This window comes from Lygodium microphyllum, chromosome 5 (assembly GCF_053477565.2).
Source record: "Lygodium microphyllum isolate KBCC chromosome 5, Lygodium_microphyllum_v1.1.10, whole genome shotgun sequence".
Taxonomy (NCBI): domain Eukaryota; kingdom Viridiplantae; phylum Streptophyta; class Polypodiopsida; order Schizaeales; family Lygodiaceae; genus Lygodium; species Lygodium microphyllum.
This window is the reverse complement of record NC_141139.1, coordinates 6,254,379-6,326,467: the sequence shown is the minus strand read 5'-3', so window position 1 is coordinate 6,326,467 and position 72,089 is coordinate 6,254,379. Positions and strand designations below refer to the sequence as shown.

The window sequence follows — 72,089 nt, the reverse complement described above, 5'->3', positions numbered from 1 at the left end:
TATATATATATAATGGCTTTTTGCGATCTTCCTTTTTTTTACAGGTACGAAAATTGATGAAGGTCTTGTTTCAAGCAGGAAATAGACTGTGTGTGTCAGTAAGGTTGCTGGAAAACTATCTCTGTCAGAGTATAGGTACGAACAAGGGCTTATAGGAGTTGCAAAACTAGTTCGGGGTTGGTTCAATGGAACAATCGCTATGGGACTATTGAAAATTGAGTTTTTTTAAGGCCTTAGTAAAGCTTATAAGATTTAAGCTCTATAAAAATATATATTTATGTTTTCTAGAAATTTGATAGGATAGTAGCATTAGTTTTGACGTTGTCAAAAGCCGTGAGTACACCCTCCCACCGTCGACGCTGAAGTTTAAGGGGTTAAGCTTTTTAATAAAGCTTATTAAGCTTTATAATCCAGTTGACTAATGAAAGTCTCTGCTTTTTTTATTTAAAAAAATGTCTTAATAAAGGAGCTTCCCAGGTGGTCCTCCATCGACAAAGAGTGGTCCTTCGCGATCCAACATCACAACAGGGGGTTCTTCACCGCAAGAACACGCTAGTATTGACAGTTTTTTATTGTAGAGCTCGTTCATTTTAGGAGCTCTGTCTTCGCGCAAGATGGTAAGCAATTGGAAGCCCTTGATCTTAACTTTGTTCTGATACCAATGGTGCACAAATGGGATGCTGAATGCGTACGTAGCGAGCGTCGGAAGGTCCCCAAGAACAAAGAACTCTACTAAAACTCGTAAAAGCAAGAAGAGAGTTTGCACGACATGAGGCAAAAAGACAAATTGGATATAATCTCCCCCCCATACCTTGTGTGAGCACTTCACAAGGTATGTATTTATAAATTTATTCATCTCAAAGCTAAAAAATAACAAAATTTTACAATTAGCATGCTTTGGCTTTTGTGTTTGCTTTTGCCCAAATAAAGAATAAAGAGGTTGGGCGGCCCAAAAGTCGGGTTGTGCCCAAATACAATGTCCAATAATAAAATATTTAAATCAAGTGTCCATGCACATACAAAATAATAAATGTTTATCAAACGCTTCAATAAATAAGTACGCCTAAATAAATATTAGCGCCACACCTTTAATGATAAGATGCGTGCCCATAAAAAATGATAATTTCTTCTAGGTAATTTGAATACACGCTATCACCTAGTGCTTCCCAACGCCACTGCTATGCCTGCTCTATATATCAACTGAAGCATTTACAATTGTTAGAAAATATTAAAATTAAATCGACAAAAGTGAATACCTAGCAGTCTTCAATTACAAAATAAATAAATAGGTTGGAACTCTGTCCTAACCTTAGTTTAATATGAGTGCACTCTAAACTCATAAACATCCATTAATTTAAGTATGTATTTTACGGAATCACCCACGTGCACATTAAATTAACATGACACTCGAAAAGGACAGGCATCCCCGTCAACTTCTCACACAAGGAATCCACCTTGTGTATGAGCCCCGTCAAATAAATATAGTTTTACGGAATCCACCGCAAAACCTCACGGAATCCACCATGAAATAAAAAACTCACGAAATCCACCATGATCTCATGGAATCCACCATGGAATATGCCTCCTGGCATCAGCTTATGACCATCAAGATTTGACTGCTCGCATGTTTCACAGAAAACATGTTGATTTGATGCACACATTGTTGTGAAAATACCTATTTGGAAAGGTTGCCAGCTATGTTAGTATGATTGAATTCCAAACGAGGGTACTATCACATTCTCATACTTTGCTAATTTTAGAGCAATCTTTTAAACCTTCTAAAGCGTGTCACTACGATAAAATGGTTTGTATTGAGTTGCTAGAAAGAGTTAAGTTTCCAGCTTTATTAGAGACAATTTCAAAATGCAACATTCATGGCCCTTGTGAAGAATTAAACCTCAAGAGTCCTTGCATGGAAAAGGGTAAATGTACTAAAGACTACCCTCGAAAATCATTTGGCACGACAACAATTGATAGTTTTGGCTATCCTATCTATCAAAGGCAAGATGATAAAAACACAATGATCATAAATAGTATTGTTATTGATAAGCAATGGGTTGTTCTATATAATGCTTACTTGAGTAAGAAATACAATGCACACATAAAAGTGGAGGTGTGCTCGATTGTAATGGCTGCTAAATATTTGTACAAGTATATGTACAAGGGGCATGACTATGCAACCATTAAAATTTTCTACTCGGGCTCATTCTATAGAGAATGGTGGCAATGCTCATGAAGTGGACGAGATTCAATGTTATTTGGATGGATGTTATGTTTTTGCCTCTGAGGCATGTTGGTGGATCTATGATTACCCATTGCACTATGAAAAACGTGATATACAACGATTGCAAGTACACTTGCCTGTTGAGAATTATGTGGTGTTTCAAAATACAGATAATATACCAAATGTTATGTAGAATGAAGACCTCTAAAAATTTACTCTCACTAAATGGTTTGTGTACAATCACATTCATTTGGAGGCTAGAACTCATTGCTATCAAGACTTTCCAATGTATTGGGTGTGGAATGCATGACATAAGATGTGGACAAAAAGGAAACGTGGAAATACATGTGGTCGAATATATTTTGCAGCACCTACTTGCGGTGAAGTTATGGAAAAGGTTTTTTGTACCAATGGTAGAGGATATCACGTATAGATTGCTCAAGGGAGGGGCGGGGGTCACTCGTGAATATATGTATGTATTATGCGAGTTCAAAATAAGGGATTTTAAAAACACTATTTTTATACATTTTAATATAAAGGTGACAAATAAAGGGGTTGCTTACATATTAAATTAAAAGGGGTCGTGCTTTATTCAATAAGATTTCATATATAAGGATATTTGTAAATAGGCCTTGAATACAAGTGACATAGATGACATATATATAGTGAGCCCCTTGAAATGGATTGCAACTACAACATGTGCATGTCTCTCTTGGTGTTCTATAGCATGAGGTATCTAACATGGCTTTGTTATATCTTCAAGACCTTTTATACCATATAGAGTGAAGACTCTCTGATTTTGATGGGTTGCCAGAACCTCATCAACTGAACTCTCGACTATATGCTAATCCCCTTTTGTGAGATGATTATGCATATAGCACATCAAAACAACATAGAGTCTCTAAATCTATGGAGGCAATGTTTAATAAGGAACAAATAATTACTTTTAGTGTAGTTATAGATGCTATTAATGCAAATTCTAAGGATATATTCTTTTTAGATGGTCTCGGTAGGTCTATAAAGATTTTTCTATATAAGTGTTTACTTGCGAAGGTGGGCAATGGTGGTGTATAGTATTGGCAATAGTATCATGTGGCATTGATGCCTTGCTTCTACGGGGTGGCTGTATAGCTCACTCATGATTTAAAATCCCAATAGAATTAAATAATCGATTTACCTATAATATTCATATTCAAAGTGACCTTGCTCACTTGTTAAGATAGTCGAGCATTATTTTGTGGGATGAAGCTCTTACGACCCATTGATATGCATTTGAAGCGGTTGATAGAACTTTAAGAGACGTTATAAGTTATGATAAGCCATTTGGTGGAAAGGTTGTTTTATTTGTAGGGAATTTTAGATAGGTCTTGCTAGTTGTGGTAAAGGGAACACATGAGGATATTGTTAATGCTACATTGGATTACTCTAAATTGTGGCATTATGTGATAGTGTTAAGGCTATATGGGAATATGCGAGTATCAACATCTAATAATGTAATGGACAATGGCAGGTTCACTTGTTAGATTCAAGAATGAATAGGGGATGTAGTAGGCATTATCGAAAATAGTGATAAGTTGCATGTTTCACTTTGCGTGATATTAAAGGACAATCTGTCCAAACCTTGATTGATAATGTCTATAGTGATGTGTTCAATGTGGGTAACTATATAGCGTATTTTAGTGAGAAGGCTATACTTACATCCTAGAATATGGAGGTGGCTACTTTGAATGATCATGCATTGCAATATTTGATGCTAGGGGAGATTAAGCAATATTATAGTGCAAATTCAATTGCAGTGATAAATAACTTGTTTTTGTACTCTATAAAGCATTTAAATACATTAAAACTTAAAGGTGGATTTCCTCCTCATTTATTGTTGCTAAGGTAAATGCATCTATTATTCTTTTTAGAAACTTAAACTCATGAAAGGTCTATGCAATGGTATATGGTTGATATATAAGGCTTTTAATAGAAAAGTGATAAATATGCTAAGATAATAACATGGATAAATGTAGACAAATGAGTTTTTATTATTAGGATTACTTTTATTTTCAATGCTATACAAAAGTCATTTACTATGAAATGGATATAGATTCCCATTTGATTGACATTCACTATGACAAGCAACAAGTCACTAAGATATATTATATTTGTTGTTATTGGGCTTTATTTAAAAGTGCTAGTATTTACACATGGTCAATTGTATATTGCATTTTAAATGGTAAAATCCTCACACAGTGTGAAAGTCTAGTTGGATGAAAAGGATGGGGATATGACCACAAACATTGTATACAATGATATACTTCAAAAGGTGCAGTGATGTGCATTACTTTTTTGCAAAGATGCAGCTATTGACAACCCTAGGGTCACTATTCTGGCATATGTGTGAATTGCTCTTCATGTCATATTTGGTTAGCATATACTCTTTTGAAAGTGGATTATTTTTCACGTTTCAATATTTATTTGACTTTTGCAAATGTCTATCTTAGAGTAGGCTTTATTTAAAAGCATTGATATTTATACATGGTCAATTGTATATTACATTTTTAAGGATAAAATCCTCACGTGATATAAAAGTCTTGCTGGATGAAAAGGATGGGGATATGACCATAAACATTACATACAAGGATGTATTTCGGAAGGTGCATTAATGTGCATTGCTTTTCTACAGAGATGTAGTTGTTGACAACCCTATAGGGTCACTGTTTTGGTATATGTATAAATTGCTCTTTATACCATATTTGGTTCAGTATATACTCTTTTGAAAGTGGATTATTTTCATATTTTAGTGTTTATTTGACTTTTGCAAATGCCTATCCTAGAGTGGGGCTATTACCTAGCTTTTGACTATCAAAAGGAGCTACAATATACATTGTGTGCACTAATGAGCGATGATATCATAAAAAGGACGCTTGCGAGAGTTGTTGAGTATTTGCATGATGCTGTTAATATAGACATTAAGCTTTTTGTTTTTATTAAAGTTGTACACTATAGATACACCCAATGTTTTGGGGTGTATATGTACGAGGTTGACCACAAGAAAAAGTTTCAATGCTCTCATACTAATAAGATATCGAGGCTTTTTGTAATGCTTGGTTTATATATATATGTATGTGTATGTGTGTTCAATTACGATCCATTTCGAATAACCTTGTTAATTCTAAATATCATGTGAAGCAAGGATGTGCTTTCTTATAGTTGTGTATAAATGAAAGTTTAAAAGTTTAGTACATAAAAGAGATTGTTTGTATATTTGGTATTTTGTATTACAAATTAGTTTTAGGTTTGAGTTTGATGAGAGAGAGAGAGAGAGAGAGAGAGAGAGAGAGAGAGAGAGAGTAGCTAAATATTACATGAAACAAGCATGCATTTTCTTATAATTGTATATAGATGATATTATATGTATATCCGACATTTTCTATTACAAATTTTGTAATATAAGAGAGAGAGAGAGAGAGAGAGAGAGAGAGAGAGAGAGAGAGAGAGAGAGTTTATCTATACTATTAGTTAAGGAGAGGTTGGGGGCGGGTGCCACGTGGTAGCCCCCCACCCCCCCACAAAAAAGAAAGAGAACGCAGGGGCGGGTGCCACGCGTCCAACACACACCCGTCCCCCCTAAAAATCGCGCCCGCCCCGGGCAAAGCGCCAGGGTGAGTCTAGGCGCAGAGCGCCTAGTAGAGAGAATTGGGAAAGAGGGGAAAAAATCCAGACACAGAGAGAGAGAGAGAGAGAGAGAGAGAGAGAGAGAGAGAGAGAGAGAGAGAGAGAGAGAGAGTTTATCTATACTATTAGTTAAGGAGAGGTTGGGGGAAGGTGCCACGTGGTAGCCCCCCACCTCCCCCACAAAAAAGAAAGAGAACGCAGGGGCGGGTGCCACACGTCCAGCACACACCCGTCCCCCCTAAAAATCGCACCCGCCCCGGGCGAAGCGCTGGGGCGAGTCTAGGCGCAGAGCGCCTAGTAGAGAGAATTGGGAAAGAGGGGAAAAAATCCAGACATATAGATGTTGAGATATCGAGCTCCACTCGTGATATGCCAGGGTGACCGTTGTGCATTTATATCACCGACGTGTTAGTTGCAGATGCGGTTGGTACACCGCGCATGAATAATAGCTACATGACAGCTATCCTTATCTACTCTAGTTCGTGGCTCAGTTAGTATGCCACCTTAGTTAGTTGAGTTTGGTTTGAGACCCATATTTAGGGTTCTTCTATTTCTTTGTACTGGAGTTCTTTTTGGCTTACACAACTAAGAAGAGGAAAACTGTTTTCAGCCTCCACCTCTGTGTGTATTCCCCCATTGTGCAAGCAAGAAAGCTACAAGTGAGACTCCTTCCTTCTCTCCCACAATCTTGACATGGTATCAGAGCCTTGTTCGTGGTAAGGAGCTCAAGAAAGCAAGCCAAGCTCGCGGAGTTCTGGTAAGAGGAGCAGTGTTGCTTTCATTTTCTGTTTTGGGAGCAGATCTCTGCAGGTAGCACAGCCGGAAATTGCAAGAGTGCATTGTCTCAGGTTGAGACGCCTTTCGCGGTAAAGCAAGAGGGCATTTCGGGGCCATTTCGGGGCTTGTTTTGGAGGCGGAAGTTTTGAGGCCATTTCGGGGCCTGTTTTGGAGGCGGAAGTTTTCTGCATGCACTCAGGAAAAGGCCCAGTTTTATGCTATGCGACCACTGTTTTACAGGTCGGTGAAAAGTTACCACAGAAATTGCATCGTATGCTTATGTGTAGAGACATTGGGAGTTACAGAATCATCCTTGGTTCCTGTTTATGCAAAATCGTCACTAGGAAGTGACTGTGTGGTCAAATACTACTTTCGCCAGCTTTGTAGATTTGCCCTTGTGAGGGTAAAGCTGTGTTTTTTGTAGTGACAGAATTTTTGCAGTATTCTGTAATGACGTCTGATTCTCTTTCACAGATTGTAACTGAAAAGCTTGACAAGAACAACTTCCAAGCATGGAAGTTTAGAATGACGAATTTCCTTATGGGAAAAGGATATTGGGAATTTGTTGTAGGAAATGAAGAAGAACCAGTTCTTCCTGATGTTCCCAATCAACAACAAATGCAGGCATCCAAAGCATGGCATGAGAGAGCCAGGAAAGTTATGTACTGGCTGTCTATCAGTATTTCAGACTATGATTGTGCATATTCAAGATGCAAGTACGCCAAAGGAGGCATGGGATACTTTGTCAAAAATGTATAGCACAAATACGCAAGCCAGGAAAATGCAGCTCAAGCAAGAGTTGCATAATGTGCAAAGAGAAAGTATGAGCATCAATGACTACCACATGAAGGTGAAGAAGATTGCAGATGCACTTACTTCCATTGGGTCGCCAGTGGAAGATGATGATTTAGTTTCTGTGACCTTGAATGGTCTAGGAAAGGATTATGCACAGTTTTGGAAATCCATTTCAGTTCGTGAAAGATTTCCTAATTTTGAGGAGTTGATTGCTCTTCTAATTTCTGAGGAGCAGAGAAACGGTGGTGCATCTTCTTCAGGAGGAACTTCAAAAGAAACTGTCTTCTACTCAAATGATGGAAGAGGTAGAGGCAGAGGTAGAGGAGGCCGATTTGGAGGCCGTGGTAGAAATCAGAATATGCAGCAAACTCAAGAAAACCAGTCCTATGGAGGAGGACGTGGTAACTCTAGAGGCGGGGGAGCCAAAGAGGTTGTGGTGGATGGCAAAGAGGCCAAAATGCAAACATCAATGTTGAATGCTACTACTGTGGTAAAATGGGTCATATGGCTAAAGACTGCTATAAAAAGCAGAATGACATTATGAATGGGAAATTGCAACAAGGGAATTATGCATCTTCTAGTAGACATGGTGATGACAGAAATGAGCATTTGTTTATGGTACAGCACTTGAACAATTCTGTGACAAGTGCAGAAGAAAGCAACGATGTGTGGTATGTTGACTCAGGTGCATCAAACCACATGACAGGTCATGCAGAATGGATGGAGGATGCAAAGAAAATGGAAAAACCAGGATTTGTGGAGACTGGTGAGGATACTGCACATCCTATTGTGCAGATTGGAAAAATTCCTTTGTCTATGCAGGATGGGAAAAATAAATACCTGTCCGATGTATTTCATGTCCCGAATATCACAAAAAATTTGGTTTCTATTGGTCAAATGGTTGAGCAGGGCTTGCAGGTCAGATTTAATCCTCATGGATGCTTTGTTGAGGATATGAAAAATAAAGGTCGCTTGATAGCAAAAGGAAAGAAGAAGGGCAGAATGTTTACATTGGATGCAGACATGCCTGAATTGAGTGCAGCAATGTTTGCACATGGGACCGATGTAGTTGTAGATATTGATATTTGGCATAAACGCATTGGTCATGTTAATGTACAGCGACTTAAATCAATGCAGGCCTAAAACATTGTTGTAGGATTGCCTAAATTCAAGGTTGCAGAAATGCATAAGGTATGTGAAGCCTGTCAGTTTGGAAAACAGGCAAGGAAACCATTTCCTATATATGTTCAAGAGACTAAGAAGCCATTGGAATTAATCCACTCTGATTTGTGGACTACTAAAGCTGCATCTCTTGGAGACTGTCATTATTTTATTACTTTTATTGATGACTATAGCAGAAAAGTTTGGGTGTATTTTATGAAAAAAAAAAGTGAAGTTTTTGGGCATTTTAAAACTCTTAAAGCTATGGTTGAAAAAGAAACAGGCCTGCAAATAAAATGCCTAAGGTCAGATGGAGGGGGAGAGTACCTCTCAAATGAGTTTGCAAGGTTCTTGCAGGAGCATGGCATAAAGCAGCAATATTCATGCAGTCATACCCCACAACAAAATGGAATTGCAGAAAGGAAAAACATGCATATTAGAGAGGTATCTCGTGCCATGCTCAATGAAAAAGACCTGCCAGATTTTTATTGGGCTGAGGCAGTTGTTACAGCAGTCTACATAATGAACAGGACTCCCACTGCAGCAATACATGGGATGACTCCAGATGAGAGGTATACTGGTAGGAAACCAGATATTTCTCATTTAAAATTTTTTTGTTGCATTGTCTATGTACATGTGCCAGATGAATTGAGATCCAAGTTGGATCCAAAAGCTGAGAAGTGCATCTTTATTGGTTACTCTTTGCAGCAAAAAGGGTATAGATGCTATAACCCTTCTACTCGTAAGTTTACAGTGAGTAGAGATGTTGTTTTTGATGAGATGAGTAGCTGGTATAAACCAGTAAATGTGATTGATGATGTAGATGCACAAAATGGTAATGCTGCACAGAATTCACAACAGCAGTCACAAAATATTAGTGGACCTGGAGCGTCCTCTAGTAATGGTTCACATTCTTCACCATGGACAAGCAGATTGAGATCAGGAGAATCTTCTCAAAGCAATGCAGATAGTGGTATGCAGGTATCACGAAAAGGAAAAGAGAAGGTTGATCAGCCCATGTTTGATGTGAATGCAGGTCACTCTTATGTGGATGGTGAATCCAGTGGCTCAGAACAGAGCATTGATGATGAGTTGGGTATTCCATCTATTGTTACACCTGGAGTAAGGAAGACTAGGGATGTTTTGAGAGCACCTGGGGATGAACCTACTTTGCGCAGGTCTACGAGAGCTAGGTATCCTGTGGATAGGCTGAAATATGATGGATTTACAGCCATTCACTATGCATATATGGTCAAAGTGATACAGGAACCAGAACCCACTTCTTTTGAGCAAGCCATGGGAAAAGAAAAATGGGAGAAAGCCATGGATGAAGAAATGGATGCCTTGGAAGCAAATGCTACATGGGAATTGGTACATTTGCCTAAAGGTAAGAATGTAATTGGCTGTAAGTGGGTTTATAAGGTGAAGCACAATGCAGATGGTTCTGTGAACAGATACAAGGCAAGATTAGTAGTCAAGGGGTATGCACAAACATATGGTATTGACTATGAAGAAACATTCAGTCCGGTTGCAAGGATGGCAACCGTAAGAGCAGTCATTGCTATGGCTGCATCAAAGGAATGGTTTTTACATCAGATGGATGTAAAGAATGCCTTCTTGCATGGTGATTTGCAAGAAGAGGTCTATATGGAGCAGCCACCAGGTTATGAGCATGCTGTTCATCCTGAGTTTGTTTGCAGGTTGAAGAAAGCATTGTATGGCTTGAAGCAAGCACCTAGAGCATGGTCTGACAAGATAGGACAATATCTTGTCACTATTGGCTTTCAGATTTCTAAGGCAGACTTCTCACTTTATGTGAGAAAAACAGAGAAAGGTATTATGCTACTTGTCATTTATGTTGATGATTTGATTATGACAGGTGACAGTGATAAAGATATCCTTCATGTGAAAATGCTATTGAAGCAGAAGTTTGAGATGAAGGATTTGGGAGAGCTGCGTTATTTCTTGGGCATTGAGGTGATTAGATCACCAAGTGGGATACAGCTCTTGCAGAGGCAGTATGGATTGGACATGCTGTCCAAATATGGGATGATAGGCTGTAAGCCTATTTCAGTTCCTTTGGAGCAGAATGCGAAGCTGAGCGCAGATGCAGGTGAGCTTCTGGAAGACCCTACTATGTACAGACGCATAGTAGGAAGCTTGATTTATATGACTATTACCAGGCCAGATTTGAGCTATGCTGTTGGATTGGTAAGTCAGTTTATGCAGGCTCCAAGGAAACCGCATTTGGATGCGGCTAGACGCATACTCAGGTATGTGAAGTCCACATTGCAGTATGGACTATTTTATGAGACTGGGGTTCAAATACAGTTGCATGGGTACATTGATGCTGATTGGGCTGGTAGCATTTCTGATAGACGATCTACCAGTGGATATGTGTTCTCTTTTGGGAGTGCTGCAGTCACTTGGAGCAGCAAGAAACAGCCTACAGTTGCCTTATCCAGCACAAAGGCTGAGTACAGGGGCGCAGCAATGGCTGCATGTGAGGTAGCTTGGTTGCATAAGCTACTTTATGATATGCATCAGCCTACAGATGGGCCAGTTGTCATTTATTGTGACAACATGAGTAGTATACACTTGGCAAATAACCCAGTCTATCATGCTAGAACAAAGCACATTGAGGTGCATTATCACTATGTGCGGGAGAGGGTTTTACTAGGTCTTATTGATCTAATTTATGTCAGCACAGAGGATCATGTAGCTGACATATTCACGAAGGCATTGGGCGCAGAGAAGCTGCGCAAGTTCAGAGACCTGCTTAGTGTGCAGGAATTGGGATTGAGCTCGAGGGGGAGTGTTGAGATATCGAGCTCCACTCGTGATATGCCAGGGTGACCGTTGTGCATTTATGTCACCGACGTGTTAGTTGCAGATGCGGTTGGTACACTGCCCATGAATAATAGCTACATGACAGCTATCTTTATCTACTCTAGTTCGTGGCTCAGTTAGTATGCCACCTTAGTTAGTTGAGTTTGGTTTGAGACCCATATTTAGGGTTCTTCTATTTCTTTGTACTGGAGTTCTTTTTGGCTTACACAACTAAAAAAATGAAAACTGTTTTCAGCCTCCACCTCGGTGTGTATTCCCGCATTGTGCAAGCAAGAAAGCTACAAGTGAGACTCCTTCCTTCTCTCCCACAATCTTGACAATAAAAAGAGAGAGAGAGAGAGAGAGAGAGAGGATAGAAAAGTAAGAGAAATCATCACTTTGTGAGATAGTAGCATGATCAATTATCAATTGAAAAAACGAGATCAAACACAGCAAAGATAAATGGAAGACAAGCATAAAGTGCACGAGTAAAAACAAACCACCGTTGGCTGCACGTGTAAAAGAATTTATATTGAGTTTTTTGGCTTGCGGGCTGTGCCGAGAGCTAAAGAGACAAGTGAGCTTGGACCGTGCAGGGTTTTCGAAGGGCTTTATTTTCTGCTCCGTTTGGGCAGAGATGGCGCGCAGTCTGCTGCCCAAGGGCAGGTTTCTTCTCCTCTTCCATCGTTCCTTCTCGAGTAAGTACTCCTGTCTTTGCTTTCATTTCATTTCTTGCAACACTTGAAAGAAGGCACGGCATTCCATTGCTTGCAACATTCAAGGAAGCCACGGCTGATCAGAAAAGAAACCATGGCTCGGCAGGGCACTCTCGCGCTTCCCGTCGAAATTCCGGACCTAAGAAAGAAGAGGGAGTCCTGAGCTACGCTGAAAGGTGCAAGGTGTCTGCTCCTAAAGCACAAACTCGCACACACGCATTTACAATCTCGTCATTTTTCTATGCGAACTGTACGCGTACATTTGCACGCCTGTGTCGTGTATGCTCACTTAGAGGCAATAATTTTGTATTGGACCATCGTTGGTGTGACTACACATGCACACACAGACGTTTGCCTGCCTTTGCGTTGTGTATCCTCACTCAGAGGCAATCATTTTGCATCGGACAGCGATGGTGCGATTATACACACATCAAAATGCATGCATAGATGTGGATTTGAACTGCCAGTCCTCAGGCAATCATCCAACCTTGAATGTATCGATGCGATGATGCCTACATTAAAATGTGTGCATCCTTATGTCTCCATGTGTTGTATACCATATCATGCATGCGCCCATGTATATCCTTCTATCAAATACCTGCATTCATCTTTGGTGGTTGCTGTGTTGAAGATTGGCCTGCTTGGAGATGATTTATTGGATGGCTACTCTGAGACTAGCCTATTTTGGTGGTTTCTGCATTTATGATTAACCTATTTTCAGATGCTGTTATGGGTGTACATACGCAACGATAAAGTATTCTGTCACATTATGTATTTTGCATCATGTGCTTTTTCACCAGATAATGTTACATCCTGGCTTATAACTTTGAAAAGTATGAAGTTGATGAAAAGTGTTACATTACTATTTGATTTCTGAAAACAGAATATGTTTTTTGAAAATTGGCGAGGGCAACTTACAACTGTGAGGCCTAAATCAAGTGATTCTGAAGAGGCAAAGTAAACCTTTTCTGCATTCTTTTAATTTGCATGGCCATATGGCTTTCAAATTCATAAGCTCACCAATCAACTTGAGATGCAGAAAACTAAGAAGAACGTACAGTCAGTTATTAAACTACATTTATGTGGATGGAAAGCCTATTATTCTTGTACCTGAAAGCAGCAACCATAGTCCAGTACGTTTCCAACTCTAACCTACTTTTGGTCATGGCATATGAAGCATATCTTGATAGTATATTGATTTCAAGACAAATACTGCTAGTGAAACTTAGTTTAAGGAGTTTTTCATGATTTCTGAAAATTTAATGCTTCAACTATACAATAGTCTCAAATTGGACAATTTGATAGCAAACCATTTTTCTTATAAACTAGCAAGGTGTAGTTCCAATTCAAGTCAATTTCTTGTCTAACTTCATAGAGCTATTTCATAGTGCAAAGGTTTGAAGGTGAATGGAAAGAGTTATCAAAGTGAAACCCAAGTTTTGGTTGAAGGTAACTAAGATTTTAGATTTTGTGAGACCAAAGAGGTTGTGGAAGAAGCTTTGGTACTCCACAAGATAGGTTTAAACTTTTCATCGTCTTTAGATTTATAAGTGTATCAACTTGCATGAGAAAAAATTCCTAGTAAGTCTTAAATGTCTTTGAAATATTAGCTGAGAAATTGAAAAACTTACAATGTTTATTTATTTGTTTGTTTCGATTGTTGTGATTCTTGCAATCTACTAAAAAAATCATTGTGTAACAATCCCAATGTTGCATTTGTCCTATCCAAAGTGTGCTCCTTATTTATAGTCTTATGCCACAATATTTGTCTAAGGATCTAAGTATAAGCTCTTTAGTACTTGGTTGACTTAACATGCCACTATAAGTTCCATGTGATGGACTTCTTAAAAAAAATCCCAAATGTGATTGCTGCCATGTTGACAACGGGTTATCGTAAAATAGTTGTGCTTGATAAACATGATACTCTAGGAGTTTTGTTTGGCAAAGAAAAGATAGTGCGAAGGTTCTTTTGTGATGGGGATGATATCATATAATGTTGCTAAGGCTATGTGTGCCAAAATATAATAGAACAATTAATTAATTAATTATTTGCTTTGTTTCCTTTATTTTTACTAGACTAGATATCTAAAAAAGTGCATTAAAGTTGGCCATTGAGATGAGTGCTCATAGGTATGGTGGACTCATACAATGGGTTAGAATAAAGATAGTATGTATGTTTCCACTTACCCGATCCAATTGGGTGCATTTGATAAAAACTCAAGTATATTAAGGTTAGACTTGCATACATAAAAGGGATTAATGCCTTGGTAATGTGGGTTAGATCCACAAAAATAGATAGTTACAATTAGTAAGATGGTATGATGATGAAAAGTCTATTCAATGTGTATATGTAGGTTGAAAGTTTAGAATGTACATATCTTTGCATAGAAAGCTCATATAAGGACTCCAACAATATTTTTGTAATGTATGGAAAAAGGGCTTTTACATTGAAAAAGAGCTTTCACATGATATCCACATTAGGGATAAAAGATTTTCAAATTTTAGAAGGTAGAGGTCTCAGATTGACTTAAAAATGCTAGTCTTAAAAAATAGGGAGATATTCCAAAAATAGTAACAGTTGAAGATAGCCCCAAAGTTTGTTCAAGCCGTCTCTACTGTCATTCATTACTTTTTTATCATTAAATTTCTCAAATTTTCTCATTTTACTATTGTTTTACAAGACAACAGACTTGTAAGTTCATTAGAGTATTTTCTTTTTAAGCTTTTCTTCCATTTCGAATACAAGAAGGCAACCATATGGATGTTCAGTTGATCAACAATAAAGAAGGGTTGATTTTTTTTCTTGTTATTCTTAGCTTTTGTTAGTAGAAAGTTGAATTCTAGTGTCCAATGCAAGCTTAAAATGTGATCTTAAAATGGTAACCTTGAAAGCATATCACTAGTGATGATAAGAGAAATGCATATCATGTACACAATGTATGTCGGGCCTAGTGCCCTAGCCTTGTCTCCCTCTTCCTCGACTCTCAAAGGGGTTCAAAGAGAGAGAGAGAGAGAGAGAGAGAGAGAGAGAGAGAGGTGGTGGATGTGATTCATGGAAACACGTGACTACTCCTAAAAGGATGGGGGGAGCAGCTATATTGGATGTTAATTTTCATATGATTGCTTTGAGATTAGCTCTTCTGTAGGCTCTTTGTCTACAGACTCATCCTTGGACAGATATAGCTAAATGTTTTATAGAAAAGATTGGCATTTCTTAGATTGGGATGCCCATAACGAGCATGCCAAAGCAGTCCAAGCTCGTGGGAAACTCTCGCAGCTAAGGCTGTGAGCTTGTAAAGCCCACCCTTCTGTGTACCGGTCCAAAGAGTATCACCTGTAGAAGCATCTTCCGTTGTGATGGTATCCTAGGTAAAAATGACTCGGGTACCTAGCTGAGTAAGACCATGCTCAATCAAGAGGTTAAAACCCAAATCAGGTGCATAAAGAACTTTGGTGGAAGAAGACTGTCTGTTTGAGAACATAAGTAAAGTTCCCATGCCTCGAACAGGTATTGTAGAGTTGTTACCAATGGTGATAGTGCCCCCTCTTGAACGAATGTCTTGAAGCCAATCCTTCCTAAAGGTCATGTGAGAAGATGCTTCTGTGTCTACGAGCCAAGGCTTCTCCTAAGTGGAAGAAGCTAGGGTTGTATCCTCCTGAACAAAGATATGCACAAAGGCAGACTGTGTTGTGGCGGGGGCCGCCTTCGAGTCCTTTTCCTTAGGCTTCAGATGAGGGTACTTCTGCCAACACTTCTCCTTGGGATGAGTGCCATTTCCATAGTGTGGGCACTTGGGCTTCTTCTCCTTCACATCCTTCTTGCTCTTAGCCTTCTCCTTCTGTTGCTTCTTCTTCTTCTTCCTGCCACTAGTACTTGCAATAAAAGCCTTGGTGGAGCCAGAGCCACTGGTACCCACCTCTCGGAGATGCTCGTCATGCTCTAAGACAAGCGGGGAAAGCTCCTCCTATAAGAGTTTCTCGCGGTTCCTCGAGGTGATGAGGTTGGTATAGAAAACATTGAATCGAGGTGATGGTAGCTGAGTCAAGAGAATCATTGCCATAACCTTGGAAGAGATCACCCGACCTAGAGAGGCAAGCTCACCTCTCATATCCTCCATCTTTGTGATGTGCTCCTGTATAGAACAAGAATCATCAAGACTGAGCATCTGCAATTTCTTCTCCAAAGAGATCTTGTGAGCAAATGTCTTATGTTGGTACAAAGATGCAAGCTTCTTCCACACTTCCGCCGGGATCTTCAACTTGTGAACATGAACAAGAACTGAGTCATGAAGACTCATAAAGAGAAAGGAATGGGCTTGTGAGTTGAGCTGATCCCACAAGGCTACACGGTCCAGAGAGGCCCCATTAGAAAAATCCACCGGTGGACGATCGATGGGTGAAGAAACCAGCTCCCATAGGTTGAAGGTGTCGAGGATGCACTCCACCTTGCACGACCAGAGGGAAAAGTTGGAACCATCCAACTTGTCTTCCTAGGGAGTATGGGCACCTTTATCGAGGGAATGAAGGATGGCATATGGACATCGGAAGCAGACTTCGCCGATGGAACCTTCACGGTAGATGGAGCCCTTTGAGCTGCATGGACTGAAGAAGGACGGGTACGAGGAGATTCCTCCCGTCATCGAAACTCCCGATAATCTTGTCTTCGCTCAAAGGAATGATGAGAAAGAAGCTCATCCTCTGAGTCATCAAAGCCTGAAAATTGGTAAGACATCTTCCGAATCTGCAAACACCACAGAATCTGCAAAAAACAGTCACAATGAAGCCGCCCATGCCTGTAAGACACAAGAAGTGCTGTTGTCTGCCAGAGGAGGAGGTGGATTATGTCACTTGGATGCCAGAAAAGGCTGTGTTTAATACAAATGCAGGTTGGGGAAACCTTGAAGACGGTCTCCGGGCTCCAGATGATGACGCCTCTGCCTTTGATGATGAGGACAACTGCAAGACAGCTGCGTTTGATGTAAACACAAGCAGATGGCTGCAAATAGACTGTCGCCTAGTCTGCCAAGGGTGCTGAATACCCAACGCAAACACAAAAGGCTGCGTTTCAGCCTTGGAGGGACTGCCAGAAGCTGGACAAGGCTGTGTTTCAGCCTTGGATGGACCGCCAAAGGCTGGACAAGGTAGATAAAGGCTGCAGTAAGGAAGGCTCTCCGGGCTCTTAGTTTGGCGATGATACCATGTGAGAGTGCGCAACGGAAGAAGAAACACAAACACTGAGAGAGAGAGAGAGAGCAGAAAAATTGCGAAAAAAAAGAGAGAGCAGAAAACGAAGGAAGAAAATCTGCACTGACAGTAATGAATGCTGAATACAAAACTGTGGTACCTGCACGCAGCCCAAAGCATCAGTGAGGGCACCAAATCAGGCTGGAGACAATAGCACCAATGTCGGAGTGGGAATGGAGGAGTGTGTGCTGGAATCTGCAGAAGAAGTGAATGAGACTGACAGGGGGGGACAGTTATAAATAGCCCCCCCATCATCAAAACTGGCTGACCTGCCAGAAAACTGCCCATACTGTCCGATGCTGGCCGACCTGCCAGAAAACTGGCCTGTCCGACCTGCCCATAACATGGGCTGACTGCACACAACACGAGCACCACAACCAGGAGCTGCCCATAACATGGGCTGACTGCACACAACACGAGCACCACAACCAGGAGCTGACCGACTGGCAAAGAAAGAAGACAGGCTAACTGGTAAAACAGCTTATATGTTTCATCTTTAACAAAGAAGAGTACCTTTAAAAAAAGGATAACTTTTTACCTTGGAAAACCGGTGGTAACATCCACTTACTTGATTGCAATGGATCAATGTCTCCTAGGTCCTCAATAATGCATGGATTGCATGCCAACATTTTGGCACCAATATTTAGGAAATTTTAATTTTGTGAATATTTGATTGAATTCTACATATAGGTAAATTGCCCAAAAAGGCCAAAATTTGAAAATTAGTTGTGGAATTTTGATTTGTCAAATTCTAGCAATATGCTTAAATTCGAGCTAGAGAAATGGCCTTTACTTTGAAATTTTAGAGTTTGGGCACTCCCCACTCAAATCTTATCCAAATTTGAAAGTTCTTGATATGGGGACATTGTTCAATTTTGAATTGCGACTTATATCTTGATGGCTCATGGATGCTTATATTATTAGTATTTTTAGAATAGTATATGCTTATTATGTCATTTCACTTATGATCTGCTTGAAAAGAGACATTCAAGGCCAAAATGGCTTGCAGATACCTTATCTCTTAAGGATCTTGATTTGTCTCGTGCCTCATCATTGAAGCCATGGTCTCTTCTCATTCCAGACAAATCATTGGATGCCGAACTCCTAGGACTTGTAATTGAATAGTAAATGCTTTTAAGGATCACACAATTCATTTGGTGGATGGTATCTTTGATAGTCTATCCATTAGGAGTCCACATCCTAGTCTATCTTGTGAATTGTATTAGAGTTGTGGATGGGGCCTAGTAGACATGAGAGCTCTCCTTGTCCCTTGCCTCATGCACAGTATACTGCATTGCATCATTGCATCATACCCACAATAGGGACCTAGTGATAATTATTCATGATATTTGTACTCTTAAAAGCATGCCTAGTCATGGGATGTATTTGACTAGAAGTAGTTTCTTTCCAACTTTTCATACTTCCTATGATATGGATTTGCTGTTTGTTGATTGAGCCATGACTAGTCATAGGATGTATTTGACTAGAACTATTCTCTCCTCTCTTTCCATGATACTTAGGACTGGACAAAGCAGAAATCTCGGCCAGGGAACTCCAGTCCACTCCATGTTCTTACGATTGACTCTGACATTGACTATACTCCATGTCAAGGAACCAAAGAAGGCACTATGAAGCTGTTCTCGGGGGGTTTTCTTGAAAACCAGTTTTTTTGAGTGGTTTCTGGTTTCCTGAATATATTTTTCATAGGTGTGTTATTTGTCATTCCTTTAATGTTTCACTTAGGACCTACTCAATGTTGAAATATTTCATTCTGAAAAGCGATGTTTCAGGGGTGAGATTTTTCAGGAATGAAATATTTTGTGGTTAAGTCTTACCTCACTAAATGCTCAACTAGAATTCCATGAACGTGTATAGTACTTTGTTCTCTTGCTTTGCTCTTTTATTGATATTTGACGCCTGAAAGCATCTTCATGCATGATCAGTGTCAACATCCCGCTTTAATGATAGCTCCTCTTCAGGGCTTGCAGCCTTCTCTCTTAAGAGCTAGCGTTGCTCTCTTGCTCACTCACACTCCAATTTCATGGCTTATCCAACCATTTATAATTAGTGCTTTAAACCTTAGCTTTTATCTAACTAGAGTCTTGAACCTTTACTTTTGCAAACTGTGCATTTAAAGCTTCTCAGTCTTGGCACATTATCATTTGTGCCTTTTTGAGATCAATTAGCTGTGAAGTCTTAGATTGATCGCAGCAAAATAGAGGCATTCTACACTTTCCTTGGACCTTAGCAAGTTGGCCTGATGTCTTCCTGGTGCATGATAAGACACGCTAAAAATCTGGAGTAAATTAGCAATGTTTAGTTTGGCTATGGATAAATGGCAACATGGCCACCTAGCTTGACTGCTGAAAGTCTTACCCCCATTTACCACAGCCCGAGTGCATAATCCCTTGCAAAAAAGGGTCCACAGGCAGGAATCAACATTTTCATTGTTTTCACAGCAGCAGGAGCAAGAGTGCAAGGGTGACCGCAGAGGCCTATTGCAGTTGTAGCTATGGTGTATACTGGCATGCTTATCCATACTGTTAGAGACAGAATTCACTCTCTTCTAAACTGAGACTATGATCCAGTTCACTCTTCTTTTTGAGCACAATTTGCATGAGTGCATGTACCTTGTCTAAGGTTTTGCGGAGTTTAAAGAAGCAATAATTTAAGATCTCTTTCAAGTTTAAGATTTTGCTTTTGTGCTCAAAACTTTTTAATGTTCTTGCTTTGACAATCTCCTTATTGCTGGTTTTGATAACACTTGTGTACAGAATTTACTTTTTGACAATCGAGCATCATTCATAGTGGGACATACAGATCCTTATCCTCTGATGAAGGCTTTTCGACAGGTTAAGCAAGTAAGCACTGATTGCAGATTAAGGTGCATGTGTACAATGGGATTATAGCTGTTCCTGGACTTATATGCGTACATTGGCATTCCCAAATTTCTTAATGTAGTATTTCTTTTTCCTTTACAGTTGCTCACATTGATTTAGGGTGTAAGTCATTGTCTGACAAATCCATCTGCTTCTTGTTATATTTAATCTTCTTGCAAATGTGGTCATTTGACTTTACAAATTTGTTATATGGTGATCCTGCTTCTTGTGAATCAAGTGCAGGTGCCCCCTCATACCATTCTTGTGGGGACTGTTTCCTTGCCTGAGGATGAGGTACGCTTGTAGTCCATTCTTGGTTCATCCATAAGTGTGTCCTCGTGAATGCTCTCCATCTTATATTTTTATAAATTTACTACGATTTTATTCAACTTGTTACCACTGTACTCCTCTTATTATTGGCAAATGATGCCATTTCATTTAGTGCTCTCCAAATTTCACCTTGAAGTGTGCAATTCCTATTGTACATTGGGTTGCGGGGGTACATGGTTCATGTCTTTGGAATCTGGATGACAAAGTGGTTTTTATCAACCAAATATTTCTTTATGCTACCTTGGTGTGGCCCTTTGGTTAAACATCATTATTAATGGCTGTTTATCTAGTCATCTTGCTGTTTACAGCCTACCTAACTTTGCTTTATATGGCTTTCAACTAAGAGCAGAAGACATGTAAATGCTGGAGCGAGCATGTAATATGGTGCTTGGAGCTTGTTTGCTCATCCACTCTTGCTTTGACCTCTATTTCTGTTCCATGTTTAGCTATGTTCATGGATTTTGTGGATTTTATACATGTAGAATTTTAGTAAGTCAGCCAGTGATAAATTTACTACTGTCTTTGACACAGATCCTATGAACAATTTAGGTCCAGGACATGATAGCTAAAACATTTCAGAAATAGATCGGTTGAGGGTTCTCTTGGTTAGTAGGAGGTTGACTAAGAGACAAAGCCCTCAAACATGTTACAATAGCGATCCTATAAGGAGAAACCACTATGCAGCAGTTAGTGTAAAGAATGGCCTGTTTCACATACAGCAGGAGCACCATATGCTGACTGTGGTCTCAAGTATACATGCATTGTGCTGCAATTCACTATGTGTGGTGGGTCTAGGGGCTTGGGGGTTGAAGAGTCTGCCGAAAGGTTAGGAGTGGGCAGTAGACCCAGCTCAGAAGGCACTATCTGCAATGGTGTCCTGAGGAACTTGCTTGAGTTTGGTGCAAAAGGTTGCACAATGTTCCTCTCATCAAAAACTACATCTCTCCGTACGATGTGCTAGTAATCATGTTTGTCATGCACTGCCATCTCTTGCTTGTGAGCCTCAGTCTGGGTTAGATGGGGACATTAGGAGCTTTGATATGTCTTTCATGTGCTTTGACGTTGGGGGACATCTCATTTTAGAGTTTACATTTCTTCTTTCAATCGGTTTAGGAATGTTTATATCAATCGGTTTCCAACTTGTGTAGCCTTGTTAGACAGTATCCAGCCTTCCCCAGGAGCTTGCGCTTGCATCAGCTGGCACATCAACATTTTTTCTGTTTTTAATGTGCTGCCTACTGCATTAGTAGTTGGCCAGGCTAGCACAAATTGGCCAGCAGATGGTTGGCCAGTTTTGGCTGATTCCAACTACTTATAGATGGCCTCTATTTGGGGCAGATTGTATTCTTCACTTTTCCTTGGAGGGGCTCCATTGGTTGCTGCAGCAGTCTCCTCCATCTTCGGCCTAGACAGCAGGATGGATATTCTCTGTCTTTGTCACTGTCATTGTCTTTGTCACCATTGGTGCTGCTGTTATCATTTTAGCCTGATTCGGTGCCCTCACCACTACCTTGGGTTGCATGTACGGACCGATCAGACCACTCCTTTGTATTCAACATTGTTCTTCAATCGGTGCAGATTTCTTTCTTTCATCTCTCTCTCTCTCTCTCTCTCTCTATGTGCTCCCCCCCGTGGCGTGTTCATAGTTCTCTTCCGTTGTGCACTCTCACGAGGTCCTTTGAGGCATTTGCCTGTTGCTACACCCATTCTTGCTTATGTAGCGTCTATTTCACAGGTTTCTTCCCATCCCCCCTCTCCTCTGGTGGTTCCCTTGTACCTGTCAGAAGTGGAGCAGCGGTGGAAGCATAAACATGTGCTGAAATAAACTGCTGAAACACAAGACAAAAAGAGAAAAAGAAAAGAACACGATACAGATGAGAACTCAGATGTATGCACGGGAAATGGAATCCATATATCTGAACACGAGACAGTCGCATACAACAGTGAGTCACTGGCTGCGTGGGCACTGGCACTGGCTCCTCTCTCCACAGAGTCTACAGATGGTGAAATGAAGTGACTGACTGAGGAGGAGCCACTGAGTATAAATAGGCTGAAAAAGTGGGGAGCAATAATGCTGGTCGGACAGCATTAAAGCTGGCCGACTGGTGCATAAAATGCTCCACTGGCATAAAATGCCACACCAGAAAAAACCTAAAATACCTAATAAAAATGCCCAGCCCAGATCAAGCTCAGACTCACACATGAGCTGACAAATACTCTGCTAACACCCTCTCTCAGATCATGAGTGATCTGATACAATACAATAGTACAATGAAAAGGGATTAGAAACTATACAACATAGAACCACCAAGTAGAACCATGGATACCCAAGCAGTGGGTGATCAAGCCACCACCAAGGTGTCTCGGAGAGAACCTGATGTCGATGTCGATCGTACCAAACACCTGAAAATAGAGAAGATCATAGCATGTCTCTGTGTCCATCACAAATGTCTCGCAGTAGCATACAAGACCAGCCTGTCAAAAATGCCTCTGAACATAGGTGACCATGGAGTCCCTGCCTTTGGCTAGACCGCCAAAGTATCCCCTCATGTGAGCTCCAGACGAAAGCCTCCCGCTCTCTGTCAGATAACCAGCTCATCGTGAACCTGGATGTCAATCCCAGCTCCAGGATTTGATTCCGCCAGACTAAAATCGATGCGTCAGGGACATCCCTCTCTGGAACCTGTGCACCTGTATAAAAGTATAGATGAGGCGCGGCTGCCCCATCTAAACACCCGCTCACACTCCCTCTCTGGCACAAGAGAGTCGTGAGGGATGACCTCATCACCACCACTAGAAAGCAGCCGAGGAAGGGGCCACCAAGCCCTTCCCGCGATCCAAAGAAGAGGATCCCTTCCGCGCCTTGGACTTCACCTTGGTCGGAGGATCGGAGTCGGAGTTTTATGAAGGAGAGGACTCATCGGTAGAGTCAGCATCCCGCTTCGTCTTCTGCTCCTTCTTCCTGGAAGCCGCTAACTTCTTGCAGTCCTTCCGCAAATGTCCCTTCTTGCCACAGTGGTAACACTGGGCCTTCGACTTCTTCTTCCCGTCACCCCTCTCTGAAGCTACATAAGCCTCACCTCCATAATGTGCCGGAAGCCGCCCCTGTAATCTCAAGGATGTCGCATGGTTGTCCTCATCAAAATCTTTAGGAAGAAGAAAAGGACGGAGAGGTCGAGGAATAGCTCCACAGACGATGTACCATAACCGCTTCTGCACAAACCAAGCTTTCATGACAGCACTCCATGTGAGATAATCAGGTCCATGTAACTTATCATCAATGGAAGTGCACGGAGGAGCCATATGGAGAGGATAAGAAGAGAAGTAGAGAAGAGATGGAATTGAGAGAGGAAACACAGCCAAAACACAAGCACAGACTGTAGAAAATGAGAGTTCACATGCAATATAACCCAAAATCTGATCAATAGAAGACAAAAGCTGCTGCAGAAAGTCAAAAAATCAGTCAAAAACTGCCAAAAACAGCAAAAACGGCCTGAAGTAACAGTCACCCAGCCACGAGAGACGCTGAATCAGCAAAACGCAGACTGTAAGCTGCAGAAAAACAGGTAGAAAACTGTCGCCAGCAGTTGCAGATGAAAAACGCAGGCAGCAGAGGGTGCGTAGGCAGCAGGCGATGGCAAAACTGCAAAAAACGCAGGCTGAAAACAGCCCCAAAACAGGTCTCTTGGCTACGACAGCAGTCGTCTGATCAGCACGGGTACAAAACAGTCCTGAAATCAGCAAGAAAACACAGTAGAAACACAAATCCTGAAAACTGATACCATGTCAGAAGTGGAGCAGCGGTGGAAGCATAAACATGTGCTGAAATAAACTGCTGAAACACAAGACAAAAAGAGAAAAAGAAAAGAACACGATACAGATGAGAACTGAGATGTATGCACGGGAAATGGAATCCATATATCTGAACACGAGACAGTCGCATACAACAGTGAGTCACTGGCTGCGTGGGCACTAGCACTGGCTCCTCTCTCCACAGAGTCTACAGATGGTGAAATGAAGTGACTGACTGAGGAGGAGCCACTGAGTATAAATAGGCTGAAAAAGTGGGGAGCAATAATGCTGGTCGGACAGCATTAAAGCTGGCCGACTGGTGCATAAAATGCTCCACTGGCATAAAATGCCACACTAGAAAAAACCTAAAATACCTAATAAAAATGCCCAGCCCAGATCAAGCTCAGACTCACACATGAGCTGACAAATACTTTGCTAACAGTACCTCCCATACCTTTCAAAGGGGGACGATATCGGTGATGTAGCAATGGATTCCTTGGCCCCTAGTGTTTAGAGGGGATTCCCAGGATTGTGATGAGCTTTTTCATTAGCGGTCTACATTGATGGACTTCATTGGCATTGGCACTCTTCTTATCACCCTTAGATCTGCATCTTCTTTGGCCTTCCGCCACATCTAGGATTTGAGAGGGGGTGTTAACTATCATGTTTGTTATGCACTGTCATCTCCTATGTGTGAACCTCAGTCTGAGTCAAACGGGGACATTAGGAGCTCTGACAGGTCTTTCATGTGTTTTGATGGACAAGGCACCTCATTTTAGAGTTTGTATTTCTTCTTTCAGGTGGTTTAGGAGTGTTTGTTAGTCAGTTTTCAGCCTTTGCTTCCGTGTCAATTAGTATCCAGCCTTCCCCAAGAGCTTGCGCTTGCATCAACTGCCACATCAGCATTTTACCATTTTTTATGTGCTGCTGATTGCATCAATGCAGTCACCTAGGCTGGAACAGGTCAACTAGAAGCTGGTCAGCCAGTTTTGGCTGATTGCAGCTATTTATAGCTGGCCTCTATTTGGGGTAGATTATATTCTCTGGCAAGTGCTTTGTTGGTTGCTGCAGCAGTCTCCTCCTTCTCTGGCTCAGACCACAAGATGGATATTCTGTGTCTCCGTCATCATCATTGTCTTCATCACTGTCGGTGCTGCTGTCATCATTTCAGCCTGATCCGGTGCCCTCATTGATGCCTCGGGCTGTGTGTAGGGATTGATCAGTCGACTCCTTTGTATTCAACATTCTTCATCAGTCTGTGCGGATTTCTTTCTTTGATCTCTTGTTGTCTCTGTCTCTCTCTTTTTTTCCATGTTCATAGTTCTCTTCCATTGGGCACTCTCACATGGTGTCATGCTCCAAGACAAGCAAGGCAAGCTCCTCACATAGAAGAGCCTCTCGTGTTCTCGATGTAAGAAGGTGGTGTAGAAGACATCGTATTTTGCAGACGGAAACTGAGTAAACAGAGTTGTGGCCATATCCTTCGAAGAGATGATCTTGGCAAGGGAAGAAAGCTCACCTCCCATATCCTCAACTTGTTGATGCGATCCTTCATGGAAGGAGACTCGTCAATAGTGAGCATTCATAATTTCTTCTCAAGAGTAGTCTAGTGGGAAAAGTCAAATGGCACAAAGAAGCAAGCTTTGTCTACACTTTTGCCGCTTGTTGCAATGTGCGTATATGGACTGGGATAGAACGCTATAAGCTCATAAAGAGGAAAGATTGAGCTCTAGAATTGAGGTGATAGCATGGGGTCACATGATGCATCATCGATCCCAATGTGGGATCCTCCATGGGCTGGGAGTAGGATGGGTAACAAACTTCCAAAGATCGAAAGTGTGCAATGTGAAGTATACATTTCACCTTGGAGGAACAAAGTGAATAATTTGATCCGTCCAAACGGTTTTCTTTGGGTAGAGAAGGAAGAACAAGCACTTGTATTGATGATGCCATCATAGGCATCCGAGGGCTAGGATGGGGCTTGTGGGAGATATCAAAAGAGGGGGAGGAGATGGCTACTTTGATAAAGAGGGGGAGGAGGTGGCTGCTCTCATTTGTGTGACCGTGCAAGAGAAGGATTTCCTTTTAGAATGGGGTTGGAATCTCCGATCTTCGCGAAGAATAGACACTTGTATTGATGGTGCCATCATAGGCATTCGAGGGCTAGAAGGATGAGCCTTGTGGGAGATATTGAAAGAGGGGGAGCAGATGGCTGCTCTGATTTGTGTGACCGTGCAAGAGAAGGGTTCCCTTTTAGAATGGGGTTGGAATCTGCGATCTTTGCCGCGATGACACCCCCTTTTTGAGGAGTGATGAGAGATTTCCTCGTCAAAGTCATCAAAGCCATTGAACTAGTGATAAGACATTTGCAACACCCACAAAAATCTGTGTTTTGTTGTTGATGGTCTCAAATGGTGGAAATTAGCTACACCTGCACAATAGAAGGATTGTAGATGGTCCGTGTATATCATATGAAGCAATAGAATGCAAAAAGTCTGTTTTCAGCAAAGGGCAGATGGCTGAAAATCTATGTTTTCTACTTGGGGCGGTCAGTGTCTTACGTGTGGATTACTGATATACTTGTGTGATTGTAGACATGAGTAAAATCCAACGAACCCCCCTCGAGTGATAAGTGATCAGCATACAAGGATCATCCACCAAAGGAGATCAAATTTAAAGCATTGCGAAATGCTTCAAATTTGCTGCGAGGAAGAGCTTTGGTGAAGATGTTTGCCACATTGTTTTTGGTAGGACAATAGACAAGGCTAATATCTCCTGTATGTAGCCTCTCTTTCACAAAGTGATAATGTATCTCAATGTGTTTCATACGTTCATGAAACACTAGGTACCGTGCCACTACAACGATACTCTGACTGTTAGTAAACAAAGAAGTAGGCTCCATGACAGATACATCAAGATCAGCCAACCAACGTCTCACTCATACACATTCAACTGCAATAGTGAAAGCTACCTTGTATTTAGCTTCACAAGACAATGTGGCAGCCGTGAATTGTTTTTGCTAAGCCAAGAAATGCAAGAAGAGCCAAGAAAGAAACAAAGAGAGAGAGAGAGAGGGACAGCAAGAGATGAAAGAGAGAAATTTGCACTGATTGAAGAGTGCTGAATACAATGGAGTGGACCGATCAAACCTTGCACGTTGCCTGAGGCATCAATGAGGGCACTAGATCAGGTTGAAATGATGACAACAGTGACAATGATGGTGATGGTGATGGAGACAAGAATATCCAGCATGCTGTCCATGTCGGATAGAGAGAAGATTGCAGCAACCAATGGAGCACTTGCCAAGGAAAAGAGAAAAATATAATCTGGTCCAAATAGAGGCTACCTGTAAATAGCTGGTGTCATGAAGACATGTATTTTTGAAACCTCACTTAACATGTGGATTAATTTTTAATCACATGATTAAGTAAATGTTGCACATGTGAGATGCAACTGGGGTTAAAGATAATTTACGAGCGCGAGACTCAAAGAAATCACGGGATGTCAAAGGCAAAAGTTACTATAAGTTATGCCGCACAGGTACTTGGTGGTATCTGGTGCCAGTTGTTGGCCTAGGGCATCCATTTGGCCATAAGTGTCAATTGGTGACATTAGAGAAGTGACGTTTAATGGTACCTAACACCAATCTAATGATCAAAGATGGCGTAGATACACTCGGGAATGGAAGTTGCTTAGCCAATTTAATTGTTGGCCGGTTACATTTTTTTTCAGGGCATAAATAATTATTAGATTAATTTTCAGTATTTAAAAGCTTAAAATTAATATTTAATTATGGAAAATGTTGGAAAAACCATTTGGGAAGGCTGCCACTTGTCAAAAATTTGGGATGCAAGACTGAACAACGTCTTTAGGGGTTGCAGAAAGACATTTTTATAAGTTTAGCCTGTAAGAGAGAGGGAGGGGAGGTTGCTGGTTTGATTTGCAGCCATTGGAGAACCTTTTTGGGCAGCTAGGGGCAAAAGAAGACCAATCAACAGCAGGAGACAGCATCTACAGGTTGTTGAGGCAGGGCAGCAGTAGTAAATGACTGATTTTCTTCAGTTCTTTGCATCTACATGTTGCTGTGGCGGGGCAGCAGGTGCACTTGACTGATTTTCAGTCATTCTTTGCGACATAACTTTGAATTTTCTCTCTCTACAACTTTCCCTCTCATCTCCCAGTCATTTTACAGCCTTGCTTCGAAGATCTTAGCATTTGGATCCTTGGAGGTTGAGAAATTGCAAATTTCTCTACTATCAATCCTAATTTATAGTAGAAATTAGGGTTTAGCAGCAGCCTCGGGAAGCGTGCCAGAAATTTCCATCGTCTATGAAGTGGGTGATGTCAGAAGTGGAGCAGCGGTGGAAGCATAAACATGTGCTGAAATAAACTGCTGAAACACAAGACAAAAAGAGAAAAGAAAAGAACACGATACAAATGAGAACTCAGATGTATGCACGGGAAATGGAATCCATATATCTGAATACGAGACAGTCGCATACAACAGTGAGTCACTGGCTGCGTGGGCACTGGCACTGGCTCCTCTCTCCACAGAGTTTGTAGATGGTGAAGATGATGTGTCTGACTGAGGAGGAGCCACTGAGTATAAATAGGCTGAAAAAGTGGGGAGCAATAATGCTGGTCGGACAGCATTAATGCTGGCCGACTGGTGCATAAAATGTCCCACTGGCATAAAATGCCACACCAGAAAAATACCTAAAATACCTAATAAAAATGCCCAACCCAGATCAAGCTCAGACTTACACATGAGCTGACAAATACTCTGCTAACACCCTCTCTCAGATCATGAGTGATCTGATACAATACAATAGTACAATGAAAAGGGATCAGAAACTATAGAACCACCAAGTAGAACCATGGATACCCAAGCAGTGGGTGATCAAGCCACCACCAAGGTGCCTCGGAGAGAACCTGATGTCGATGTTGATCGTACCAAACACCTGAAAATAGAGAAGATCATAGCATGTCTCTGTGTCCATCACCAATGTCTCACAGTAGCATACAAGACCATCCTGTCAAAAATGCCTCTGAACATATGTGACCATGGAGGCCCCTCCTTTGGCCAGACCGCCAAAGTGTCCCCTCATGTGAGCTCCAGACGAAAGCCTCCCGCTCTCTGTCAGATAACCAGCTCATCATGAACCTGGATGTCAATCCCAGCTCCAGGATTTGATTCCGCCAGACTGAATTCGATGCGTCAGGGATATCCCTCTCTGGAACCTGTGCACCTGTATAAAAGTATAGATGAGGCGCGGCTGCCCCATCTAAACACCCGCTCACACTCCCTCTCTGGCACAAGAGAGTCGTAAGGGATGACCTCATCACCACCACTAGAAAGCAGCCGAGGAAGGGGCCACCAAGCCCTTCCCGCGATCCGAAGAAGAGGATCCCTTCCGCGCCTTGGACTTCACCTTGGTCGGAGGATCGGAGTCGGAGTCTGATGAAGGAGAGGACTCATCGGTAGAGTCAACATCCCGCTTCGTCTTCTGCTCCTTCTTCTTGGAAGCCGCTAACTTCTTGCAGTCCTTCCGCAAATGTCCCTTCTTGCCACAGTGGTAACATTGGGCCTTCGACTTCTTCTTCCCGTCACCCCTCTCTGAAGCTACATAAGCCTCACCTCCATAATGTGCCGGAAGCCGCCCCTGTAATCTCAAGGATGGCTCATGCTCAAGAAGCATCGAGGTCATATGTGTAAAACTGACAGGAGTCGATGATGTCTGCGCCCGCAAAGCATTGGCCACTCCATCAAACTCTGGGGGGAGCTTGTAGAGAACCGTCCCGACAAGATGCACCTCGGAAAGAGCAGATTGCATGTGCCGAAGCTGGTCCTGTACCTGCGTAACACGAAGAAGAAAAGACTGAATAGTATCTTTCGGCTCAAACTTCATCTGCTGGAGCTGGCCATAAAGTGTGACAGCCCGCATGGTGGAAGGTGCCTCGTACATCTGCTGTAACTTCTGCCATACTTCAGGAGACGTCCTACAGGAGGTAACCGCCGGTAAGACCGCTTTAGAAATACAGCGAAGCAACGCCGAGTAAGCACGGGCATCGTCCGAGTCCCATGTGAGCACCGCTTCCTCATGGTTATCCTCATCAAAGTCTTCAGGAAGAGGAAAAGGACGGAGAGGTCGAGCAATAGCTCCAAAGACGATGTACCATAACCGCTTCTGCACAAACCAAGCTTTCATGACAGCACTCCATGTGAGATAATCAGGTCCATGTAACTTATCATCAGTGGAAGTGCACGGAGGAGCCATATGGAGAGGATAAGAAGAGAAGTAGAGAAGAGATGGAATTTAGAGAGGAAACACAGCCAAAACACAAACACAGACTACAGAAAATGAGAGTTCTATAGAAGACAAAAGCTGCTGCAGAAAGTCAAAAAATCAGTCAAAAACTGCCAAAAACAGAGAAAACAGCCTGAAGGAACAGCCACCCAGCCACGAGAGATGCTGAATCAACAAAACGCAGGCTGTAAACTGGAGAAAACAGGTAGAAAAACTGTCGCCAGCAGCTGCAGATGAAAAACGTAGGCAGCAGAGGGTGCGGAGGCAGCAGGCGATGGCAAAACTGCAAAAAACGCAGGCTGAAAACAGCCCCAAAACAGGTCGCCTGGCTGCAACAGCAATCGTCAGATCAGTAGGGGTACTAAACAGTCCTGAAATCAGCAATAAAACACAGCAGAAACACAAATCCTGAAAACTGATACCATGTCAGAAGTGGAGCAGCGGTGGAAGCATAAACATGTGCTGAAATAAACTGCTGAAACACAAGACAAAAAAGAGAAAAGAAAAGAACACGATACAGATGAGAACTCAGATATATGCACGGGAAATGGAATCCATATATCTGAATACGAGACAGTCGCATACAACAGTGAGTCACTGGCTGCGTGGGCACTGGCACTGACTCCTCTCTCCACAGAGTCTGCAGATGGTGAAATGAAGTGACTGACTGAGGAGGAGCCACTGAGTATAAATAGGCTGAAAAAGTGGGGAGCAATAATGCTGGTCGGACAGCATTAATGCTGGCCGACTGGTGCATAAAATGTCCAACTGGCATAAAATGCCACACCAGAAAAATACCTAAAATACCTAATAAAAATGCCCAACCCAGATCAAGCTCAGACTCACACATGAGCTGACAAATACTCTGCTAACAGGTGAAAGCCAATTGAGTGCCCGAATCAAGGGGCAAAATAGATTGAAGACTTGCTGGTCACTTTGGACAGCAAGGGGAGCTGAAATACTGAAAGGGATTGGAAAATCCCATTGTAAATCAACTTTTTCTTCAATAAAGCTAAAGAAATATCGAAAGGGGCACCAATTTTGGGGCCAATCGGGTGTGCATTGTCGAAGATCAGTAGGTAAATTTGTATTTTCAGATTTGCATTTATTGTTTACTACTGTACTTAAGTTGTAATCAAGGATTTACCACCCTATCCAAGGAGGAAGGCTGGTTTCATGGTTCCATTGCCGGGATACCACGCAATCCCTTGATTTGGTGGGCCGAAGGCACCTGGTTGCAAGCTAAAGCTTTGTGCTAGTGCTGATTTTTACTCTCAGCTGAGAAATTACAGCAATATGTCTTCATACAGTGAGATGGACTCAAGCAGTAATGATGCCTCTCAATATGAAGTTTCACATGGGCATAAGGAGGCTGATGACGAGCAAAGTGAAGAGGAATTTGATGACCAGTTTAAGAATCGGATAAGGACGGCAAGAAATCTCTTTTACTGAATTGGTTGATGACCAGTAAAGTGAAGAGAAATTTGATGACGAGTTCAAGAATCGGATGAGGATGGCAGCAAATCTCTTTGCTGAATTGGCAAATGATCCTCAATTTATCCGATTTTGAAGTTTCACATGGGAATGAAGGAAATGCAATGTGTGACCTTGGACAAGGCTCAAACCATGGATAACAAGCTGCAAATGTTACTGTTGGGCAAGATTCAGTCTTCCGGGCATAAGGAGGCTGATGACCAACAAAGTGAAGAAGAATTTGATGACCAATTCAAGAATCGGATGAGGACGGCAACGAATCTCTTTACTGAATCGGTAAATGATCCTCAATTTACCCGATTTTTGAATGCTCCAAAGAAGGACAACAAAGGCAAGAAGAAGACTTCTTCTATAATATAGTTGGCCCCTACTACGGGGCAAGGAATGCAAATGCAAGGCCATCGCGGAAGTGCCAATCCAATCGATTTTGGACAGCCAAGCATGAATGCTATGTTGGGGTAGCCAAGATATTTTGGTGGAAGCAAGAATTTTCATGCTATGGTTGGACAAGGACCGTATACGGGAATGTATGGCACAAATCCCTATGGTATGTAGCAACCAATGCATGGAGTGCGAGGCTCAATGTATTCGGGTATGGTTGGAAATATGCAAAACCCTATGTATGGTAGCATTGGCTTGATGCATGGGGCACAAAGTAGCATGTTTGTTACTGTATCTGCATCTCCGAATGCTTATGAGGCTCAAGGAATGAACGTTGGTCATGCAAATGCTCTTTTTGGCGTTGGTTTTGATATAAATGAGTCAACTTCATCTCTATTGACATGGCCTCTGGTCTAGGCATCAGAGAGGATGAGATGGGAACCATGGGGAAAGTTGGAATGGCATGTAAAGGCCATTCAGAGCCTGTCACACCGCTCATTGGAAAGCTTCGCTTGCACATACAAAGGTATGTGGACATCAAACAATTTTTCATTGCTCCACTTGAGGGTTGTGATGTATTGCTTGGTATATGCCATGGTATCACCGTATGCATGTAGTGATTGATTCTCGTGCAAAAAAGATCACTATTCAGCATAGAGAAAGGTACTCACACTTGATGTAAAGTTAAAAGGTGAATCTGTTCCTGTTGTATTTGTAGCTATCATTTCTAAAGTAATAAAAAATTATCTTTCAGCGTACTTGGTTTTTACTAAGGATAAAGATGATAGTGAGAATGTTAGGGACATGTCTAAGTTAGATAAGGATCGCATATCATTTTTGAAAATGTATGTTGATTGCGTCTCTCAGTCACTTCTAGGGCAGCTACCGCCTGAAAGGCCAGAAGATCATGGCATAGATCTTATCCCTGGAAGTAGCCCACCTAAAAAGCCACCCTACAGGGTCAGTGTAGCCTAACAGGAGGAGATTATGACTCAGGTAAACGAGCTGCTAGAAAAAGGGTTGATTCAGCCCAGCTCATCTCCTTTTTATTCTCTAGTGCTTTTGGTGCACAAAAAGGATGGTTTATGGCGTATGTGCATTGATTATCGTGCTCTAAACAAGATCACAATAAAGAATCTCTTTTCGATTCCTTGGATCGGTGATGTTATGGATAGATTGCAAGGGACAATCATATTTAGCCGTATAGATTTGAAAAGTGGGTATCATTAGATACGCATTAGTCCAGAAGATGTACCTAAGACAACTTTTAGAATATCTTTTGGATTGTATGAGTTTCTTATTATGCCTTTTGGACTTACGAATGCTTCTGTCACTTTTAATCAAATGATGGATCGTATCTTCAGGCCACATAGAGGATTTATGGGCACTTTCTTTGATGGCATGATTGTCTATTCAAAGAACGAGGCGGAGCATAGAAAACACTTGGATATTGTGTTCAATCAATTGCGTGACCATAGGTTAGTTATTAATGACAAGAAAAGTAAAGTCTTTTTGCATGAAATCCACTTTTTGGGGCATATTGTATCGGTTGATGGTATTCACATGGACTTTGCAAAGGTTGAAGCAATACGATTATGGCCACCTTTGAAGAACGTGCATGAGATCCGCACCTTCTTGGGTTTATGTTCTTACTACAGGAAGTATGTACGTGGGTTTGCTGAAATTGAAGGAAAAGATGACTCCAGATCAGCAAACCCGCGTACATGCAGATAGATCCGCGGGTTTGGTAACCTTCTCCAATGTAGAACACTATTTGTTGGAGGTTGATTTTACAGTGTAGATAGACCATCAAACTTTGAGGTAGTTTTTGATGCAGATAGACCATCAAACTTTTAGGTAGTTTTTGATGCAGATACACCATCAAACTTTGAGGTAGTTTTAGATGGATTTCTGATGATGCATGGACAATTATGTGTCACAAAGAATTTAAGGCCTAGAGTTATCACTGAAAGTCATATTCCTCTGTATGCATGACACAGGCGTATTAATGCCAAGGTCAAGGTAGTGGAGCATTTATTTTATTGGCCAGTTTTGAGGCATGATGTAGAACAATTTGTTAAGACATGTATCGTATACCAAAAGGTAAAGCATGATAGGCAAAAGATGCCGGGTTTATTGCAGCCCTTGCCAATTTATTTTTGAGCTTTCTAAGACATCTTCAGGGAATGATAGGATATGGACTATCATTTGCAGGTTTAGCAAACAAGTCCATTCATTCGGGTCAGGAAGAAAATAAAGGTTGATTATATGGCACGATTGTTTTTGCAGCACATCTTTAAGTATCATGGTATGCTAGAGTCGATCATTAGTGATCGAGACCCCCAGATGACTAGTTTATTTTGGAAGGGCTTGTTTGAGAATATGGATACCACACTGAAATTCTCATCATCCTTCCATCTGTAGATAGATTGTCAGTTTGAGGAAGCAAATTCCAGAGTGTTAGATCTTTTGAGGTGCTATGTTTCAGACCACAAGTCACAGTGGGAGCAGTATTTGCCCTTGGTTGAGTTTGCTTACAACAACTTAGTGCATAGTTCTACGGGCAAAGCTCCAATTGAGGTGGTTGAGGGTGGTAAGAAGGTACCACCTATACTGCAAACTAAGAATAAGATCTTTGAGGTTGATCATTATGTGGAAAACTTGGATGTAGCCTATGCAAAGATGAAATATGCACTTCAGAGATCGCAAGAAAAGCAAAAGAGGGCAGCTAATTGACTGAGATGTGCTTTGCAGTTTGCAGAGAGTGATTATGTATTGTTGCATTTTGAAAAGGCAAGGTTGAAAAAGATGAGAGGAAGAGAAAGATTGTAATCGAAATTGAGTATGAGATACTATGGGCCCTTACAGGTGTTGGAGAAGATTAGCGATGTGGCATATTGGCTGAAATTACCTCCACATTGGTGGATACATAATGCCTTTCATGTTAGTTTATTGAGGCCTTTTCATGGTGATGTGCCATAGGATATTATTGTTTGCTGAAATTCAGCTTGAGGTTGAGGAGCTGGATGAGATTTTGGTACTTGAGCAGATTTTGACACATAAGGAAAAAAAAGTCAAAGGTAAAGTTTCCAAGAGATACTCCGTGAAATTTCAGATTATTCACAAATGGATGCTAAATGGATGGAAGAGGATGACTTGGTAGACCATCCTCAATTGTTGCAGCTTTATCTAGATGCTTTTCAGTTAGAGCCGACATTAGCTCAGGCTCCGTTGGGTTTAGTAGAGCAAGGGTGCGGAGCATTGTCTGATGCTCAAGGGGGAGGTAGCACTTCCACTCCTTCAGTTATGGACAACTCTCGTATGTAGTGGATCTTGGATGTATTTAGCATGCATCCAAGGTATTGTGCTGAGAGTATGTTTGCCATGAGATCACTACGCAGTGTACTAGTCATTGTGAGATGTATGTAGATGAGTATGAGTTTCACTCGGGCACTGGAACTATACCTTTGTTTATGATTAATTTAGCGTGAAATTTGCCTTAATTTTGAGAGAAATTCTGATAAGTTTCAGCTCAGCTTTTGATCAACTTGAGAACTGTTTATGGTCACTTTGTGATTAGTTTCGTATTAGTTTTTGCATTGATTGCTGATCAGTTTTTTGCAATTTGTTTATGATCAGTTTGGGGTCACATTTGCAATAGTTTGTGATGAGTTCTCAGATCAGCAAGTGATTAGCTTATGGTCAGATTATGCTAAGTTTTCAATGGTTTACATCTGGTTCAATAGACAACAACATATGTTTAGTCATGGTTTATGCTTGGTTATGCTATGCTATGGTTTGGTTTTGCTAGATGAGTTGAGCTCATGAGAAATAGACATGTCACATGATAATCTGGCTTTGTGAGTCTTGTTGGGGAGCTCAGCTGAGAGTGATAGAAGTTCGAGGAGGAGTGAGCGTGAGAGTTTGACGACTGAAGAGAGAGAGTTAGAGAGCAGAGTCAAGTATGATTCAATAAGAGTGTACCAACAATGTATTGGTACACAAAGAATAAAATGTATTTATACTTGGGATACGTAAGGGTACTATACATTGGGGTTAAACCGGGCCTTTATTCCAATAACCTCCCACTTAAAGGTACAATGTGAACCTCTGACTAACCAACTCCCACTAGTCATATGCAATGCTCGTGCTGAGCTTTGCTTAGACTTTTAATGAGAACATCTGCAGGGTTGTCTTGTGAGAGTGCGCAACGGAAGAAGATCACGAACACAGAGGAGAGGAGAGAGAAAGCAGAGAATGAAGGAAGAAAGTCTGCACTTACTGAGATGAATGCTGAATACCACTGAAATGGACAGAACAGTCCCTGCACGCAGCCCGGAGCGTCAGTGAGGGAACCAGGACAGACTGGAAGCAGTGGCAGCACCAATGCCGGAGACGGAGACGACGGGAGCAGTTCTGTACCTGCAGAGCATAATGCTGGACTGACTGGGGGGGCTGCTATAAATAGCCCCCAGGCCAGCAAACTGGCCGACCAGCCAAACTGGCCGACCTGGCCAGATTTGGCTGACCAGCCAGATCTGGCCGACTTTGGCCAGATCTGGCCGACTGCCCAGAAAATGGGCAGTCTGGACAAAAACAGCCCAGTTTGGGCTGTAACACACCCAGGGCTGCTGGCTAACTAAGGCAGCCACCAAAATGACCTGACAGAGCTCCTCTGTCTCCTGTCAGACTCTGACAGGAGCTCACAACCAGGAGATGACAGACTGAGACTGAAGAAGAGCAGGCTAACACCCCCTCTCAACTCCTGGGAGAGTCTGAAGACCCAAGAACCGCATGTGATGAAGCAAAGAAGCCTGAGGCAAGGGCTTCGTAAAGAGATCAGCTGCATTGGCCGCCGTAAGACAATAGACCACCACCAGCTCCGAATCCACGATCCGCTCTCGAACATAGTGATACTGAACCTCAATGTGCTTCGTGCGAGCATGAAACACCGGGTTCTTGGCCAGAGCAAGAGCACTCTGGTTATCCACGCGCAGCTCCGTAGGTCCGGTCTGGGAAAAGCCAATCTCCGCGAGTAAGCGACGGAGCCAAACTGCCTCCATAGCGGTCGAACATAGGGCCCGATACTCAGCCTCTGTAGAAGAAAGTGCCATAGTAGGCTGCTTCTTGTTGCTCCAAGAGACAGCACCAGATCCAAGGGTGAAAGCATAACCTGTAGTGGATCGTCGCGAATCCACATCACCTGCCCAATCAGAATCACTCCATCCAGAAAGGGTAATCCCATCTCCATACATGATCCCGAAGGATCGAGTCCCCTGTAAATAGCGAAGAACCCGCAAGGCCGCCTACCAGTGATCCCGGGTAGGAGTCTGCATAAAAGAAGACAATAAAGCCACCACAAAAGAGATATCCGGCCGAGTGTGAAGCAGCCAGATAAGAGAGCCGACAAGGCACCTGTAACGGGTGGGATCGGTAAGAGGAACTCCAGCTGTCAAAAGCTTGGACTCAGGGTCCATGGGGCATGAGATAGGCCGACACTCAGCCATATCAAACTCCGAAAGAAGCTCGGAGATATACCTGTGCTGCGAGATAAAAATGCCCTGTGCCATCTAATAGATCTCCAGACCTAGAAAGAAGTGAAGGATCCCTAGATCCGTCATGTCAAACTCCTGCCGAAGAATGGACCGTGTATGCTCCACCTGCTGAGTGTCGCTCCCTGTAATGATAAGATCATCCACATACAAGATAAGGAACACCGAAAGAGAATCCACAACCCGTAAGTAGAGGTTGGGATCATAAGCGGAGCGCGCAAAGCCACTGTGTAGAAAGAAGCGGTCAATCTGCTGGTACCAAGCACAAGGAGCCTGCTTTAGGCCATAAAGAGCCTTCCGCAGCCTGTAGACATGATCCTCCTTCCCCTGCACAAGAAAACCAGGAGGCTGTGAAACATAAATCTCCTCCTCAAGAACGCCATTCAGAAAAGCAGACTTGACGTCCATCTGATAGACAGGCCAACGGTGGTGAGCAGCAAGAGCCAAAAGAACTCGGATGGTGGACATCCTAGCTGTAGGAGCAAAAGTCTCAAAGTAGTCCAACCCTGCACGCTGTGCAAAACCCTTGGCAACAAGCCTAGCCTTATGCTTGTCCAAGGAGCCATCTGCAAGATACTTGGTCTTAAAGACCCATTTCACACCAATCACCTTCCGTTTCGCGGGACGCGGAACAAGCTTCCATGTATGGTTTCGCTCGATGGAATCGAGCTCGGCCTGCATAGCCTGTCTCCAAATATCCTGTGCAAGAGCCTCCTCCACAGTGGAAGGCTCCGAATCCTGAAGAATCTGTGACATAAGAGCATAGTTCACACATAGTGAACTGTCCCGTTGGGCCTGTAAACGTGCTGAGCGACGGGGACCTGTAGAAGAAGCAGGAAAGTGAGTAACACCTGAATCCTGTATGAGCCGGCGATACCCAAATCGGAGAGGGACTCCCCCTCACTGAGTGAAGGTAGATCCTCCGCATCTGAAGAAGGCTGTATATCCCGTGAAGATCCCGAAGTGGCGGTAGAAGAGCTCGTAGTAGACGAAAGCACATCCACCAAAGGGGAAAGGGAAGCCGAAGGAGGAGGAATAGGGGGGGTGCTAAGGGGCATCCTGGAAGGAAGTGAAGGGAGAGAAGGTGGGGGTGGATCTGTCGATGATGAAGAAACATCTGTAATAGAGCCATCAATCGGATCCTCAGAGGCCGAAGCCTCATCAACGATCACATCCCTGCTCACCTCAACCGTCCGTGTCGTCGGGTCATAGAGCCGATATCCCTTCGTGGTCGTACTATAACCAACGAAGATAAGCTTTCGCGACTTAGAGTTGAACTTCGTCTTCCTCTTCTTCTTGTCCACATGGACAAAAGCATCGCACCCAAAGATGCGAAAATGGGACACAGAAGGCTTCTTCCCAAAAAAAGCCTCATACGGAGTCATGTCCTGTAACGCCGAAGTCGGAGAGCGGTTGCGAATATGCATCGCTGTAGCCACCGCCTCACCCCAAAGGAAATGAGGAAGACTCCTATGCTCCAGCATAGAGCGGGCCATCTCAATCATGGTCCGATTCGCACGCTCCACCACACCATTCTCTGATGGTGTGTTTGGATGGGAATACTCCACCCGAATACCATGATCCCTGTAAAACTGAGAGAAAAGGTGAGAAGTGAACTCTCCACCGTGATCAGCTCGAACACCACGAACCTTGGAAGTGGTTTGGGTCTCCACAAACACCTGCCACTCACAGAAATGGGAGTACGCCTCGCTCTTGTACTCCAAGAGATAAGGCCACACATAACGACTAAAGTCGTCCACAATCAGCATCAAATACTTGGCCTTCCCAAGGGAGGCCGTGCCCATAGGTCCACAAAGGTCGGTATGAACCAACTCAAGCGGAGAAGTAGCCCGCCTAGAAGCAACCTGCGGGTGAGGCTGCCGGTGCTGCTTGCCCCTCAAGCAACTAGGGCACAAAGTGTGAAAAGGAGGGAAATCAGGAAGGCCCTCCACCATCTTCCTCCTAGAAGCCCGGCGAAGAGAATCGAGGTTCAAATGACCATACCGAGCATGCCAAAGCAGCCCAAGCTCATGGGAAGTCCGCGCAGCCAAGGTTGTGAGCGTATAAAGCCCACCCTCCTGTGTACCTGTCCAAAGAGCATCACCTGTAGAAGCATCCTCCACTGTGACTGCATCCTGTGTAAAAATGACTCGGGTACCTAACTGAGTAAGGCCATGCACAGATAATAGGTTAAAACCCAAATCAGGGACATAGAGAACTTTGGCGGAGGAAGACCGCCTGTCAGAAAATATAGGTAAAGTCCCCACGCCTCGAACAGGAACTGTAGAATTGTCACCAATGGTGACTGTACCCCCTCTGGAACGAAGATCCTGAAGCCAATCCTGACGGAAGGTCATATGTGAAGATGCTCCACTGTCGACGAGCCAAGGCTTCTCCTGTGTGGTAGAAGCTAGGGCAGTGTCTTCCTCAACAAAGACATGCACAAACGAAGATTCTGTTGTGGCTGGGGCCGCCTTCGTGTCCTTCTCCTTAGGCTTCAAATGGGGATACTTCTGCCAACACTTCTCCTCGGGATGAGTGCCCTTCCCACAATGGGGACACTTGGGCTTCTTCTCCTTCGCATCCTTCTTGTCCTCCTCCTTCTTGTCCTTGGCCTTCTCCTTCTTTTGTTTCTTCTTCTTGCCGCCACCTGTGCCGGCCGTAAATGCCTTGGTGGAGCCACTGGCTTCCACCTCTTTAAGTCGCTCGTCATGCTCCAAGACAAGCGGGGAAAGCTCCTCCCATAGGAGTGTCTCACGGGTCCTCGAAGTGATGAGGCTGGTGTAGAAGACATCATAACGGGGTGATGGCAGCTGAGTCAACAGAATCATCACCATATCCTCAGACGATATCAGACGACCAAGAGAGGCTAGCTCGCCTCGCATATCCTCCATCTTCGTGATGTGCTCCTTCATGGAAGAAGAACCATCAAGACTGAGCATCCGCAACTTCTTCTCCAGGGAAATCTTGTGGGCAAATGTCTTGTGCTGATACAAAGACGCAAGCTTCGTCCACACTTCCGCCGCGGTCTGTAACCTGTGAACATGTACAAGAACTGAATCATGGAGACTCATAAAAAGAAAGGAACGGGCTCGAGAGTTGAGCCTATCCCATAAGGTTGCACGGTCCATAGAGGTGCCATCGGACGAATCCACGGGGGGTCGGTCGATGGGCGAAGAAACAAGCTCCCAAAGGTCAAAGGTATCAAGGATGCAAGCCACCTTGCATGACCATAGGGAGTAGTTGGAACCATCCAACTTATCTTCCTTCGGAAAGGAAGGGAGAATCGGCACCTGTATAGAGGGAATCAAGGAAGGCATCCGCACATCTGAAGCAGTCTTCACTGAAGAAACCTTCACAGTAGATGGAACCCTCTGAGATGCATGGACTGAAGAAGGACGAGTGCGAGGAGGTTCTTCCCGATGTCGAACTTCACGATAATCCCGCCTCCGCTCAGAGGAATGATGAGAGAGAAGCTCATCCTCTGAGTCTTCAAAGCCTGAAAACTGGTAAGACATCTTCCAATCTGCAAAATACCAAAGAAAGTTGTGCCGCTGTCGAAATAGGACCAGCAATGTGGTCACCAACCACCAAGACGCAGGCTGAGGGTGCCTACAAACACCTGGATCTGCAAAACGCAAAGAGAACTGATGTCGAACACCAGAGAAGAGACCACCAGCACCAGGAAACAGCCCGGACAGAGGTCTCCAGCAGGAAAAGGGCCGCCTGAGGTGGAAGCGACCTACGGAACAGGAAAACGCAGCCTGTAGGGAGGTCGCCCAGCAGCAGGAGAGGCCGCCTGGTGGAAAACGCAGGGTTGCTGCGTCACTGGATGACGTGGCAGCCTCTGCAGTCAGCGTGGGCAGCAAACGCAGGCTGAACAGCCTCCTGTAGCAGTCGCCTGGCTGTGGTTGATCTGTTGGCAGCAGCAGCAGGGTATCTCACTCCTGAGGGTATGTCCTCCGTGCTCTCAATCAGGCGATGATACCATGTGAGAGTGCGCAACGGAAGAAGAACACGAACATAGAGGAGAGGAGAGAGAAAGCAGAGAATGAAGGAAGAAAGTCTGCACTGACTGAGATGAATGCTGAATACACTGAAATGGACAGAACAGTCCTTGCACGCAGCCCGGAGCGTCAGTGAGGGAACCAGGACAGACTGGAAGCAGTGGCAGCACCAATGCCGGAGACGGAGACGACGGGAGCAGTGCTGTACCTGCAGAGCATAATGCTGGACTGACTGGGGGGGCTGCTATAAATAGCCCCCAGGCCAGCAAACTGGCCGACCAGCCAAACTGGCCGACCTGGCCAGATCTGGCCGACCAGCCAGATCTGGCCGACTTTGGCCAGATCTGGCCGACTGCCCAGAAAATGGGCAGTCTGGACAAAAACAGCCCAGTTTGGGCTGTAACACACCCAGGGCTGCTGGCTAACTAAGGCAGCCACCAAAATGACCTGACAGAGCTCCTCTGTCTCCTGTCAGACTCTGACAGGAGCTCACAACTAGGAGATGACAGACTGAGACTGAAGAAGAGCAGGCTAACATGTCTTGTGTTTTGATCTTGGTCAATATGAGCTGACCATCATTGAGAATTTGTCTGATGAAGTGATATTGTACATCTATATGCTTTGTGTGTGAATGATACATGGCATTCTTAGCCAAATAACAACACTCTGGCTATCATATCCCAAAACTGCAGTACCCATAGACATGCCGAGATCTTCTGCAAGTCTGCTTAACCATATAGCTTCCTTAGAAGCTTTGGTAGCTGATATGTATTCAGCTTCAGTGGTACTCAGTGCAACAATGTTCTGCAACCTGGAACACCAAGAAACAACTCCACCAACAACTATGAAGACATATCTGCTGGTGGACCTACGAGTGTCCAAGGCACTTGCCATGTCTGTATCACAATAACGCTGCAAACTAAGTGCACCCTGCCCATAGCAAATGCACTTTCTTTGTGTACCCTTAAGGTATCGAAGAATACACTTGATAGCTTCCCAATGTGTTTTGCCAGGATTTGACATAAACCTGCTAACAACTCCCACTGCATGAGCAATGTTTGGACGAGTAGCAATCATAGCATATATAAGAGAGCCACAAGCTGATGCATAAGGGATTCCTTTCATAGCATTTGCTTCCATGTCATCTTTTGGGCTGTTGGCTTTGCTAAGTTTAAGGTAAGGATGTAAGGGTATCCCAAAAGGCTTAGCTTTAGCCATGTTAAATCTGTCTAGTACTTTTTCAATGTACTTTTCTTGAGATAAAAACAACAATTTCTGCATTCTATCTCTACAAATCCTCATGCCCAAATATGCTGTGCATTCCCCAAATCTTTCATGGAGAAGGCTGATTTTAGCTGATTTTTGAGATCATCCAAGCTAGTCTTTCTTTTCCCAGCTAGCAACATATCATCCACATACAAAACAAGTATGATGGGGCTGCCATGTGTATCCTTTTTCATGTACAAGCAATGATCTACATGGCTGTGTGTAAACTCATGAGATAGCATAAAAGTGTCAAACTTTTTTTTTGTATATTGCCGTGGTGCTTGCTTCAGCCCATACAGGCTGCGTTTTAGCTTACACACCATCTGCTCTTTTCCAATAACTACAAAGCCCTCAGGGTGTTTCGTGTAGATTTCCTCATTAATTCACCATGCAAGAAAGCTATTTTTACATCCATTTGATATAGCTCTAAATCTAAAGTAGCAGTGAGAGGAAAAAGCGCACATAGAGTGGTCATCTTCACAACAAGTGAAAAGACATCTTGAAAGTCAATCCCTTTCTTTTGTGCATACCTTTTGGCAACTAGCCTTGCCTTGTACGTTGGTTTTCCATCAACTATCTTTACTTTGTACACCCATTTGTTTGGAAGTGGCTTCCTTCTCTGGGCAGAGACACAAGATCCCAAGTATCATTTGCATATAGAGATTTAATCTCTTCCTGTATAGCTAGCTCCCACTTATTGCTGAACTCACATGACTTGGCCTCTTTGTATGTAAGAGGCTCACCCTCTTCTGTAAGCATCACATAATGCAAGGAGGGGTCAAATCTATGTGGTTGCTTTCTTACACGTGTAGACCTGCATACCCAATGATCAATATTTTCAAGAATTGAGTCTACATCTGGAGGTATATTATTTTCAGCATTTATTGGCTGCTGTAAGCTATTTTCAGCATGCTGTTCATGCTGTACAGCACCTTCATATTCATTTCCAGCACTTGCATTTTCATAATCTGCAAGCCTATCTTGCTGTCCGTGACCTCCTTGTGCTTCTATTTGCTGTCCATCATCATCTGGCTAAAAAATAACGGGCTGATCATCAGTTTCAACCTGTGCTACAGCACCATGAGGCTCATTTTCTGAAGTAATAGGTGGCTGCAAACTTTGAAACTTCCTCCTTTTCAGATCTTCATTAGAGGCTAAAGTGCCTTTCAGCAAATTTGTCTCATTAAACACAACATTACGACTGCGAATAAATTTTTTGGACAAAGGTAACCACACTTTGTAGCCAAATTCACCCTCATCACCATAGCCCATGAAAATGCCTCTGGTGGATTTTGGGTCAAGTTTGTTCCTCAGCTTATCCCTAATATGCACAAAAGCATCGCAACCAAATATGCGTAAATGGTCATATGAGGCCGATTTGCCAGACCAAATCTCCTCAAGGATGCCATTATTTAAGGACTTGTTTCGAGAGCGGTTGCAAATGTGAACCACGGTTTTGAGTCTCTCTCCCCAAAATTCATGAGGGAGATTAGTAGTGGACAATATGCACCACACTCTTTCACATAAAGTCCTATTATATCTTTCAGCCACCCCATTTGAAAAAAGGTTGTAAGGGGTTGTAAGCTCCCTCTTAATACCATGCAAGTCACAAAAGGACTTGAATTCAGTTGATGTGAACTCATTCCCATTATTAGTTCTCAAGCATTTCAGCTTTCTACCTCTCTGAGGTCACAAAAGGACTTGAATTCAGTTGATGTGAACTCATTCCCATTATTAGTTCTCAAGCATTTCAGCTTTCTACCTCTCTGAGAGTGGTCACAAATGCATGAAAAGTCTTAAAAGCAGCAAACACTTCACTTTTCTTTTTTAGCAAGTATACCCAAATCTTCTTGGATTAGTCATCAATAAAGGAGACAATATGCAGCACCACCCAATGATTTCACGAGCATACTATATACATCAGAATGCACTTAGTCCAAAACATTGGGCTTAGGAGAGACACTAGAGTAAAATGAATTTTTAATTTGCTTTCCAAACTGACACTCATTACAAAAGTCAAGTTTAGAGCCTTTTCCATCAACCCTCTTTAGAGAGGTAAGGTATCAAGTCCTTTTTGACTCATATGACCTAATCTCTTATGTCATAACTCCAAGTGGCTGCAAATTTCAGCAACTGCCAGAAACTTGCCATTCAAGTCTTTATAGTGCAAACAATACAAAGTGCCCTTCTTAGTTCCTTTTGCAATAAGCATGGAACCCTTTTTCACTTTCCACAAACCATCACCAAACAGTGTGGTGTAGCCATGCAAGTCAAGCTGGCCAACAGACAATAAACTCTTTTTAATGCCAGACATATATCTGACAGCTTTCAACACAAGCTCTTGACCATTGTCTAAAGACAAGTATATAGTGCCAATCCCATCAATGCTGGAAGCATGGCTATTTTCAAGATACACCTTTTCATAACTGCTTGCATTGAACATAGCAAAACACTCCAAGCAAGGAGTTACATGGAAAGAGGTACTAGAGTCTATAATCCAAGTCTCAATGACACCATCATTAACTGACAAGAGTGCATCAATCACATCAGCCTTGGTAATATGCATATCTTGCATGTGCCATATAATGGCATCGTAATCAATTGCACATAATACATCAACCTCTGTATCTGAAAGCTCCGCTGTGACCACACTAGAGGCCACATTGGCCTTTTCTTTGCCTTTGGTTGCCTCAAATGCATCTGTCTTATCTTCCTTTTTATTTTTATCTCCTGCATTCTTCTTTCTCTCTTGTTCCTTCTTGTAATACTTGCAATCAGGTTTCTTGTGGCCCTTTTGACCACAGTGATAGCAAGTAATGTCACTCTTTTCCTTTTCTTTGCTCTTGCTCCTGTTTCTTTGTCCTACATTTGCATTTTTCTTTTCAGCCTTGCCTCTTACACTATAAGCTGAGTTGCTGCCTTCTCCACTCGATATACGTCTAATCTTTTCATTTAAGATAGAACCCCTCACCCCATCATATGAGAGATTGGGTTTATTGCTGAGTGAAACCACCAAGGTCTCATAAGAGTCAGGTAGTGTCACGATAAAAAAGATCGCCCTCAACTTATCATTAAAGTCCAAATTTGCATCTTTGAGCTGATTTAGAATCCTTGTAAATGCACTCAAGTGCTCAGCTGCAGGCTTTGACTCATCCAGTCGCATATTCACCAACTTGTGCATTAAATGCACTTGATTAACAGGTGTGGTGATCTCATAGGTAGTTTTCAGCTTCTCCAATATTGCATGACCTGTATCTAAACCCTTAATGTCTGTCAAGATGTCATCAATGACACCCATCTTTATGTAAGCCACAGTCTTTTTATTTACTCTGGCTCAATCTGCATCAGATATTAGTGTAGGTTTATCTTCTTGCAAAGCATCCTCACAATCCTTCAGAAACAAAATGCCCTGCATATGGTCTTTCCAAAGATCAAAGCCATGACCATGAAACCGTTTGATTTTCATCAAACTCTTGATGTGTGAACTGGACGAAGTTGCGGCCATTTTATCACAAACACAAGAGTAAATGCACTAAACTGTTGAAGCACAAGCTGAACCAACAAAATACACTGCTGTTCTTTCTCAACTAGAAATAAATCTTTGCTGTTTGTACATGAACCAGCCACCACACCGGTAAAAAATAGAGAAATTTTTCAAATTCTGTTCAAATCCCCAAAATTTCAAGTCCAAAATTGCACAAATGTTAGCCAATCTGACCTAGCTGAGCAAAACTTTGCCAATGCATAAAAAGCCCCAAATTTCTGGTATCCAATGTTAAGAAATTTTGCTCAAAGTTGCAAAATTCTGACTAATTTGGGAAAATCCCCAAATTAATTTAGGTCACCACACGCAATGTTTGCAATTCCCGACTTCAAAATCACTGGCAGGCATAAGCAATGTCAAATTTGGGAGAAGCCCCAATTTTTCCGGGCAAGAATTGCATAGATCTGGAAACTGTGGTTCCACGTGTGAATGCCTTCAAAGGAAAGGGGTTAAAAGGGAATTTTTAATGAAAAACTTGTTTTTTAGAAAAAAATATGACGGGGAGGGGGATCTATTGATCCGTCAGCTTGGGTCACGACTTTGCAGTTGGTGTATCCTTGCCACACGCTAGACCCGTCTTCAGCCCATGGTCGCCTGCAGATCGTTGCCTGCCCGTCGCCAGCCCGTGACCAACATGCCTGGTCGCTCCCTGTACATGCGGTCTTTTGTCTCAGCTTGACACACCACCTGTTGCTTGAACTGTTCGCTTGGTCAGCTGTCTATGGCGCCTACTCTCACTTGCTGTTTGGTCAGCATGACGTGTGCTGCACATGCCACGAGAGTCTATTCGCGAGTTGCTTGCACCGTTAACAACCCTTGGTTTTGAGAAACGTGTAGAATCTACAGCTTTGATACCTTGCTGGGGAGCTCAAGTAAGAGTGACAGAAGTTTAAGGAGTGAGCATGAGTATGACGGCTATATATATATATATATATATATATATATATATATATATATATATATATATATATATATATATAGAGAGAGAGAGAGAGAGAGAGAGAGAGAGAGAGAGAGAGAGAGAGAGAGAGAGAGAGAGAGAGAGAGAGAGAGAGAGCAGAGTCAAGTACGATTCGATAAGAGTGTACCAACAATGAATTGGTACACAAAGAATAAAATGTATTTATACTTAGAGCACGTAAGGGTGCATTCACATGTACAGCGTGCTTGCACTATACAAGGGGGTTAAATCGGGCCTTTATTCCAACAAGTCTTATATTATACTATGATTGGTTGGTAATTTTCAGCATGTGCTGGGCATATGGAATGGTTGAGCAATAGTGCGCAATGTTGTGTTAACTATGATATCTTGTGGAAATTCCAATCCACTATTTTGCTTTTGATGCATTTGAAAGTGCAATCGAGGACGATTACGAGGATTTTAAGGGGGAGGGCTGTCATAAGGACATGTATTTTTGAAACCTCACTTAACATGTGGATTAAATTTTAATCACATGGTTAAGTAAATGTTGCACATGTGAGGTGTAACTGGGGTTAAGGTAAATTCAGGATTCCTAGACCTAGGAAAATCACGGGATGTCAAAGGCAAAAGCTGCTATAAGTTATGTTGCACATGTACTTGATGGTATCTGGTGCCAGTTGTTGGCCTAGGTCATTCATTTGGCCATAAGTGTCAGTTAGTGACATTAGGGAAGTTGCGTTTAATGGTATCTAATGCCAATTTGATTGTCAAAGATGACGCAGAGACACTCGGGAATGGAAGTTGCCTAGCCAATTTAATTATTGGCTAGTTAGATTATTTCTCAGGGCATCGGGATAATTATTAGATTGAAGATTAATAGTTAATTATGGATAAGCTGGAAAAACCATTTGGGAAGGCTGCCACTTACCAAAATGCCCATGCAAGATTGAAAAACGTCTTTAGAGGTTGTAAATACATTTTAGTATATTTAGCTTGCAAGAGAGGGGTGAGGAGATGCTACTGGTCTGATACCTTCTGAGGCTGCGAGGGGCAAGAGAAGACCAATCAACATCAGGTAACAGCATCTACAGGTTGTTGAGACAGGGCAACAGCAGTAAATGATTGATTTTCTTCAGTATTTTGCATCTAAAAGCTGTTGAGACAGGGCAATACCAGTAAATGATAGATTTTCTTTAGTTTGTTGGGAAGGAAGTCTGAATTTTCTCTCTCCTCAGCATTCTTTCTCATCTCCCAACCTTTCTACAGCCTTGCTTCGAAGATTACAGCATTGAGATCACTAGAGGCTGAGAAATTTCAGATTTCTCTATTGTAAACCCTAATCTACATCAGAAATTTGAGTTTAGTAGCAGGCTCGAGAAGCATGCCACAAATTGGAAGCTCCAAAACTTGGATTCAACAGGGCTGAAGTTGTTTTTAGCCCATTCAAGTGGAGGGACCAACAAATCATTGAATTTGGGGCATTTTCCATGTCCATCAAAGTGGGTGAAGGCCAATTGATTGCTGGAATCAAGGGGAAATCAGATTGAAGACTTGGTGGTCATTTTGGATAGTAAGGGGAGTTGGAATACCGAAAGGGATTTGGAAAATCCCATTGTATATCAACTTCTTCTTCAATTAAGTTAAAGAAATGCCGAAAAGGGTGCTAGTTTTGGAGCCAACAGGGTGTCCAATGCCCAAGATTATATGGTAAAGTGTGCATTTCAGTTTTGTGAATTTGCTATTGCTGTAAATAGTGCTTATTCAGGTTATTTACCATGCTATCCGAGGAGGAAGGTTGGTTACATGGGAGATGAGTAGTCAATATCATAGCCATGTCTTCATATGATATCTTCCAAGCTCCTACTAAGGAATGCAAGCTCATCTTGTCGTCCCTCCATTTTGTTGATATGATTCTTCCTAAGGAGAATCATCAATAGATAACATTTGGAGCTTCTTCTCAAGAGTGATGCAATGTGCAAAGGTCTCGACTTAGTATAGAGAAGATAAGGTCCAAACTTTCCTTGTGGAGCAAATTTGTCAACATATACAAGGAAAGAATCATAAGAGCTCATAAAGAGGAAGGAACGGGCTTGAGAGTTGAGCTGATCTATTGGATCGGGAATAGCTTGATCGTTAGTTGATGCAATATGAGGGCCTCCAATGGATGGGAAGTAGCGGTGGTAACAAAATCCCATTAATCAAAGCATTGAGAATGTACTTCACTTTGCAAGAACAAAGGGAGTAGTTTGTCGCATCCAACCGATGCTTCTTGGGCAGTGGGGGAAGAATAGACACATGACAAGGGGTGCTGTAGTGGGCAAATGGCATCCTTTATAGTTGGACTTGTGTAGAAACATAGAGAGAAGGTGGGGTGAAGGAGGCCTTGACCGCTCTGATCTTTTGGACTTGTTAGAGTATTAATCTTTGGGGGATCAGGCCTTTGCTCTTTGGTCTTCTTCTTTGTGTCAATTCTTGCAATCTCTAGGATTATGATGGTCTTCATGGCGATTAGACTAATAGGAGCATTGGTCATTGGTCTTTTGAGCTTTGACAGTCCTCATCATTATCATCAGACCAGAGGAACCAGTGATCCATTTATCCTTCAAAGTGCAAGCAGCACACAAAGAGACTGCTGTGTTTTGATGCTGGGCTGCGTGAATGGAGTGGTCAGCGGCACTGCTGCAAACCAACATGTACTTGCTTCACATATGGCAGAAATAGCTCGAACAATGCAAGAAAATTTGTGTTTGATGATGCTGGGGCTGGAATATGCTGTTGCCAACTGGGATTGGCAATTGGCCACACTCGTATGGCTGATTGATGTGTAAAACCTGCACAAAATTACAAGGTTTGTGTGGTCTCCTCTTCATAGAATCTCTGGGTCCTCTCTTTTGGCGATGATACCAAGTGTGCAATAGAAGAAGAATATGAGCACGAAGAGTGAAGGAGAGAGAGAGACTGAAATAAATGCAGAGAATGGAAAGAAAATCTGCACTGATCTGAAAATGCAATGCTGAATACAATCTGGACTGACCAGTCCCATGTAGCCCGAAGTGACAGGGAAGGCATCATATCAGGCTGATGACGGAGGAATGCACAGGCTGATGGAGAGAATGCTGAACCTGCAAAACTGAATAATGACCTTTTTTTTGGGGACGGGGGGGGGGGGCTGCTTTAAATAGAGGAAGTGGCCCCAAATTGGCGGACTGCATAATTTGGGCCAAATATATAGCCAACTGCACTCCTTGTGGCTGCAATTAATGCAGCTGCCTGCACGAAACCTGATCACCAACTCCGCACGTGTGAACGCAGACTGGGGTGGCACAAAATTGAGATGCATTGAGCTGGATAAATTGAGAGCCAGTGTGAACATACAAAAACTTACTAAATCTAAAACACACACAAATGAAAGGGCTGGAAACAATCAGAGCACCTCTGTCTCTGTTAGAATATGATGGAGCTCACAACCAGGAGATGACCAGCATGAAATAAGACAGGCTAACAAGAGCTTCCCAATAATTATAGTTGCTTGAAGGTGTTCCAGCTCATCACAATACCCTATCAACCATCCATGGGGTTCTTCTTCCATTCTTCATACCTAAATTCACTTATCTGCTGTTCATTCTGCTGCAGCTTGTGGTTGATCCCAAGGGAGAGAAAAATGAAAAAGGCAAATCTATCTTGTTCCAAAGGCTCCATGAGCTGATTAATGACTAATTAATGGGTTTTGGATTGCCCAAACTTTCACATGGCCTGCTTAGCCATTAAACATTAAAATGGCTTGACTTTGGTAAACTTTTTGAATTTAATATTCTGCTGAGATTTTTGATTGAACTTTCACTTAAATTGAAAGTTTCACTTCTAATCTTAGAAAATTAAATATACCAAGGTCCAACCCAAGTTCCACATTGGTAATGCAATGTCCATCATATTTGGAGCTAGGAGTTCCAGAATTAAAAATTAGTTAAGAGTAAATTTGTATGCTTGGGACATACCTCCCTGTTGAACAATTGTCCAAGCAACATTTGCAACTGCTGCCATATGTGTATCCAACATGTATAATATAGAAAGGCCTGCAATGTTTTTTATGTGTGAGAATTTCAGTGTCCTCTCTCAAGGCTTACAAGTCCAGGTTTTTTTCTCCCCCCAGACATTTAATGGTGATTTTTTCAAGGCTATTATCAAGAAGCAGAAATCAGAATTGAATCAAGAAGTTGAGCAGTCAAGTCCAGCTGTTAAAGCTCTATTGCGAACTGGCATCCATGTTCTAGAGTCACATGTGAAGGCTCTGTCTTCCATGCTGGACTTCAATGAGGCAGATGCTTTTTACATGTTTGAGGCCAGGTGAAGGCTCTTCTACAATCTTGTTTGAGGTTTAACTTGATGCCACTTGAGCAGATCTAGAATTGTTTCAAGTTCTTAATTAAATGCCATATGCTGATGCTGGTGGTATATGGCACAGCTCATGCCACTATGTCAATAGTTCAGGGAAAAGACAGGCAGTCAATTTGCAAAAGGCTACATCCAATATTCCAGATATATTTTGTAAGCATCATGTAAATCAGAAGCTTTTTCAGATTTTGGCTTTCAGACTTGCTTGAATTGTGGTTTACTCTTTTAAGGACTTTCTTAGAACATCGTATGCTTTTTAACTGTTTTTTGTCTATGCATGTGAACTCAGCACCACTGGTACCAGTTATTTTGGAGGGGATAAACAAGAGTGATGAAAGACGCCTAGGCATGAGGCTATTGTGTGCATGGTATCTGCAGGTTCAAGTTGAGGTAATAACTTGTTGGTTTTGCTCGTATTTGTCATACATGCTAATCATTGCTTGTAATTTTTGTCTTCTGTTGGCTTTCTAAGCGATGCTATGTACTTCCCATCCCACTGAAGCACTCTGTAAAAATTCAAGTGCTTGCATCAGTGATCACGTCTGCAGTATCTACTCCTAGTCATAGTACGTGTTGGAACATTTACGCCTGGAGACACTGGCTGGTGTTCCCAACTCTTGCTTTCAAACACAGAGTCATGAAAAAGGCAGACAATAGAGAGACACCCATGGAATTGAACTGTTGAAGTGAGAGGTAGCAAGTGATGTATTGTTTAAACACCAAAAGCATCCTATAATAGGTCGGCATGAAATATCTGCCAATTAATACAGTCAATGGCCTAAAAGTTGGCTGTCTCCTAATCTTGGCATAAAAAGTTAGAATATAAGACAAACAATCTAATGCTGGTTATGCTTTAGTTGCGTCTGACTGCATCAATCTGGATCTAAAGATTTCTAGTTTAGGAAATGGAAGCTTTTGCTGGGCAGTACTGAAGAAATATGCCATTGGTCTGAAATTGAAGATAACTGCTCTTGCCCATGTTATTTGAGTGGCCTAAATTCCTCTATAAAAGGGCATATTGTGGGCATCCTAACCTCCCACATTCTCTGATCTTCCAACTGATCATTCCCTTCCTGCATCAGTTTCTCTCCCTTGGATGTTGACCTTATTTAGAGCTGCTGCCTATGTCTGCTGGCTGGCCCCCAATTGCTGCTTAGTACATAGGACCTGCTGCCATCTGCATTTTTAGCTTTTGCACGCATATGGAGGCTGTCACCCATCAGCTGCTGCATTTGCCATGCAGTTGCATCTTCGGGAGCTGCATTTTCATTTGATGCTCACTTGATGACTGTCACCTATCTCATTCATGCATCTCCTAGAGGTGTTGTTAGAGCTTCCATTTGCATATCACTATTGTTGCCCTTGGAGACACTTTTTCTTCATCATTAGCTATGGAGGGCTGCACCTCATTCCCTTCACCGCTGTCCACATCTATCTGGTGTCCAGATCTATCCATTATTTCCTTTGACTTACCCCCTACCTAGAGGAGTGCTATTCACTCTCTCCACAATGCACATTACTTGTACAAGTGTTGCTGCACTCCATAAGCCAGGATAGTGCAACTTTCTCAAGTTATCGCATCATCACCTACTCCTTGGCTTGCCCTCAGCCTTTGTCCTATCAGCACGTAGGTCCTAACACCATTGAATTATTGTCGTATGATTTTGTTCAATCATTCCTTCATTCTTTGTCTTTTTGTGTTCATTCTCTACTAGTGGATGTCGTACACTATTGTCTCTACTGCAAACCCTACCATTTTTTTATAGCAGGGTTGACATGTTAAGTCCATTTCTTTGAGCAATCCTTAGATGTGAAAAAGTCAAATTATTTGCATATCTCATTCCTAGAAGGTGCCTAGGCTTTACAATCTACAAGTTGGGAGCCCAACTAGGCAAGTAGAAAACACATTTTAATGTAACAAATTGGTGATGTTGATCAAATCACACTTTGTGAAGCTCTAACAATCAGAGTAAAGTAGGAGTATGGCCCCATCTTCCTAGAGTGACTGCAGTGTATCTCTTTGCTAAATGTTTCTGGATGATGGCACATTGATGTCCTAAGATATTATCTCTAGTACTAGAGTTGGCTTAGCCTCCTTTGTAATGTCTTTCATCGCTATGATAAAAGTACTTGCCTAGTTCTTGTTGGATTCTAATGATTCATGTGAGATAGGATGTGGGGGCATGTGGAGATACAATAGGGTTTGTGAAAGAAACACACAGTGTATGACTACGATTGAAACACAGTGAACAGAGACACTCACACAAAATTTGAAATTGAAGGATGAAGGTAAACTGAATGAATAAAAAGTGTTGAATAACGAATGAATAAACGTGTGTATGCAATGCTCAAGGGTAGAATTGTCCAAAAAACGATGGCTCTCTTGGGAGCATAGTGAGGGAGGAGTGTTGGAGAGTGTCATTCTTTGGTAATGGATCCAAAGTGCAGCAACCATGGTGTCGAGGCATAAAATGGTGAGGATGTAGTAGAGTGGAGTTGAAGCTTGAGGGTGATGCAAGTACAATAGTCATGTGGCAGTTGATGTAGTAGATATGGAAGGCTAAAAATAGCAATGTAGCAGGCTAGAAACCATAATGGGGCAAGTCTTTGAGGTTGGAGAAGGTAAACACAAAAGTGCCTAGCCTAGCTAGAGTCTTTGGATGATTGATAAGAAAGTGGAAGATAAAATGCAAGAGTACGTTGTTCTAACAGGTGCAGGAGAGCAGATGGCGGCATGTTGGAAGAAAACACCGCAATGGGTAGCCACTAGGTGATCAGAGTGGCAGCAACTAGAGTGGGCAACTGTGAAGAAATGGGATACAAGGGATGCAAATAACATAGTGTACTCTCTATTCATAAAGATGGAACCAATTGAAACTTTGTGGGTTTGTTTATCGAACACCGTGACATGCTAGCGACTTTGAGATTTGGGATCGTTTGATGAGCCAATTTACAAAGATGGAATCAACTAAAACTGTGACTGTGAGATTTGGGATTGTTTAATGAGCTAATTTACAAAGATGGAACCAACTAAAACTGTGTGGATTTGATTATTGAACACTACGACACACTAGTGCATTTGAGTTTTGGGATCGTTTGATGAGCCAATGAAGGTTTAATGTGCGATGCACATTTTTGAGTTTAACACCCCCTCTTAGGCCCAAGGTGGAAACAAAGAGGGATTGCCAAGCAAAGTTCACCCCCACTCTACCTTGAGAGGTTTCACCTTAAACCATTGAGGGCTTTGGTGAATGGGTGCATGTCAGCTGCCCAGGAATTGATGTGAGTAAGGTGCTCACAAGTGCCATGTACAATGGGATACATAAGAGTAATGCAAGATGATGAGAATGCACATACAACAAGGTGTCACTTGAATAGTATTCCTCTTGAAAATTTTTTTGCCTTGTCAAAGCAACCGTTTACAAAGATGATGATTAGGCAATGCAAAGGGGAGCTAGAACAGAGAAGGGATGTCAATGTTGAGGACAAGAACACAATGCCGAAACCTGGAGAGGAGAGAGACACTAGTGGTCCATTTCTTGAGCAAGGAACAATAGATTAGTGTAGGCGACAACCATCTGGAGCCATCTACAGGTAGCTGATAGCAGAGAAGGCCAATCAAGGGCTGGCGATAAGATTTGGAGGCTGGTGACAGCCGTTCTGGGTAGCTTTAGCAGTGGATGACTGCATATTGGGCAGTTTGGACAGGTAGCAACCATTCTAGAGGGTTTATAATCTAAGCAAAGAATCTCTAAAGCTTATCTCAGCCATCTGGAGTAGATCTCAGCCAGATTTGGTTGATAGTAGAGGGAATTTTGCTGTTAACCTTAAATTTTTTGCAGAAATTAGGGTTTAACAGCCACCTTGGGACTTGTGCCCTCAGTGTAGAAGGTATTGTACACTCAAATCAGCACCTGAAAATTGTGAATTTATCAGGGATTTCAAATGCCAGCCCAGCCATTGTAAAATTTGGGGCATCATTCGGCCAATTGGAGTTCCATTGGAGTAAGTCTTGGGTGAAAATTAAGGAGCAGTTTGCCCAATCTGTTTGCTGATTGTTGGAACAACAAAGGACTTTTGGATTAGCCAAGGAGATTGTGGAATCTCGGCTTGTAATAAATTGATTAGCAATTGAAGATAAAGAAATGCAGAAAGAGATTGTGGAATCTCGGCTTGTAATAAATTGATTAGCAATTGAAGATAAAGAAATACAGAAAGGGGTGGCCAATTTTGGGGCTAATAGGATGTCCATTGTCCCTAGATTTTGAAGGGAAAGTGTGCATTTCAGCTTATGCTTATTTATTCATTGATTGATTGCTGTAATTAAGTGCTTGTTTAGGGAATTACCACCTCTCTGAAAAGGAAGGCTGGTTTCATGGTTACATTGTCGGGATACCACCCAATCCCTTGATTTGGTGGGCCCGAGGCACCTCATTTCAGGCCAAAGCTTTGTGCTAGTGCTGACTTTTGTGCTTAGTTGAGAAATTACAGCAAGATGTCTTCATATAGTGAGATGGAGTCAAGCAGGGATGATGCCTCTTAGTATGGACATTACATGGAGAAGAAGGAAATGCAATGCCTGATCTTGGACAAGGCTTAGACCATGGACATCAAGTTGAAAATGTTACCATTGGGCAAGATGCATGGCCTTCAAGGCATAATGAGGTTGATGACCAGCAAAGTGAAGAGGAATTTGATGAGCAGTTCAAGAATCACCCCCTATATATGACAACTTGGCAGATGTGTTTACGAAAGCTCTCTCTAGAGAGAAGTTTGAAGCCTGTCTCTAGAGAGAAGTTTGGGGATTGATCTACGCATTCCTTGTATATGTTCACATCATTCACTCGAGGGGGGTTTGTTACACTTATCGTGTTCCTCCTAAGTTCTTGTGTGAATGCTTCCTTATCCCACGGGCACTCTTTAGCTTCTAGATGGAGAAGGGTTTTTTCCCGTGTGAACACCCATCAGTGGCTGTGGTACTTAGTACCTTAGGGATTGTACTTTCATTCATTCTCACATAGTGGATGTGACCTTCCAGCACTCTCCTCTCTTGCTGTTCACTTATTCACTGTGAGTGTGTGTGTGTGTGTGTGAGGTCTCTATGGATTAATGATTACTTTTCTTTGGCCAATAGAATCTGCCTATCTGGCAGAGAACTTTAATAAGCCTTATTAAGGTCCTGCTCTAAATTCAAAGGGTGGGTTGGGAGCTCTTTCTAAACTTGCATTAGTCACCCGTTTTCAGGAACTCCTGGTAAAACTTATCCTGATGTCAGGGTATCAGAGTTTACCCTTTTATCTGTATTTCAGTTTAAAGCACTTTCAAAGGTGTTAAACCTCACAGTAAAGGTGTAGATCGTGCTTAAATGTTAATTGTTGTTAATCAGTAGGCTATTGGTGTTAAACCCGGTCTTTCTATATCAAGCAATTTTGTTTTAAATTTGGAAACAGACAGCCCTGGTGCTCAAGGAATATCTAACATTAGGAGGTAGAGGTGGTTCGTGCCCTAGGTCCACTTACTTTGACTTCACCTGCACACAAAATGGTTTTTTAAAATTTGGAAACAGGCAGCCCTGGTGCTTAAGGAATATCTAACATTAGGAGACAGAGGCGGTTCATGTGCTTTAGGAGTGGCTCTAGAATCTAATGTCTGCTTACTGTGACTTCACCAGCATAACAAATGTTTGTTAGGAGACTCCAGTATATATTTCTTTTGTCTGAAGTATTGTGGATATGTGTTGGCCTGCTGAAAGCTTTGAAGCTTTGGGTTGGAGTAGATTTTGTTTAGTATAGGCTCCCTGAAATGTTTAAATTACTGTGAGGGGTCTAGTTCGAGTCCTGGCATTGTAGACTGGTGAAGTTAAAGTTGAGAGGTGGTGGTTTCAATTCACTTGTTGCTGTTTGCAGGATGTCTTTATTGTTTCTGCAGATAGATGGGGATTGAACGTTCTTGCTAGGATCATTGTTAACGCTTCAGATGAAGCCACATCCAAGAAATACAAAAAAGTCATAAAAGCAGGAGCAAATAAGGAAACCTGTACTGCAACATCTGAGTGGAAGGATCTACGTCTAACATTTTTACAAGCAGCTGAAGATATAAATGATTTCTGTACTGTCCTGGGGCAGATGGAAAAAGCAAGCTTGGTTGGGTTCAGCCAAATCAAAGCCAACATGGCAGCAGCTATGAATGAGAAACGAGATTTAGAAGCTGATGATGGAGAAGGAGATTTTGAAGCTGATGACAGGGAAGGAGATTTTGAAGCTGAGGACGCAGGAGATTTTGAAGCTGCTCATGGAGGAGATTTTGAACCTACTGATTCTGAAGGTCAAGGTTGAATGTGGTAAGCTGGGCAATAATTCAAAGGTTTTTGGGGGAGGCATTAACATTCAGACACTCTCAGGAGAGCTGATTTCGCCACCAGTTTAATGTTGTCTCCACAACGCCCCCCTTACTTTGAAGGCCAATTTTGCTGCCTCCATGTGGTGTGCACGTTAGTCAGGATTGGCAGTGCCTACAAGATGTAAGGTGCACTTTATTGGACCTGAAAATTCTGTAGTGGCTGATGGATGACCAGGCTTGGCCCATCAATCAAGCGATTCTTCAGTTGCAAGGGAGGTTTGATACATGCAGTATTTGACAGGGTTTGGTACATTTCAAGGGGCCCCAATCTGTACTCTACTGAGGAAGATCTAGTCCTTATGCAATTTCTAAAGCATGTATCCAATATGTAGAAACGAGGATGACAGATAATGGAATTTACCATTTTTAAACACCACCAGTCAACAGACGGAGATTAACATGTTTAGACATTTTCATACATTGAAGAACAAGGGAGACAATGGTGTATCACGTTGTTGGCCTTGAGCCCTTCTAAACTTTGAATATGCAGGCGCAAGTGGCATTAGTGGGTGATAACATCTAGGGATATTAATGTGTGTGTGTGTATGTGTGTGTGAGGGGCAAAATATATTTGAGATCAATGTCGTTAGATCCTAACGATGAACTCTCTCACAAGGGCCCCTTCCTCTTCTCAATTCAAGGAAAGCACAAGAGAATAGTAGAACAATCTTATCTCAGCGTTTTTTCTCTCATTTTGCTATTAAAATAAAATTTACAAGCGAGTTGCTTAGATTTCATCTACAAGGGAGTTGCTTAGATTTCATCTCTCCTTATTTAGGTGCCATCTTCAGGGAATTTTTATATTTAGGAAGTAATGAGGTATGGGATTGTGCAACTCTTTTTTCACCACCAAATCGTTATAGTTGAATTGATGATGTACTTTTCAGAGTCTTTAAAAGATTAAGAAAAGATAATGCAAGAGGAATTATAGATTTGAGGGGAATTTGCTATATCTTGACTAGTAAATAATGATATTGGTGAATTGGTAAATTTGCACGTTTGCACGTTCCTAAGCTGTCTTTGGAGGTTAATTGAGCTATTTTAAAGTACATAATATTTGAAGAACAGCTTTCATTCTCTTTTGGCATGGTTTTCACTTTCCTTTTGAGTTCATGCATCCTCCTCTCAACTCTCTCTCTCTCTCTCTCTCTCTCTCTCCATTAACTTGTTTCATTTAGCCCATTCTCTCAACCTCCATTCCATTAGGCTCTCTCATTTAAGGTTATCATACACATTTGAGCTCTCCTAGTCGAGGAAAATCATTTAGATTTGAGCTCTCTCCTAGTTGAGATAAAATCCTCTATCCATTCAAATGGATAATGAATGTGCTACATTAGGGCACAATTGCCTAAGTTTGTCCTTAGATCATATCATGCAAAGCAACATTGATAGGCTTGAAGAATAGTGATGTGTGTGGATGGAGCACTATACCTATTTGACCCTCTTCTCAATTCAAGGAAAGTACAAGAGAATAGTAATACAATCTTGTCTCTACTTTTTTGATCTCATTTTACTTTTTAAACAAAAGTCCGTAAGGGATTTGCTTAGATTTCATCTCTCCTAATTTAAATGCCATCTTTAGTGAATTCTTATATTTAGGAAGTAATGATCCATGGGATTGTGCAACTCTTTTTTCACCACCAAATTGTATAAGTTGAAGTGATGATGATGTACCTTTTGAGAATCTTTTAAAGATTAAGAAAAGATAATGCGAGAGAAGCTAATTATAGATTTGAGGGGAATTTACTATATCTTGACTAGTAAATAACGATATTGGTGAATTGGCGTATTTTGAGGCTATGTTTTTGGAGGTTAATTGAGCTATTTTAATGTCCATAATATTTAAAGAACGTCTTTCACTCTTTCGCCTCTCTTTCACTTTCCTTCGAGCTCATGCATCCTTCTCTCAATATACTCTCTCTCTCTCTCTATTAATCTATTTCATTTAGCCCATACTTTCTACCTCTATTAAGCTATCTCATTTCAGGTTATTATACACATTTGAGCTCTCCTAGTTGAGGAAAATCATACACATTTGAGCTCTCTTCTAGTTGATGAAAGTGAGTATAAGGAACCATCTATAAATTCAAATGGATAATAAAGGTGCTACCTTATTTGGGAGGACACAATTACCAAAGTTTGTCCTTAGATCATACAAAGCTACATTGTCACATGCTTTAAGAATAGTGACATGTGTGGATGGAGAACAAAACCTCGCTAATCCTCTTTTTAATATCCATGCCATTTTCTTTGGTTTCATGAGCTTTTTAAGGTGCAAGGAGTAGCTTGGTTCCATAAAGTGTTGTAGTCATCAAGCATTGAGGTTTACCCTAGTTGTTGAAACATGTCAAGAATTGGCACAAATATCAATGCACACAATGCCAAGATCCACCAATGATTAACTCAATTTACGCATTACAAGGGATTATGGAATGAGAGAATCAAGGATATGAAAGTATTGAAAGATACCATCCATGATCTTTATATCAAATATGAGGAGACAAACACAGAATTGGATTAACTTAAAGTTGATACGCAAATATAAGTGAAAGCGAAAAACAATCATTGAATTGAGTGAGAATAGTGGAAAATGGATGTAACACATCAACACTTGCAAGGTTACTCGATAATAAGCTTTAGGTGGAGGGGGCTTGGTTTATCTATTGGTAGGTTAATGAAGAAAGGATGTGCTAATGTGAATAATTCTAAGTTTTAGGTTGTGGAGCCCAATTTTAGAGATGTATCAAATCGATTCTACGTTATGGATACAAAAGCTATTTGTAATAGAGTTAGCATTAGCACATTGACTTTAAATTATTCATAGGTGTAAAAGATGGTTTGGCCATACTCTTAAGGAACAGAATTATGCATTGTCCTAGACCAAATTTTGGTGAACAAAAGATACTAAACACTAAGGTTTTGGACTTCATAGAAGATCCTATATATGTTGCATGTGGAGACATTGAAGATGGCATTGAGGCTAGGGACAAAGGAAACTTACGAGATATAATTCCAAATCATAGTTAGGGGAGTAAGGGTGGCAAAGCCAATTTGTGGATCAATATTAATAAATTGGCTCCATTTCTTTGGTGTTTCACAATGAAGTTAAGTAAGAATCCAATGTTGTTGTGTATAGTCTCTATGATAGTATGGTTGAGGCATGGGGTTTAAGTTCGAGATCATACATTGCATGTATGTACTTTAATCAAATTCTTGGATCCATCAGTTTTACAGTGGCTTCTTTTACAATTGTATTTAGTGTCATTGTTTTTCAAAATAAGGAAACATTGGTGTTTGGTCCACTCAAGGAATGGAAAATGCACATTGTGTAGCAGAATGGTGTATACTAGAGGAAGATCTATCATGTAGAGGACTACATAACAATAATCCAAGGCTTTGATTACTATCTTGGTGGTGTAGAATAATAGGGGATGATGAAGCTCTCGAGTCATAGAGTGAAAAAAAGAGAGAATAAACAGGAATTGGTTATAAGAATACACAACCACAAAAGTTGGAGATGATGTGGGCTATCACACATGAGGTAGGGCTAAAACCCTTTGAATGATGAATAAAATTTTAAAAACTCTCATTAAAATCATTGGAAATTCTTCAAACATAGGCAACACAAAAAAGATGGAATTTGTAGCTTGAAGACATGTGCACTAATAGGGGAGACACATGTAGATTAAAGTCATGCATTTGTCTTGTTTGAACAACCCTCCTTTTCAGGGTGAATTTATGTTGGAATTAACAATATGTTTGTCTACATAAAGGTGGAAAAGCTAGGTCTCCTCATATAAAATTTTCAAAATAAAGGAATCCTCGACATGGCAAGAACTGAAACACTGAAACTTGCAATTTTGGTGGCATGTCTACTAGTAGGGTAGACAAATGTAGATTAAAGTTATGGATTTGTCATGTTTGAAAAACCTTGCCTTTTAGGATTCATTTATGTTGTAATGCATGTTCATGCTCATAGAGGTGGAAAAGGGAGGCCTACATCTCATGCCTAGTGAGTGTCACTAGTGGGGAAGTGTAGGTACTCTATAGGAAACCATGCATGATGAAGAAGTATATAAAAAGTTGTTAGATTTGCTTAATGCTCCATCCTTGCAAGGCATCACCAATGATCCACGGTGTTGTAAGTCATAAGGTCTCCATTATGAGGAGAAGCCATGTGTGAGTCAGGATATTGGTTGGGTCTTGACTTGTATGTTAGATAAGGTTTATGTGATCCGATGGAAAAAAGGTGACCTTTGTGGATCTAGCTTGGGGGTTGGATGGATTAGTTAAGTTGGTAGTAACTTGAGGCATATTGCATCGAGTTGTGAAGTGTGGGAGTTATTAGGGACCTCTATTTTGGGGCTTGAGGGCCATGGAATGTGCCCTTGGCTGGGGGGTCTTAGGGAGGCTAGTGGGCCCCGTGATGATGGGGGTCCTGGGGTAGTTTACCTAGCCCAAGAGCAAAGCGAATATTCTCTAGCCAACTAAGGAAAGGTTCATAATATGGTTCAACAGGTTGACTAGACTACCTTCCTGGGCAATAGAAGAAAGACCCGTCCCCAAAGCCATCATCAATATATATTTCATCTAGTTAGAGTTTTTCTAGCTAGCCTTAAACTCTTCGCTTATCATCTATTTGGATTACCATCTAAGGTTCATAATGGTAGCACATGGGTGGATAGAGTGATCTTTATATCAATTTGTTTAGAATTAAGGAAGTTTTTGTTCTTCTCATATTTGATGTGTATTTTCTACTCCTTGCTCAAATTTTGCTCAATGTGCTATGTAAATTTTTACATGGTATTAGAGCTTAGGAGGCTTTAAAGAGTGAAGAGTATACAAGAGGCAAGGGATTCAATAATGAAGAGGAGCAATGTCATTTGATATATCACGTAGTGGTGCTGGTGTACTAGCAATTCGAACATTGAGGATTCATCCACCAACCTTTAGTGAAGGCAATTTAAATGGTAAACTATACTTTGTGGAAGTTTACAATTACAACTACCCTTGATCTTTATAAGCTTTTGGAGACTATGCTGAGGACTAACCCACAACCACAAACTATCCCTGACCCATCAAAAGTGTGATGATTCCTCCAAATACATATATTCTATAGGCTTGAAAATGAAGGAATGTAGATGTGTTGTGTGCCTTAGTTATAAGTTGTTATTATGATAGTATTTTAACCTTGATTCAACATACAACCAAGGCATCAAAGGCTAGAAAGGCATTTCCACAATAAAGCAATAATATAGTGAATGTTATGCACATATGTTAACACGCACTCAATGTCTTGCGACTTGGGACTTGGGACACACTCCTATTATTTTAGGAGCCTTGATAATGAAAGTTGGTGACTAGAGCTAACCTAGTCTCTCACACACGACGAATGCTATGCATATTGGTAGCTCCAAGATTCATGATGTACTCATATAGTTCTCAAACCGCCTATGGCCTTCGTCATGCATAAGGAGAGCATGGATAAGGCATGAGATAGTGCCAGAGAAGGAAGAGATGGCTTCACACACTTGTCCCTCGCACTCACACTCTTAGTCTCTTAGCTCTCAACCTCAATCTCTCATACACACACACTCTTAAGGACAAAAGGTAAGATGGAAAGAAAAAAAGTTAGCACATCCCCTTAGGCATCCATCCCACTTTTTGGCCTAGTGATTGATCTTTCTCCTTGTAGACAATTTATACTAGTAGATGACTAACAATTTGCAAATGCTTAGGTTGTGTTAGCTATTAATCATTGATACTTTGTGTATGACAGAGAGCTTGGTTCTTATTATAACATTCCATACAATGAGTTTTCCATAGATATTCAAAAGGAAAGTGTGGGGGGCCTTAGGATATTTCTTTTCTCCATGTCTTCTTCTTCTTCTTCTCTTTCTCCATCTCCTTTAGCTTCATGATACGGTTAACATTTGTCCCCTCCTAGATGAGTGCTAATCCCATGGCACTTTTTCATGGTGTAGCTAGTAAGTGGTACTCGGATGGTTGATGTGGAGGTTTTGTTTGGTTCTTGGATGGTGATGAAGAAAGGGTAAAGATGGTGGAATTTTACTAGGTGCGATGATGAGGGTGAGGGCTATTGTAGATGGAGGGGTCATGAAAAGCGAAACATGCAGGAGGCAACCAATGTCGATGGTTCTTCGTGCACCCATGTTGTGCTCTCTATGGAGGGGTGTGTCTACCTATATCCTATGTAGTGCGATGTGCTCATGTAGTGCAATTGGGAGATGGTTCGAGTTCCAATTATACGTGGAACATTATCCCACACTTGAGGACCTAGTTGGTGAATGCTTTTGTGTAGTGCGATGCCAAGGGTGACATGTCTATTGAATGAGCATGCTTGAGTTATCCTGCCATTGATGTGCCCTAATATTGTGATGTGGGGACATGGGCTAGGGGATGGACCCTTAGGTGCAAAGAGCATGTATTGTGCCTTTTTTTTCTTGAACATACATTTACACTACTCAGGGAGGACTGCGTAATTGCGATTTTAGAAAGAAAGGATGTGTACACAATGCAAATATGTTGTCCACCATATCTTATAATAGCTCTATGTAGTAAGGAGGTAGAAGTGTTGCCCTAAGATGTAGTCGCATCATCGCTACTGGTAAATACCTACATTTACATCAAAGAATAGTGGCAACAGTCTTTCCTCATATGGCCTGACTAGCTACTAGAAAAATGTGATGAGGAGGTGGAGGTAGTTACATGTTGTGATAAAGGAAGGATCTCGATACTTAGTGAATTGCCTTACAAAATGTGTGAAAGATGGGATGAGATCAAAATAATGGAACATGTAGATTCTTTTCTTAGTGGCTTTCATATTTGAAATCTTTGGAAAGTTATATTTACCATATTCTCCTTCCCTGTATTCCTTGCCATGCCAGCAGGGATAAGGAAAATGGAGTAGGTTTACCTTTGCACTGTCACTTGAGCAAACAAAGGCCTATCATACCACCTTGTCATTTCTTGAGAATGGGGTATCTCCATTCTAGGTGTCTTGGCTAGGCTTCCCGCAGTTTCATGGTAAAGTGTTTGCTCTTGTTGCCCGTGGCTTGACAAGATTCCTTAAAGGCATCGATGTCAAGTTGCTAGGCCCACTTCTCTTCTGTGCATTTGGTTGCTTGGATGAGCACCCATATTGTTTGTGGGGGAAAAGGCTCCTTGAACTTGTCTCCTTCATCCACCTTGAAACTAAAAATCATAGCAAGGCTAGATTCATCATCCTACACACCTGATATTTCTGTCCTGTCTCTTTAGGGTTTACTTGCTCTTCTTACCAGAATTTTAGACGAGAGAAGAAAATCTATTACCTTTTGTGGTTGTGCCTTTAATTCCTCAATCATGGCTTCATAAGACTCCTTTTATTCTAGGGTTTCCTGTTGGTTGCTCTGCCAATTCTCCAAAGTCCAAATGTGGTAGATCGGGTAGGTTTGTGGGTGGCATTATGATGGCCCATAGCTCTAGGGCAATAAGACACGTATGCTCCCATCTCCCTCAAAGTACATGTGTCAAGAGCTATTTGGAACCTATGGGGTCACTCATACACATATATGCGTATCATGTGGGCTCAACATAAGGAATACATCAAATACCATTTTTACACATTTTCTACATACAGAAGGGTGCCATATAAGTATTTAGAGACTTGATACAAAATATGTGTGTTTTATTCAAGGAAAATTAGAAAATAGGAGTATTTATAAATATGCCTTAAATGCAGATAGAGAGGGTGTACCTATAGTGAAACCCCCAAGCTATGGAAGAAGGCACTATTGAAGAGTTAGAGGAAGCATATGAAGAGCATCAAGTAGTCTTAAGAAGTTCCACAAACCATACAAGGACACCTTGAAGAATAATATATCAAAGAGGCAATAATTCAAATTTTGAGTAATGCAATATTTTTCTTTTCACCTTAGTCTTATAGTATGATGAAACCTTTAACATACAAATATGCATAGTGCCCAACCAACGAGAATGCCATAGGATGTAAATGGATGTACAATGTCGTGACGCTACACATTCACTCCTAAAAAACCATGGAAGAAGGATGTTTATCGGCTAAATAGCTAGATTAAAGTTAGCATCACTATCAGCTTATTTGATGTTTGTTTTCATTTTTTGTCAGATTTGGAGAATAAGGATTCGAGCTTGGATTCTTATTACATTTTTAATGCTAAGGAGCATGAAGAGAAAGACAAAGATTTGCATTGGAGCAGCATAAAGTGCTACTTTTTTCCTATGATAGCGAGATTATGAACAAAGTCGAGAGGGGGTTCAGAAGGCTTGAGGCTAAACTCATGATTGTAATTGAGGTGTGATTAAGGTTGCCCATGATGGCATTGATGGGCATGATCTTCAACTTGGGTAAGGAACTGTTGGGAAAGGAGAACACTTAGCTAATTGAGGGGGTAGCTCAACACCCAACCTTATATCCCTCAACCTCATGCTTTTTGATACAAAGGAGGGGTGACTCAACCTTATGCTTTATGATACGAGGGAGAGGTGGCTCAACCTTATGCTTTTGTGGTACGAGGGAGTGGAGGAGAAAACAAAAGCAGGATTTGGTGCATGCAAAGAAGCTTTAAGCTTTTCTTTTGGCTAACTTTCAAACTGCATGGTGCTAAGACGTGTGGAGGAGAAGAAAGAACGATGGCATGAACAAGAGTGGGTTGTTGAACGGGAGGAGGAGAGGAATCGAGTGTATAGAAGCAGGTGCCTGGTGAAGCATCCGGGAGTGGCGGCCATAATCCCTGTGATTGGAGGGAGGTTGTTGGAGTTTAGACCGTAACAGCCAGGGTGAATCAGAGAAGGAAGAAGACGAAAAACAACGGCAGATAGAGGCAAGCATAATCATCTGAAAGGAGAATTCGACGTCAATCGGGATTGCTCATGGAAGATGGCCATCGAAGAAGAAGAATAATGAATACAAAAGGTGGGAAGGAGTGGTCGTGAGTCTGTGCAGAGAGGACCCATACAACGATTAATGGAGGAGGATGGCGCATGTGACCGAAGGACTACGACAGGAGAAGCTGAGCTCCCAAGGTGGTCTTTATTATCATCAAACTGTGATCTTAATTATGATCAAAGTCTTCATCGACTGAAGCTGCTACTGCAGCGCATTCATGGCGGATCTACGGAGTCAAAGATGAAGCCAAAAAGAGTGCCGTGCCGTCTGTCAGCTTCGACGCCACAATGGCAAATCTCTAGTTCTAGCTAAAGGTTGACATCGCTTGTTGCTCGTGTTTGCCATCAACTTCCATATTTGTTAGTTTGACAGGAGTGGGTCATGATCTCATCAAGGTGGCCATGAAGCTTGTGGAGAGAGGCTGGCTAGTAGTACCAAGGCCTAAATTTGACGGCTGTTTTTCCTGTCAAGGGCTATTTTGCCTGTCAAAACAAGCATTTTTGAAAATAGCTTGTCATAATACATGTTCAAGCTTGAAATTTACCTGTCATCATGACATATAAAATTAAAAGTTACTTGCTATTTGACATGTCACATTATATAATTTACCTTTCATTTTTCTTAGTATATATATTATACATACGTATACATACATACAATAATACATATATACATACATTATAGTCTATAAAAATAATCTTGGTCGGTCTTATTGTGAATTTTTAATTTTAAATTAAGGTATTTGTCAAATTGCCCGCAATCCCAGATTCCAGTCTCATCATTCGACGTTCAGAGTGAACGAGCGTGTTGCGTGACGCGTCGAGTCTCGACTCTCGACTCTCGACTCTCGACTTCCTTGAACCTTCAACTTCCAAGTTCCCGCTTCAACCTTCAGGCTTCCATCATCCATGCTCGAGGGCCCAACTCAGGAGTCAGGACTCAGACGCTCTCCATCATTTGACTAGCATACTATTCAGCGTAAAATCGTGTTACGTTTCATTTGCATATTTTTCTTGTCATTTGACTAGCATAAATTGTCTATCATCTGTCATTGGAAATGCATTTTTAAAAAATGCCTGTCATATAAAATTTTGAGGAACCCGTCAAATTTAGGCCTTGCTGGCTATGAAGCTTCTAGAGAGAGGCTGCAAAAGAAGATTGATTGTGTCCTTAAGGGAGATTAAGGAGACCTATAATTATTGAAGGAGGAGCCATGGGGCCGTATTGGAGTGGAGAAAAATAGCTCAAAGATTTGAGGGGCTAATGGCTGATATCATCACCTTGAAATGGCCTTAATCATCCAATAGCCGCATTGCAAGATCATCTCAATTCTTTATTGGAGCTATTCCAATTTGAGGAGTCTACCAGTTGTATTGACAAAGCTGAACTAAACATGTTTGTCCTTCAATATATGATCTCCTATAGAGTACTCCGTCTTGTATTCCTTGTTCTCAAAACATACCATGAGAAGCCTTAGAAGAATCTAAAGTACTTAAAGCAATCTAAGTTTCTTTACTCAAACTTTCATGTCATGATGATACCTCATTATTGTAAAATCTAAATTCCCAAAGTAAGAGCATGCCTATCTAGCTTGTGGAACCTACTATTTACGATTGCATCTATGTATGGGTGACTAAAGAGTAAAGTCCTCTCTTTGAAATCCCAAACAAAGTGAAAAAGTCCTTTCTTCTTCGATCTTACCTCATTTCTTATCCTCTGTGGATTCACGGCATGATGTGATTTCCCTTCCACACAATGACCTCAAATTTAACAAGGATGAGTTGGCAAACATAAAGCTAGGATGGCAGTTAAAAGATTATCTCAAGAATATGGTATAGCTTATGAAGAGACTTATACACCTATTATAGCCAAGATGAGCTCCATGAGGTTGTTGCTCTTCACAAATGGAAGCTATGTCAGATGGATGTTGACAATGCCTTTCTCAACGGAAAACTTGAGGAAGAAATCTACATGCAATAACTGAAAGGCTACACGGTCTTACGTAAAGAGCATTTGGTATATAGGATGAACAAGAGCTTGTACGAATTGAACCAAACTCCAAGAGCTTGGTGTGGAAGAGTAGATGACTATCTCAAATGCCAAGAATTTTAAAAGAGTAATGTTGATCATACTCTCTATTACAATGTTAAAGGGAATGATATTAATGTACTTGATTTTCTTTATGTGAATGATGTTATTTTAACAAGAAATAATGATGCTTTAATGGTAGATACAAAGTCCAAACTTTCTTGTGAGTTTCAAATGAAAGATCTTTGATACTTGTATTATATTCTAGATATTGAAATTTGAAGGATGAAGTCAACAGACATATTCATTTCTAAATTAAAAACTTCAATCCATTCTTGAAAGATTTGGGATGGCTAGCTCCAATCCATTTCTACACCCATGGAATGAACCATCAACCTAGCTAAGGATTCAAATAATCTTTCTTGTGATGCTATATCATATATTAGGCAACTCTTTAGAACTCTCATTTATTTGACTATGACCAACTTGTTATTTCTTAGGTAGTCAATTTACGTGCTCAATTTAAACATAGTCCAAGAATGTCTTCATTGGGTGGCAACCAAAAGGATACTAAGGTTCATGAAAGGTATTCACCATTGGGGTATCTTATTGGTTGATATAAAAAACATTAGTGATATAAATTATTTCTTTCTTGGAACTCAAGAAATTTGTTGGTGCTCTAAGAAAAAAAATATGCTTAATCTCGCATCTACAAAGGATGAATACAAAACCTTAACTACATTAGCTTGTAAAGTTATGTGGCTAAAGAAATGTGCTTGCATTAACTTGAGTTCTATGGATCCTTTGATCTCATTCTATCTTTTGTGATAACATCTTAGCTAGATCTCTAGCAAATAATCTAGTCATGCATCAACGGACCAAGTATATTGAAGCGAGAGAGCACCTTATTATTAGAGAAAAAGTGCATAATGGTGATATTGTATTGCATCAATATAATGGTAAGGAGAACAATACTAACATTTTTATTGAAGATATAGGGAAATATATCTTCTTCAAACATAGAGCAAGACTTGGCACAATTGAACTTCCCTTAAGAATGGTGTTTGAGAACTAAGGAAAGGCTAGTTAACTAGCACTATTAACTAACATTGTTAACTAGCTAAGTTGCATTAATACGAATGTGGTTTTGATATTATTTGAACAATATGTGACTATTATACAATGGCTTAGTAAAATATAAGGTATAACACAAGATACATCAATAAATATATGGATTATTGTATTGGATTCAAAAGATTCCTATTAGTGACACAATTCTTTTGTATGAAAAAGTACTTCAATGTACAAAATATTATTTCACATTATATATTATTTTGTGTGAAAATTTATTTTTTATGAAAAAAATTGTGTCTATAAAAGCACATAGACTAGCACGAAAACTTTTAAGTATCTGGTGATGGACTGATTACCTTCTTGATGTAGTTCATTATTGTTGTGGCTAGGTTGGTTTGTTTAGTGTTTCTTTCTCCCTCTTTGGGTGCCAAATCTTCATGTACAAGCATCTTTTTTTTTGGGTAATATTACAACTATGTCATTTCACCTTTAAATGCACCATCTGTTGAGAATAGCAAATGATGCTTGCCCATAAGTGGCTTTGTACTAGAAAATAGACAATGATGTATGCTCTAGGAAGAGATGCCTAAAATCCCATAAGCACAGAGAGGAAAAGTGGTACTATCTATAAAGCTATAAAGGCATGTACTTGACACTCATTTCAATGACATGGTACAATCATTTTGAGTCACTCAAGATTGTGTTTATGAGTCCAAGCTAATCTATCTTGGAACCTAATTCACTTGAGTTACAATTTCTCATTCTAATCATGTATAATGTGTTTGATTTCAGTCCACCATAGCTCATCTAGTTCTAGGTCCATGATTCTCAATACCATCTCTGTGTAGACTGAAACATCCTTTGCCTCTAGAATAAGATCTCTCCCTATCTCTAGGCATAAAATCACCATGCCCAAAGATACTATGACCATGTGCAAAGCTATTTGCATGACTATATGATGATCCTCTAGTTTTAGATGAGCTATCAGCGCCTCTTTGATGAGAAAATACACTATCATGATTTGCATTCTTTCCATTGCTTGATGCATTAAGACCCAATTTAATCTCTTTTGTAAGCAGCAAAGCAATGCACTCTTCAAAGTGAGACATAGAGTCTTCTCTCACAAAAATGGAGGTGTCAAGGGACTTGTATGTTGATCCAAGTTCCTTTAAAGTAACAGATAACAAAACATCATCGTTAATTGGTGCATTTATTGAAGCAAGGTCCTCTGGATTCTATTTTATTTCTACCACATAGTGGCTGATGCTTCTATTTCCATGCCATGTACTATGAAATTCCTATTTTAATTGTATCTTCTTGGCCTCCAAGGTGTAAGCACCATACATTTTCTCAATAATTTTCTAAGCATCTTTGCATAATGTA

The 72,089-nt window shown here is 41.5% G+C and overlaps 1 protein-coding gene across 3 annotated transcripts; it reads left to right on the top strand.

Moving 5' to 3' along the window:
- Positions 1–11,991: 11,991 nt before the first annotated feature.
- Positions 11,992–59,329, top strand: LOC148035480 (uncharacterized). 3 transcript variants are annotated; one of them, XM_087677435.1, is made up of 10 exons: positions 11,992–12,147; positions 12,272–12,348; positions 13,049–13,122; positions 13,205–13,298; positions 20,184–20,270; positions 20,532–20,582; positions 52,035–52,228; positions 52,347–52,429; positions 52,566–52,666; positions 58,183–59,328. In XM_087677435.1, exons 1-10 carry the CDS (start codon positions 12,087–12,089, stop codon positions 58,609–58,611), a joined length of 1,251 nt encoding a protein of 416 aa, XP_087533561.1. In that variant the 5' UTR covers positions 11,992–12,086; the 3' UTR covers positions 58,612–59,328. The 3 variants fall into 3 exon arrangements, with proteins under 3 accessions (XP_087533561.1, XP_087533563.1, XP_087533564.1); XM_087677438.1 differs by having other exon boundaries at positions 12,080–12,147; positions 12,272–12,341; positions 58,183–59,327; XM_087677437.1 differs by lacking the exon at positions 20,532–20,582 and having other exon boundaries at positions 58,183–59,329.
- Positions 59,330–72,089: the final 12,760 nt, after the last annotated feature.

What these genes read in the sequence shown, in the direction of transcription:
- LOC148035480 (XM_087677435.1), top strand. Translation starts at nt 12,087, where the DNA reads ATGGCGCGCAGTCTGCTGCCCAAGGGCAGGTTTCTTCTCCTCTTCCAT. An exon ending in AGTGATTCTGAAGAGGCAAA is followed by an intron (nt 13,123 to 13,204) that starts GTAAACCTTTTC and finishes CTTGAGATGCAG; the next exon opens with AAAACTAAGAAGAACGTACA. An exon ending in AAAGCAGCAACCATAGTCCA is followed by an intron (nt 13,299 to 20,183) that starts GTACGTTTCCAA and finishes ACTTGTGTACAG; the next exon opens with AATTTACTTTTTGACAATCG.